Source organism: Lampris incognitus, chromosome 7 (genome assembly GCF_029633865.1).
Source record: "Lampris incognitus isolate fLamInc1 chromosome 7, fLamInc1.hap2, whole genome shotgun sequence".
Classification (NCBI taxonomy): Eukaryota; Metazoa; Chordata; class Actinopteri; order Lampriformes; family Lampridae; genus Lampris; species Lampris incognitus.
Genome location: NC_079217.1, coordinates 26,604,776 through 26,667,546, shown reverse-complemented (window position 1 = coordinate 26,667,546; position 62,771 = coordinate 26,604,776). Strand labels below are relative to the sequence as shown.

Here is a 62,771-nt window from a genome sequence, read left to right as displayed (position 1 = left end):
AAGTCGGGTTGTCCGAGAAAGTCCGGGAAGTCGAGGCCGAAAGGAGGGGTCCAGGTAGAGGGACAAGGGGGGGAGATCGCAGGAGAGGTCCGGGGAGAAACGTGAAGGTCGCTGGGGACGAGGGAGACGCGGGGAGCCGTGGAAGTCGCGGAGGGAGAGTCTTGGGAGGAAACAGAGACACGAAGATAAAACACTGGGGAATAAACAAAATGCAAGGAACGCTGGAGGGCTTGTCAGAACTTTACCGCAGGGTTCAGTACGTCGAAGCACAGAGAGACGTTCTGGGAGACTTCTTGTAGAAGGCTGCCTGATTGCCACAGGTGCGCCTGATGGATGATGGCAAACACCTGGTGCAGTGCAGCGCTCGTCTCCTCAGAGCGCGAGCCGAGCGCTCGGATGTTTCCGGCACGTCCGAGCTGGGGGAGTGGCTTGAACGTGCCGGGGAGGCAGCCCGGGGCGGTGTAACCACAACAGGACCCCCCCTCCTACGGGAGACACCGGGCGACCGTCCGATGGCATTGGGGTGGGCCCGATAGAACTCCTCCAGGAGTGCGGGGTGGGCCAGGTAGGACCGGGGAACCCAGCTGCGGTCCTCGGGCCCATAGCCAACCCAGTCCACCAGGTATTGGTACCCACGCCCCGGCGGCGTACGGCGAGCAGCTGGTCGACATCCCAGACCATGTCACCACCGTCGAGGACCCTGGGGGGTGGAGGAGCTTGGACAGGGGGAGACAGGGGGCTGGTGGCTACCGGTTTGAGGCGCGAGACATGGAAGACGGGATGGATCTTGAGTGAGGTAGGGAGATGGAGACGCACCGCTGAAGGGTTGACGATGCGGTCGATGGTGTAGGGACCGACGTAGCGGGGAGCCATACCTTCTGGCCAGGTCGATAAGCTGGAGCCGGCACTCTCCGCCCGGCCCGCTCTGTAGCTCGCAACATAGCGGCCCGGGCGGTCTTCCAAACGCGCCGACATCGGCGGAGATGGGCCCTCGTGGACGGGACCGCCACCTCCAACTCCTGATGGGGGAACAGAGGGGGTTGATAGCCAAGAGAACACTCGAAGGGGGACAAACCGGTAGCCGAACTCTCCATGGAGTTGAGCGAGTACTCCACCCAGGGCATGCACTTGCTCCAGGAGGCGGGGTTGCTGGTGGTAACGCAACACAAAGCCGCCTCCAGGGCTTGATTGGCCCGCTCTGCCTGCCCATTGGTCTGGGGGTGATACCCGGAGGAGAGGCTGACCGTGGCCCCAATCCCCTTACAGAAGGCCTGCCATACCTTAGAAGTGAACTGGGGACCACGGTCAGAGACAATGTCCAGGGGAATCCCATGGGGTCGGACGACGTGGGAGACGAGAAGGTCCACCGTCTCGGCTGCAGAGGGGAGTTTGGTTAGGGCAACAAAGTGGACGGCCTTGGAAAACCGGTCGACAATGGTCAGAATGGTGTCATTGCCTTGGGACACGGGGAGGCCAGTTACAAAGTCCAAGGCAATGTGGGACCGAGGTCGGCCGGGGACAGGAAGGGGGCGCAGGAGACCTGCTGGAGAGCCTTGCTGCGGGCGCAGGTGGTGCAGGCTGCCACGAACTCTCTGGTGTCTGCCTCCATGGTGGGCCACCAGAAACCCCTGCGGATGAAGGCCGCCGTTCGGTAGACACCGGGGTGGCAGGCAAGACGGCTGGAGTGGCCCCACTCCAGCACCTGGGGCCGGACAGAGGGAGGCACAAATAGCCGGTTCCGGGGTCCATTGCCTGGGCGCGCTGGGCCCTTCTCACCACCGATTCGATGGCCCAGGTGACGACACCCACCACCCGGGCCGGGGGAAGGATGGTGTCTGGGGCGTCAGGGGACCCCTCGGGAAACAGACGGGAGAGGGCGTCTGCCCTGACGTTCTTGGTGCCCGGGCGGTAGGTGAGGGTGAAGTCGAACCGGCTGGAGAAGAGAGCCCAGCGCGCCTGCCTAGGGTTGAGCCTCTTAGCCGTCCGCACGTAGGTCAGGTTCTTGTGATCGGACCATACGATGAACGGCTGCCCTGCTCCCTCCAGCCAGTGTCTCCACTCCTCTAGGGCGGCGTGGACGGCCAGCAACTCCCTGTTGCCGATGTCATAGTTCTTCTCCGCAGGACAGAAACGCCGGGAGAAGAAGGCGCACGGGTGGATCTTCTGGTCCTCCTCCGACCGCTGGGAGAGGACGGCTCCGATGCCCGTGTCCGATGCGTCCACCTCCACGATGAACTGCCTGCACGGGTCCGGTTGGGCGAGCACCGGAGCCGTTGTGAACAGCCTCTTCAGGGCCAAGAAGGCGGCTTCTGCCTCCGAGGTCCAGGAGAAGGGGCGGAGGTTGGAGGTGAGTGCAGTGAGGGGGGCGGCCACACGGCTGAACCCCCTGATGAAGCGCTGGTAGAAGTTTGCAAACCCCAGGAAGCGCTGGAGTTGCGTCCTGTTAGTGGGCCGTGCCCACTCCTCCACCGCTCGGGTCTTCCTGGGGTCAGTGCGGACGAGCCCCTTCTCCACGATGTGGCCAAGGAACTCCACGGAGGCGGAGTGGAACACGCACTTCTCGGCTTTCACGAAGAGCCTGTTCTCCAGCAGCCGTTGGAGGACCAGGCGGACATGCTGGTGGTGTTCCTCCTCAGTCCTGGAGAACACGAGTATGTCATCCAGGTACACCACCGCGAACGTGTTCAGCATGTCCCGGAGCACGTCGTTGACCAATGCCTGGAAGACGGCCGGGGCGTTGGTGAGGCCGAAGGGCATAACGAGGTACTCGAAATGCCCAAGGTGGGTGTTGAAGGCCGTCTTCCATTCATCCCCTTCCCGGATGCGCACCAGGTGGTACGCGCTGCGCAGGTCCAGCTTCGTGAACACCGTGGCGTGAGTGAGTGGCTCGAACGTGGAACTCATAAGGGGGAGTGGGTATTTATTTTTCACCATGATGTTATTTAGCATTCGATAATCTATGCAAGGCCTCAAGCTGCCCTCCTTCTTTGCCACAAAAAAGAAGCCCGCTGCCACCGGGGAAGACGAGGGCCTTATGATTCCTGAGGCCAGGGACTCTGTGATATAATTCCGCATAGCATCCTTCTCCGGGACGGAGAGGTTATACAACCGACCGGTGGGAAGGGCGGCCCCGGGAAAGAGATCTATGGCACAATCATAGGGACGGTGAGGGAAAGTGCACTGTCTTTACTAAATACAGGGGCTAAATCGTGATAAATGGGAGGAACACCAGTGAGATCCGTGGGAGGAGGCACGGGTCTGAGGCCGCTGGACGGGGAGTGGGCGGAGCGAAGGCAGTTGGCATGACACGCAACGCTCCAACCCAAAATCCGCCCAGTAGACCAAGAGATGTAGGGATCGTGCCGTTCCAACCACGGTCTTCCTAACACCAGCGGCGCGCGAAACCAAGAAACGGATAGCTTCCACGTGATTACCCGAAAGGGTGAGGGTGAGGGAAGCAGTGCTGTGTGTGATCTTACCAAGTGAACGACCATCTAGGGCTTGGGCTGTGAGGGGTGTGTCTAGGGGGACGAGTGGAATGCCGGCTTGCCGGGCCAGCAAGATGTCCATCAAACACTCGTCCGCCCCCGAATCCAGGAGTGCACCAACAGACAGTGAGTCGTTACCCCAGGTGAGAGTGACCGGAAAAAGGTGGTTGTGCTCCTTCTTGGGCTGGGGCTGAGGAAGGGTCGTCAGGCTCACTAGGACACCCTTCACTAGTGAGCCGGGTCTTTTTGGACGAGTTGGGCAGGCCTTGATGTAGTGGCCCGACCTCCCGCAGTAGAGGCAGAAGTGGTCACGCATCCTCTGCTCCCTAACCTCCAGCGGGAGCCGTGACCGACCCAACTGCATGGGCTCCTCCTCCGGCCTGGATCCAGAAGCCACCCAGGGTTGCGAGGGGGAGTGTGAGGGTGGAGAGAACCCACGGGACGCTGACCCGGGGAAGGCACCGGTAGAACGGACGGGGGTTGGTCTATGGGAGGGGCCAGTGCGCGGGGCGCGTTCCCGGCGCCGCTCCCGCAGCCGTTCGTCCATCTGAAGGGCGAGGGTGACGAGCTCGTTGAAGGAGGCAGGGCGGTCCCGAACGATGAGATCTTTGATGGGCTCGCTCAGCCCCCTCCTGTACGCACACTTGAGCGCAGTGTCATCCCACCCACTGTCTGCTGCGAGTATCCTTACCTCCAAGGAATAATCTGTCACCAACCTGGCTCCCTGTTGGATGGAATGGAGGCGGCCGGCAGCGTCCTGCCCGTCAGCTGGGTGGTCGAACACCAGATTGAACTCGCGGCGGAAGGCACCATAGTCCGAGGCGAGCTGCTCGGTATGGCCTACCGCCGCTATGGCCCAGCTGAGGGCTTTGCCGGTGAGGAGGGACATGACAAGGGCTACCTTGGTCTCTCCTGTCCTATACCTGGCTGGCTGGTGTTTGAACAGGAGCTCACACTGACCAAGGAAACCCCTGCACAGCTCGAACTCCCCACCGAAGGCCTTGGGGCAGGGGAGGTTAGGCTCGCACCGGGGGTCCAGTGGGGGTCGACTCGGAGGAGGGGGAACGTCGGGACCAGGAACGGGGAAACCGGAGGCCGAGCTGGGGGCAGAGACCGAGGCCAGGGCAGGGTGGTCGCTCATCCTGGAGACCGCTGTGGAGAGTGCAGCGATCTGCGCGGTGAGGGCATCTAACGCGCTCGTCGCGGCCTGAGAGCCGGACTGAAGATCGCTGATCTCTCCGGTGACACGGGTGAAGGCAGTAGTAAGCTCTGAGCGGAGAGAGGCAAATTGGCAACTGTGACTTCTTACTACTGCCTCTAGGGGGACGGGGCTCTGGGGCGTCACAGGGACCGTCTGCTCCTTGGGTTTGCCTGGGTCCATAATGGCTCCGACGTTCTGTTATGCTCACGCACCAGAACCTGACCCGTGTGGCGAAACCCAAGACAGACAGACACGAGATGACTTCAAAATCTACAAAGGGGGTTTTATTGTGGGAGGGAAATGTATGGTGAAAAAAAGCGTTCTGTTTGTGGGATGTGTGAATAAACTATGTGTGGTGTCCCGTGGTTTGCGTGTATAACTATGTGTGTGTGTGTTTTAGCCTATGTGTGGTGCGGTATGTAAATGACCAGGAGTGTTGAAATAATGTGCGTGCACCTGGCAAAAAAGTCCAGTCCGTGATCCAAGTGGGGTTGTCCGAGAAAGTCCGGGTCCGAGATCCGGGAAGTCGAGGCCGAAAAGAGGGGTCCAGGTAGAGGGACAAGGGGGGGAGATCGCAGGAGAGGTCCGGGGAGAAACGTGAAGGTCGCTGGGGACGAGGGAGACGCGGGGAGCCGTGGAAGTCGCGGAGGGAGAGTCTTGGGAGGAAACAGAGACACGAAGATAAAACACTGGGGAATAAACAGAATGCAAGGAACGCTGGAGGGCTTGTCAGAACTTTACAGCAGGGGTCAGTACGTCGAAGCACAGAGAGACGTTCTGGGAGGCTTCTTCTAGAAGGCTGCCTGATTGCCACAGGTGCGCCTGATGGATGATGGCAAACACCTGGTGCAGTGCAGCGCTCGTCTCCTCAGAGCGCGAGCCGAGCGCTCGGATGTTTCCGGCACGTCCGAGCTGGGGGAGTGGCTTGAACGTGCCGGGGAGGCAGCTCGGGGCGGTGTAACCACAACAGGGTCTCTCCTTAAAAGGTAAGGGCATTTCGTAGTGACCTTGACTGTTCTTCTGGGTGCCGTTTTTGAGTTTGTCCAGGAACAAGATATCTTCCTGGGACACCGTCTTTTCATCCTCCTTGGCATCTTTGAAGTCGGACTCCAGAATGCGAATAGCATCTGCAGGGGTGACTGGCGGGAGCTCCTTCACAGCTACCCGGAAACACTGTCTCGCCACGCTTGGAGTGTCAAGGCACGGTGAAGAGCAACCCACGATGCTCCATCCAAGGTCAGTTCGGATTGCGTAAGGCTCTTCATTTCCTCCTGCTATTACGTCTCTTGGTGCCATTGCCCTCGCACAGTTGTATCCTATTAAAAGACCAATATCACAATCTTGCAGCGGTGGAATCTCGTCTATGACTGCGGAGAGATGATTCCATTGTCTGGCTGTTTCACTTGTAGGAATGTGGGCGCGGTTCACCGGTATACCGTCCTTAGCGTAGGCAGGAGGAAGGTCGATGTGGAGGGAAGATCTGTAACCGCGCACACGAAGCCCCGAGACTCGTTGGCTTTTCACGATAGTGTCACGTCCTATCATTGTCGTTAACTTCAGTTTCACTGGACAGGACTCTGCCTTTAGAGCGCTGCTCACTTCTTGGTCGACGAATGTGGTGTCACTCTGTGTATCCAGCAGGGCGTAGACAAGTTTTTCTGTTCCTGAGTTGTTCTTGGACGACACCCATACGGGCACAATCATCGATGTGTTGGTAGACTGTCCAGTCGTGACGGCATGTGACATTGCAGTCGCGGCAGCTTCTGGTTCATTAGCGTTGCTTGGGGGAGTGTTTTCCCGAGCTGCAGACGGTTCCCTTTTCACGTGGTTGTCATTGTGAAGACAGGTGGGGTGTTTGCCTTTGCAGGTGTTGCAGGTATGTCTATGTCGACAGTCCTTCGCGCTATGGCCGGGTTTGGTGCAGCCATAGCAGAGCTTGTTCTCTTTCACGAATTCTCTTCTCTCCTCCAGAGTCTTGGCGATGAACTTGGGACATGCATGTAGCCCGTGTTGACTGTCTTGGCAGAACGCACAGGGTTTTTTTTTCTTTCCGCTGGCTGGCTTTTGCTTGTCACTGTCCGTTTCAGTTTGCGTACTCAGAACACTCGCCTTGTTCCTCTTAGGGTCCCTGTTATTCGGTTTCGCTGTGCTAGACTCAGAGTTGCGTAAGGCATAAGGTGAGGTGATCGGATTGCATGCGATCGCTGCCTCCTTTGCCATGAAGGTGGTGAAGTCCTTGAAGCTGGGGAATTCTTGATTCCTGTCCAAGGCTTCCGTAGCCTTCCTGTTCCATCGAGATGCTGCCCAGTCTGGCAGTTTGTGGACCAGCTTCATGTTCTCTTCACAGTCGTTCAATATTTCGAGGCTCTTCACATGAGACATTGCGTCTTGGCAGGCGTTCAAGAAGTCGGAAAAGTCTCTAAGTCCCTCTGCATCCCTTGGTTGGATTTTTGGCCACTTTGTGAGCCTGTCTCTGAAGGCTCTCTGTATGACGAAGGCCTGTCCGTATCGGTGATTCAGTTTGCTCCATGCGTCCTTGTAAGACTCGCCGTCGTTTCTGTAGAAGGTCCCTTCCAGTGTCTTACGAGCTGGGCCGCCTACATATTTCCTCAAGTAGTAAAGCTTGTCTGCTGAGGAGATGGCCTTTGAGTCAATGAGTGACATGAATGAAGTTCTCCGCTCAATGAACTGAATGGGGTCGCCATTAAATACCGATGGCTCTGGCACTGGAAGTCTATTCAGGGCTATACTATCTTGGAGGGCCCGGGCGAGGGACGACACGTTTACGTCAGGTGACGATGCCATTATATTGAGGGTTTGGTTGCTGGTAGCTGGGGAGCCGTGAAGATTTCTTTCAGGATCATTAGAGTGGACACTGCCGCCCTGTGATGTTCCCTGGTTATAGACTTGAAGTCTGGCCCGTGCAGCCCTTAAGTCCTTTTCTGCCTGTAGACGTTCAAGAGCGCGTTTTTCAACTTCAAGCTGCCACCTTTGTTGCTCCTCTAGCGTCCTTGGTTGCTCCTCTAGTGTCCTTTGTTGCTCCTCCAAACGTTGTATCTTCTCCCTTTGCTTATCTTCTTCAAGCAACCCTTCGAACTCCGTGTTGTGCTTACACCGCCCCGAGCTGCCTCCCCGGCACGTTCAAGCCACTCCCCCAGCTCGGACGTGCCGGAAACATCCGAGCGCTCGGCTCGCGCTCTGAGGAGACGAGCGCTGCACTGCACCAGGTGTTTGCCATCATCCATCAGGCACACCTGTGGCAATCAGGCAGCCTTCTACAAGAAGCCTCCGAGAACGTCTCTCAGTGCTTCGACGTACTGAACCCTGCGGTAAAGTTCTGACAAGCCCTCCAGCGTTCCTTGCATTCTGTTTATTCCCCAGTGTTTTATCTTCGTGTCTCTGTTTCCTCCCAAGACTCTCCCTCCGCGATTTCCACGGCTCCCCGCGTCTCCCTCGTCCCCAGCGACCTTCACGTTTCTCCCCGGACCTCTCCTGCGATCTCCCCCCTTGTCCCTCTATCTGGACCCCTCCTTTCGGACTCGACTTCCCGGATCTCGGACCTGGACTTTCTCGGACAACCCCTCTTGGATCACGGACTGGACTTTCTCGCCAGGTGCACGCACATTTTTTCAACACCTCCTGGTCATTTACATACCGCACCACACATTGGCTAAAAACACTCACACATAGTTATTCACGCAAACCACGGGACACCACACATAGTTTATTCACACATCCCACTAACAGAACGCCTTTTTTCACCATACATTTCCCTCCCACAATAAAACCTCCCTTTGTGGCTTTTGAAGTCATCTCGTGTCTGTCTGTCTGTCTTGGGTTTCGCCACACGGGTCTGGTTCTGGTGCGCGGGCACAACAGAACGTCGAAGCCATTATGGACCCAGGCAAACCCAAGGAGCGGACGGTCCCTGTGACGCCCCAGAGCTCCGTCCCCCTAGAGGCAGTAGTAAGAAGTCACAGTTGCCAATTTGCCTCTCTTTGCTCAGAGCTTACTACTGCCTTCACCCGTGTCACCGGAGAGATCAGCGATCTTCAGTCCGGCTCCCAGGCCGCGACGAGCGCGTTAGATGCCCTCACCGCGCAGATCGCTGCACTCTCCACAGCGGTCTCCAGGATGAGCGACCACCCTGCCCTGGCCTCGGTCTCTGCCCCCAGCTCGGCCTCCGGTTTCCCCGTTCCTGGTCCCGACGTTCCCCCTCCGAGTCAACCCCCACTGGACCCCCGGTGCGAGCCTAACCTCCCCTGCCCCAAGGCCTTCGGTGGGGAGTTCGAGCTGTGCAGGGGTTTCCTTGGTCAGTGTGAACTCCTGTTCAAACACCAGCTAGGTATAGGACAGGAGAGACAAAGGTAGCCCTTGTCATGTCCCTCCTCACCGGCAAAGCCCTCAGCTGGGCCATAGCGGCGGTAGGCCATACGGAGCAGCTCGCCTCGGACTATGGTGCCTTCCGCCGCGAGTTCAATCTGGTGTTCGACCACCCAGCTGACGGGCAGGACGCTGCCGGCCGCCTCCATTCCATCCAACAGGGGGCCAGGTCGGTGGCAGATTATTCCCTGGAGGTAAGGATACTCGCGGCAGACAGTGGGTGGGATGACACTGCGCTCAAGAGCGCGTACAGGAGGGGGCTGAGCGAGCCCATCAAAGATCTTATCGTTCGGGACCGCCCTGCCTCCTTCAACGAGCTCGTCACCCTCGCCCTTCAGATGGACGAACGGCTGCGGGAGCGGCGCCAGGAACGCGCCCCGCGCGCTGGCCCCTCCCATAGACCAACCCCCGTCCGTCCTACCGGTGCCTTCCCTGGGTCAGCGTCCCGTGGGCTCTCTCCACCCTCACACTCCCCCTCGCAACCCTGGGTGGCTTCTCGATCCAGGCCGGAGGAGGAGCCCATGCAGTTGGGTCGGTCACGGCTCCCGCTGGAAGTTAGGGACCAGAGGATGCATGGCCACCTCTGCCTCTACTGCGGGAGGTCGGGCCACTATATCAAGGCCTGCCCGACTCGCCCCAAAAGACCCGGCTCACTAGTGAGGGGTGTCCTAGTGAGCCTGACGACCCTTCCTCAGCCCCAGCCCAAGGAGGAGCACAACCACCTTTTTCCGGTCACTCTCACCTGGGGTAACCGCTCACTGTCTGTTGGTGCACTCCTGGATTCGGGGGCGGACGAGTGTTTGATGGACACCTCGCTGGCCCGGCAGGCCGGCATTCCACTCGTCCCCCTAGACACACCCCTCACAGCCCAAGCCCTAGATGGACGTTCACTTGGTAAAATCACACACAGCACTGCTTCCCTCACCCTCACTCTTTCGGGTAATCACGTGGAAGCTATCCGTTTCTTGGTTTTGCATGCCTCCACAGCGCCCCTGGTGTTAGGAAGACCGTGGTTGGAATGGCACGATCCCTACATCTCTTGGTCTACTGGGCGGATTTTGGGTTGGAGCGTTGCGTGTCATGCCAACTGCCTTCGCTCCGCCCACTCCCCGTCCAGCGGCCTCAGACCCGTGCCTCCTCCCACGGATCTCACTGGTGTTCCTTCCATTTATCACGATTTAGCCCCTGTATTTAGTAAAGAGAGTGCACTTTCCCTCCCCCCTCACCGTCCCTATGATTGTGCCATAGATCTCTTTCCCGGGGCCGCCCTTCCCACCGGTCGGTTGTATAACCTCACCGTCCCAGAGAAGGAGGCTATGCGCAATTATATCACAGAGTCCCTGGCCTCAGGAATCATAAGGCCCTCGTCTTCCCCGGTGGCGGCGGGCTTCTTTTTTGTGGCAAAGAAGGAGGGCAGCCTGAGGCCTTGCATAGATTATCGAATGTTAAATAATATCACGGTGAAAAATAAATACCCACTCCCCCTTATGAGTTCCACGTTCGAGCCACTCACTCACGCCACGGTGTTCACGAAGCTGGACCTGCGCAGCGCGTACCACCTGGTGCGCATCCGGGAAGGGGATGAATGGAAGACGGCCTTCAACACCCACCTAGGGCATTTCGAGTACCTCGTTATGCCCTTCGGCCTCACCAACGCCCCGGCCGTCTTCCAGGCATTGGTCAACGACGTGCTCCGGGACATGCTGAACACGTTCGCGGTGGTGTACCTGGATGACATACTCGTGTTCTCCAGGACTGAGGAGGAACACCACCAGCATGTCCGCCTGGTCCTCCAACGGCTGCTGGAGAACAGGCTCTTCGTGAAAGCCGAGAAGTGCGTGTTCCACTCCGCCTCCGTGGAGTTCCTTGGCCACATCGTGGAGAAGGGGCTCGTCCGCACTGACCCCAGGAAGACCCGAGCGGTGGAGGAGTGGGCACGGCCCACCAACAGGACGCAACTCCAGCGCTTCCTGGGGTTTGCAAACTTCTACCGGCGCTTCATCAGGGGGTTCAGCCGTGTGGCCGCCCCCCTCACTGCACTCACCTCCAACCTCCGCCCCTTCTCCTGGACCTCGGAGGCGGAAGCCGCCTTCTTGGCCCTGAAGAGGCTGTTCACAATGGCTCCGGTGCTCGCCCACCCGGACCCGTGCAGACAGTTCATCGTGGAGATGGACGCATCGGACACGGGCATCGGAGCCGTCCTCTCCCAGCGGTCGGAGGAGGACCAGAAGATCCACCCGTGCGCCTTCTTCTCCCGGCGTTTCAGTCCTGCGGAGCAACAGGGAGTTGCTGGCCGTCCACGCCGCCCTAGAGGAGTGGAGACACTGGCTGGAGGGAGCAGGGCAGCCGTTCATCGTATGGTCCGATCACAAAAACCTGACCTACGTACGGACGGCTAAGAGGCTCAACCCCAGGCAGGCGCGCTGGGCCCTCTTCTTCAGCCGGTTCGACTTCACCCTCACCTACCGCCCGGGCACCAAGAACGTCAGGGCAGACGCCCTCTCCCGTCTGTTTCCCGAGGGGTCCCCTGACGCCCCAGACACCATCCTTCCCCCGGCCCGGGTGGTGGGTGCCGTCACCTGGGCCATCGAATCAGTGGTGAGAAGGGCCCAGCGCGCCCATCCCAACCCAGGCAATGGACCCCGGAACCGGCTATTTGTGCCTCCCTCTGTCCGGCCCCAGGTGCTGGAGTGGGGCCACTCCAGCCATCTTGCCTGCCACCCCGGTGTCTACCGAACGGCGGCCTTCATCCGCAGGGGTTTCTGGTGGCCCACCATGGAGGCAGACACCAGAGAGTTCGTGGCAGCCTGCACCACCTGCGCCCGCAGCAAGGCTCTCCATCGCCCTCCAGCAGGTCTCCTGCGCCCCCTTCCTGTCCCCGGCCGACCTTGGTCCCACATTGCCTTGGACTTCGTAACTGGCCTCCCCGTGTCCCAAGGCAATGACACCATTCTGACCATTGTCGACCGGTTTTCCAAGGCCGTCCATTTTGTTGCCCTCACCAAACTCCCCTCTGCAGCCGAGACGGCGGACCTTCGCGTCCCCCACGTCGTCCGACCTCATGGGATTCCCCTGGACATTGTCTCTGACCGTGGTCCCCAGTTCACTTCTAAGGTATGGCAGGCCTTCTGTAAGGGGATTGGGGCCACGGTCAGCCTCTCCTCCGGGTATCACCCCCAGACCAATGGGCAGGCAGAGCGGGCCAATCAAGCCCTGGAGGCGGCTTTGCGTTGTGTTACCACCAGCAACCCCGCCTCCTGGAGCAAGTACCTGCCCTGGGTGGAGTACTCGCTCAACTCCATGGAGAGTTCGGCTACCGGTTTGTCCCCCTTCGAGTGTTCCCTGGGCTATAGACCCCCTCTGTTCCCCCATCAGGAGTTGGAGGTGGCGGTCCCGTCCACGAGGGCCCATCTCCGCCGATGCCGGCGCGTTTGGAAGACCGCCCGGGCCGCTATGTTGCGAGCTACAGAGCGGGCCCGGCGCAGCGCCAACCGGCGGAGTGCCGGCCCCAGCTTATCGACCTGGCCAGAGGGTATGGCTCCTGGCCCGGGACCTGCCCCTCCCCACCCTCAACCGGAAGCTGGCTCCCCGCTACGTCGGTCCCTACACCATCGACCGCATCGTCAACCCTTCGGCGGTGCGTCTCCATCTCCCTACCTCACTCAAGATCCATCCCGTCTTCCATGTCTCGCGCCTCAAACCGGTAGCCACCCCCCAGGGTCCTCGACGGTGGTGACATGGTCTGGGATGTCGACCAGCTGCTCGCCGTATGCCGCCGGGGGCGTGGGTACCAATACCTGGTGGACTGGGTTGGCTATGGGCCCGAGGACCGCAGCTGGGTTCCCCGGTCCTACCTGGCCGACCCTGCACTCCTGGAGGAGTTCTATCGGGCCCACCCCAACGCCATCGGACGGTCGCCCGGTGTCTCCCGTAGGAGGGGGGGTCCTGTTGTGCTTACACCGCCCCGAGCTGCCTCCCCGGCACGTTCAAGCCACTCCCCCAGCTCGGACGTGCCGGAAACATCCGAGCGCTCGGCTCGCGCTCTGAGGAGACGAGCGCTGCACTGCACCAGGTGTTTGCCATCATCCATCAGGCACACCTGTGGCAATCAGGCAGCCTTCTACAAGAAGCCTCCCAGAACGTCTCTGTGCTTCGACGTACTGAACCCTGCGGTGAAGTTCTGACAAGCCCTCCAGCGTTCCTTGCATTCTGTTTATTCCCCAGTGTCTTATCTTCGTGTCTCTGTTTCCTCCCAAGACTCTCCCTCCGCGATTTCCACGGCTCCCCGCGTCTCCCTCGTCCCCAGCGACCTTCACGTTTCTCCCCGGACCTCCTGCGATCTCCCCCCTTGTCCCTCTATCTGGACCCCTCCTTTTGGACTCGACTTCCCGGATCTCGGACCTGGACTTTCTCGGACAACCCCTCTTGGATCACGGACTGGACTTTCTCGCCAGGTGCACGCACATTTTTTCAACACCTCCTGGTCATTTACATACCGCACCACACATTGGCTAAAAACACTCACACATAGTTATTCACGCAAACCACGGGACACCACACATAGTTTATTCACACATCCCACTAACAGAACGCCTTTTTTCACCATACATTTCCCTCCCACAATAAAACCTCCCTTTGTGGCTTTTGAAGTCATCTCGTGTCTGTCTGTCTTGGGTTTCGCCACACGGGTCTGGTTCTGGTGCGCGGGCACAACACTCCGCTTCCTTTGCTGCAAGCTCTGCTGCCGCGTCCACACGTTTGACTGTTAAAGTTCTGCCTTCGTGGCTGTGGACTGACTTTGACACTTGAGACAGTGGATCCATAGATTGAGCGCGCATAGCCGCCCTTGAGTAGCTCCTTGAGACGTCGTTGTGCTTGTTCTGCATCAAAATCTAAATCGATGTCTACAATCCTCTCGTAGCTGCCTCACATGCATCAACACGGCTTCTCATTTCGGCTGAGGGTGTGAAGTGACCTCGTATGTCATTATAGGTGTTCAACACAGCCTCTTTATCCTTCTCCAAAGTATCAAGCAGAGATGCCAGCTCAGTTTCCTTGAGGTCTTTCTTTAGCCGCTCTCTTGACTCACGAGCTCGACTCTTCCATTTTTCGTACGCTGAGAGGAGCTTTCTCGTTCTTCCTCACCTCCTCTTGTTGCAGTTCAAGCATTTTAGGAGTCGAGATCTTCACTCGAGTCGAGCGTCGGAGGCTGTCCCCATTTTGTTCTTCAAGTTGACTTTGGAGGCTACTTAGTGTCTCTTCCTTAGTTTGAATTTCCTTCTCTAAGTGTTCTATCTCGGTAGTCTCTAGCGTTTCGTTGAGAGCCTCTTGTAGCTTACTAATTTTAAGCTGTAGTCTATTTATCTGATTCTCTAGCTCTGACTGTGGGGCAGTATTCTCTGTTTCGGTCATATTAAATTCTGCCATGATGAATGTGATGTAATTAATTGTTTGCCTTTGCTATAGCCCATAGACTACCCGAAGAGAGGAGCAGAGAATCTGGTATAGCTACAGACTGCTTAGAGGACTAGAGCCTATTACTGTAGGCTGACTGTTATATTACTGACTGCAAGGTTATATCAATCTCTCCACTGAATACAGCATTCAGTTACCATTCAGACTGTATAAATCATGCATTAAACATTTTCCCCTTTTTTTTTTACTGTCAACAGGAAGGATGATCAGTAAATGGATAGTAATAATAATAAGTCAATAAACAAAGTCACTTGTTACTGTGTGAACTTATTTGTTCTATAAAGTCCCATCAGCTTCACATTGAGAAACATCAAATTCAATAAATGTCCATTGTTGTCTTTTTCTTCTTAAACCTTTTCTTCTCAAACCATATGTTTATCAATGTTCTCAGTGAAGATGAATTGTTCCTTATCAATCAATGAAATGTTCCATACATTTAGAGTCTGACCGTCACACCAAACCTTCAAGCCAGCTGCCTGATGAGAGTAGAGTTCCTTTGTCTAGAAAACCCGTAAAATGGCGCCGAGTTGCCCGATGAAATGGCGCCAAGACGCCCGATGAATTGTCCCTTGTAGACTAGTAGCAACTTAGCTCCGTAGCTCGTCCTCATAGACCTCCTCTGGCAGCGTGGTGGCGGGGTTGATGAAGAGGCTAGCTCTTACTGTAACATTCCAGCCGGACTTTATTCAGACGATGCACTCCAATAACGACTGATGGGTCCGTGGTGCGGTATCAGACCATTTATTGCAGCATTTTACTAGTCACACCATAGAACCACCGTAAGAGCTGAAAGCATATACATAAAACAATCATTCAATTATATGTGCAACCACGTTTCCCCCATAGCTAGCCACCAGTACGGGGTGCATAGCACTAGCTAGCATTAGCTTATCATTAGTGATCTCCAAATCACAAAGAACACATTGTAAATAAAAACATAACGAAATTCGAATCAAACAGTCAATCGGCACTCATACCTGTTCGCCTTCCAGCTAGGTGCTAAATAAATGATCAATGAATTATAAGTTGTGAATTCGTTCTGTGTATAGCGAACATGACCATCGTGTCCAACTTTCAGTTTTGTTCTGCCATTTTCTCGCAGCAGCGCACAGCATCATGGGAGACCAGAGTTTTTCAAATAAAGGTCACATAACAAAAGTGTAATTCGCTGTTAATATCAATCAGGACTGTACTTTAGGCACCAAATACAAATCAATAATAATAAAAAATATTATGACAAAATTATATGGGTCATTTACAACTACATTTCCCACGCTTCTCATGGTATAAAAAAGAGGAGGGGTCAAGGGAGAAGAGAGACTTGTTATGCTCGCGCACCAGAACCTGACCCGTGTGGCGAAACCCAAGACAGACAGACACGAGATAACTTCCAAAGCTGCAAAGGGAGGTTTTATTGCGGGAGGGAAATGTATGGTGAAAAAAGGCGTTCGGTTAGTGGGATGTGTGAGTAAACTATGTGTGGTGTCCCGTGGTTTGCGTGTATAACTATGTGTGAGTGTTTTTAGCCAATGTGTGGTGCGGTATGTAAATGACCAGGAGGTGTTGAAAAAATGTGCGTGCACCTGGCGAGAAAGTCCAGTCCGTGATCCAAGGGGGGTTGTCCGAGAAAGTCCAGGTCCGAGATCCGGGAAGTCGAGTCCGAAAGGAGGGGTCCGGGGAGAAAGGTGAAGGTCGCTGGGGACGAGGGAGACGCGGGGAGCCGTGGAAATCGCGGAGGGAGAGTCTTGGGAGGAAATAGACACGAAGATAAGACACTGGGGAATAAACAGAAAGCAAGGAACGCTGGAGGACTTATCAGAACTTCACCGCAGGGTTCAGTACGTCGAAGCACTGAGAGACGTTCTGGGAGGCTTCTTGTAGAAGGCTGCCTGATTGCCACAGGTGTGCCTGATGGATGATGGCAAACACCTGGTGCAGTGCAGCGCTCGTCTCAGAGCGCGAGCCGAGCGCTCGGATGTTTCCGGCACGTCCGAGCTGGGGGAGTGGCTTGAACGTGCCGGGGAGGCAGCTCGGGGCGGTGTAACCACAACAGGACCCCCCCTCCTACGGGAGACACCGGGCGACCGTCCGATGGCGTTGGGGTGGACCCGATAGAACTCCTCCACGAGTGCGGGGTCGGCCAGGTAGGACCGGGGAACCCAGCTGCGGTCCTCGGGCCCATAGCCAACCCAGTCCACCAGGTATTGGTACCCACGCCCCCGGCGGCGTACGGCGAGCAGCTGGTCGACATCCCAGACCATGTCACCACCGTCGAGGACCCTGGGGGGTGGCTACTGTTGTGCTGCCAACAGCTCCCCCTGGGGGCACTGATGGATGTATACTTGCCCTGTGTAACATGCCTCAGTTCTGTTATGGGCACAGCCGGTGAATACATGTTACTAAGCGACACAGCCCGACTCTGTCTGTTATTCATATGCACCTACACTTGCAACATGGTGTCAGAAGCTGTATTGGAACCCAACATGAGTCTTACGTTGCCTGTTGCTTGAACAGCGAGCGTTTATTTTTTTACTAAGCGTAGCTAGACGTTTCAGTTAGCCTGCTAGCATTAGCATCGAGCCAAGACGATGGCTTCCAATATTCCGCCGCCGGAGCCCATGAAGATGACTGGGGATCTTCACAGCAACTGGGCTAGCTTTCGATCAGAGTTTGAGGATTATGTGCTTGCGACCGGGATCGACAAGGCAGAGAAGCCGGTGCAGGCAGCGACGCTCCGGAGGCTAATGGGGAAGGAATGCCTCCATGTTTACGTGCATAACCTGGGACTCAGCGGAAGAGCAGAAAGACGCCGGAGCGATACTCGACAAACTGGGGGAATACTTTACACCTACCAAAAACGTCATCTTTGAGAGGTATGTTTTTGGCAACCTTAAACAAGAGGAAGGAGAACCTGTGGATGCTTTTGTCACGAGACTGAGAGAAAAGGCTGCCACGTGTGAATATGGAGCTATAAGAGACGAGCTTATAAGGGACAGGCTTGTTCTTGGAACAACTGATGAGGGCGCCAGACGACGCATGCTAAGAGAAAAGGAGCTTAAGTTGGAGGGAGCTATTGACATTTGCCGTGCAGCGGAGGTGTTGGACAATACGTTAAAATCCATGTCACTTAGCAGCTCTGTGACTGCGGGGAGCATCAATGTAGCACATGGACAGCGACCAGGACGGAGACCTACCAGCAGGCCATCCGAGCCCACCAACACATCTGCACAGCCACAGAGAGGCACAGGTGAATGCAAGTACTGTGGCACACCGCACAGACGGGGGCGAGACCTGTGCCCCGCATTTGGAAAGTCATGTCGCTTGTGTGGCACTGCTAATCACTTTGCCAAAGTATGCATGAAAAGAGGCCAGCAAGCACGTCAGTTGAACGCTGTGGATGACCCGCCGCTAGGGGACCCGGAGGACAGCGACCGCGATGAGAGGGCTGTGTACACGGCTGAGAGCGTGGGGGCTGTGAACACTCAAAGGAAGAAGTGGTTTGTAAACCTGCCACTGCACAGAGGGGTCCAGAGGTGCCAGCTTGACTCTGGAGCCACCTGCAACGTGATGAGCTTGAAAGACAAGATGAGACTGGCGCCTAGAGTGCCTCTTCAGAAAAGTCTCACCAGGCTGAGACTCTACAACAGTGAGTGGATGAGCTCAATGGGCGTGTACAGCACACAGTGTGTCATCAGGGGCAAGACGCACAGACTGGACTTTGAGGTCGTGCGCACCAGCCAGAAGCCCTTGCTTTCAGGGGAGACATGCGAGAGACTTGGCTTGATACGCTTCACCATTCCCGAAGAGCTGAATAAAGTGGAGCACTGCAAGACAGGTGAGCTAACCAAAGGCTGTCTCATTAACACTTACGACGTGTTCACCAGCCCAGTCGAGTCACTGCCGGGTGATGTTCACTTCGAGTTTGATAGCACTGTGGCCCCTGTCCAGTGCGCACCAAGAAATGTCCCGGTGGCCCTCAAGGCAGCTGTTAAGGCGCAGCTGGACCAATATGAAAAGGATGGACACTTAACCACAGTCACTCAGCCCACAGACTGGATTAGCAATCTGGTCATAGTGAAGAAGCCAGACAAATTGAGGCTTTGCATCGACCCCAAGCCACTTAACCGAGCCCTGAAAAGGTCCCATTACCTCATGCCCACTTTAGATGACGTGCTGTACAAGCTGCCTAAGGCACGTATCTTCACCCTAGTGGATGCGCGCGACGCATTCTTGCAGTGTCGCCTTGATGAGGAGAGCAGCCTGATGACAACGTTCTGGACGCCGTGGGGTAGAAAGCGATGGCTGAAGCTCCCTTTTGGCGTGTCAGTCGCACCAGAGCTGTACCAGAGGAAACAACATGAGCTCCTGGCCGGTTTGAAAGGAATTGAGCCCATAGCCGATGACATCCTCATAGTCGGCTGTGGGGACACGGAGGAGGAGGCCGTTCGCAACCACGACGCAAACCTCATTGCTCTGATGGACAGATGCAGGGAAGTGAAGCTGAGGCTGAGCATAAAAAAGCTACAGTTTCGTGTGAGGGAGGTCCGCTTCCACGGCCACATACTGTCGGTGGAGGGCCTCAAAGCTGATCCCGAGAAGGTCAGGGCAGTCCTGGACATGCCAAACCCCACGGATGCAAAAGGCGTTCAGCGGTGTGTCGGCTTCGTTAACTATTTATCGAGGTTCATGCTCTGCTTGTCAGAGGTGTGTGAACCGCTGAGAAGGTTGCTGGACAAAGGTGTGCTGTGGCACTGGTTGCCCAAACATGATGCTGCTATGAAAGAAATCAAGACGCTGGTCACGGCGGTGCCAGTACTACGTTACTATGATGTCAGCAAGCCAGTCACCATACAGAGCGACTCCAGTCAGACCGGTTTGGGCTGCTGCCTGCTTCAGGGGGGGCAGCCGGTCGCGTTCGCCTCCCGCGCGCTGAACCAGACGGAGCAAAACTATGCACAGATTGAGAAGGAGTGCCTGAGCATCGTATTCGCTTGTCAACGCTTCCACTACTACCTATATGGGAGGGGTGATGTGACTGCAGAGACCGACCACCGCCCGCTGGTGTCAATCTTCACTAAGCCCCTTCTCAGTGCACCAAAGCGCCTTCAAAGCATGCTCCTCACACTTCAGAACTACTGCCTCACGGTGATGTACAAGCCAGGCCCTGAAATGTACATCAGTGACACGCTCAGCAGAGCCACCACCCCGCCACGGTGAACGGACACTCAGTACAGACGTGAAATGGTCTGCAGCATGCAGCAGGTGCAGTACGACACAGCAGCCATTCAGCAGGCAGACTATCTAAACGTCACCAGCCAACGCCTCGCACAGATTCGAAAACACACAGAGGAGGATGTGTGTCTTCAAACACTCAAGTCGGTCGTGCTGGAGGGATGGCCAGAACACAAAGAGGAGAGCCCCATAGCCGTCAGAGAATACTGGGCCATCAGAGATGAAATACGCCCACAGGACGGCGTGCTTTTTAGGAGCCAGCGTGTCATCATTCCGAAAGCTATGCATCCTGAGATGTTGAAACGGATCCACTACAACCACGTGGGGGGTGAGGCTTGTTATAGACAGGCCCGGGATACTCTCTACTGGCCAAATATGCAGGGGGAAATCAAAGACTATGTGCAGCAGTGCTCAGTGTGTAACGAGTATGCACACGAGCAACAAAAAGAGACTATGATGTCACACCCTCTCCCCACACGTCCCTGGCAGCTGGTGAGCATGGACTTGTTCAGCTACGCAAGGCAGGACTTCCTGCTCATGGTGGATCACTATTCAGACTTCTGGGAGATTGATCTACTCCCAGACCTGTCGGCAGAAACGACCATCCGAAGGTGCAAGGCGCAGTTTGCACGGTACGGTATCCCTGACCGGGTCATTTCCGACTGCGGAGGTCAGTTTGATTGTGGAGAGTTTCGGGCGTTTGTGAGGGAGTGGGGCTTCGAACATGTCATGTCCTCCCCGAGACACCCAAAAGCTAACGGCAAAGCAGAGTCTGCAGTGAAGATCGTGAAAGGCCTATGCAGAAAAGCAGACCGGGCCGACGAGGACCCCTGGAAGGCTTTTCTACACTGGAGAAACACGCCCGCTGAGGACATGCGCGGCAGCCCAGCACAACGGCTGATGTCACGGAGGCTGAGAACTCTTCTCCCTGTGGCCGACCAGCTACTAGCACCTCAGATCATCACTGGGGTCACAGACAAGCTGAGGGTGAAGCATCAGGCAGCGAAGCTGACGTATGACAGAACTGCGAGGGATCTGCCAGAGCTAAACGTCGGCCAGCCTGTCAGGATGAAACCAATCCCGGGTGACAGGACGGGCCGATGGAGGAGAGGAGTATGCCTGCAGCAGGTGGGACCGCGGTCCTATCTCGTCAACGTGGAGAGAACCACGTACCGTCGCAACAGGGTTGATCTCCGACCAGCGGAGGTTGCCCCTCCACAGCCGTCAGCCCACACAGAACGGCCACCGGAGCAGCCTGTGGGCGCGTGTGCAGCTGAAGGGGGCCATGTGGGCGGGGGCAGCATGGAGGAAGTCGTCAGCAGCCCTGTAATGTCTCCAAGGTCGTCAGCCCCGAGGTCGCCGCCATCTCCCCCACAGGCTGTGACCACACCATGCCGTGAGTTACAGGGCCGGGCCTTCTCCCGGAGCGGGAGGCAGATTAAGCCTCCAGAAAGACTTGACCTCTAGGTCATACACTGTACTGAGATTGACACACACACACACACTGGACTGTGGACATTAAAAAAAAAAAACGACGAAAGAAAAACTGTGATGTTCACTTCTAATGTTCTTATTCAGTGGTCTTGTGGATGTTCTGATGCTACCATTTTGTCGTTATTGTTCTGCAGAGGTTTTGGTTGATATTGACTTGCTGTTCCTTCTTGATGCACTATTTCCAATGCACTACTTTAATATTGGGATATGAGCACTAATGTTCTAATGGCTAATACTATCCATTATATTACTTAGTATTGTATTCTACGAAAGGAAGGGAGATGTTGTAGGGTAATGTTGTGCAGCCAACAGCTCCCCCTGGGGGCACTGATGGATGTATACTTGCCCTGTGTAACATGCCTCAGTTCTGTTATGGGCACAGCCGGTGAATACATGTTACTAAGCGACACAGCCCGACTCTGTCTGTTATTCATATGCACCTACACTTGCAACAGCTACCGGTTTGAGGCGCGAGACATGGAAGACGGGATGGATCTTGAGTGAGGTAGGGAGATGGAGACGCACCCCCGAAGGGTTGACGATGCGGTCGATGGTGTAGGGACCGACGTAGCGGGGAGCCAGCTTCCGGTTGAGGGTAGGGAGGGGCAGGTCCCGGGCCAGGAGCCATACCCTCTGGCCAGGTCGATAAGCTGGGGCCGGCACTCTCCGCCGGTTGGCGCTGCGCCGGGCCCGCTCTGTAGCTTGCAACATAGCGGCCCGGGCGGTCTTCCAAACGCGCCGGCATCGGCGGAGATGGGCCCTCGTGGACGGGACCGCTACCTCAACTCCTGATGGGGGAACAGAGGGGGTTGATAGCCCAGGGAACACTCGAAGGGGGACAAACCGGTAGCCGAACTCTCCATGGAGTTGAGCGAGTACTCCACCCAGGGCAGGTACTTGCTCCAGGAGGCGGGGTTGCTGGTGGTAACGCAACGCAAAGCCGCCTCCAGGGCTTGATTGGCCCGCTCTGCCTGCCCATTGGTCTGGGGGTGATACCCGGAGGAGAGGCTGACCGTGGCCCCAATCCCCTTACAGAAGGCCTGCCATACCTTCGAAGTGAACTGGGGACCACGGTCAGAGACAATGTCCAGGGGAATTCCATGAGGTCGGACGACGTGGGAGACGAGAAGGTCCGCCGTCTCGGCTGCAGAGGGGAGTTTGGTGAGGGCAACAAAATGGACGGCCTTGGAAAACCGGTCGACAATGGTCAGGATGGTGTCATTGCCTGGGTCGGGATGGGCGCGCTGGGCCCTTCTCACCACTGATTCGATGGCCCAGGTGACGGCGCCCACCACCCGGGCCGGGGTAAGGATGGTGTCTGGGGCGTCAGGGGACCCCTCGGGAAACAGACGGGAGAGGGCGTCTGCCCTGACGTTCTTGGTGCCCGGGCGGTAGGTGAGGGTGAAGTCGAACCGGCTGAAGAAGAGAGCCCAGCGCGCTTGCCTGGGGTTGAGCCTCTTAGCCGTCCGTACGTAGGTCAGGTTTTTGTGATCGGACCATACGATGAACGGCTGCCCTGCTCCCTCCAGCCAGTGTCTCCACTCCTCTAGGGCGGCGTGGACGGCCAGCAACTCCCTGTTGCCGATGTCATAATTCTTCTCCGCAGGACTGAAACGCCGGGAGAAGGCGCACGGGTGGATCTTCTGGTCCTCCTCCGACCGCTGGGAGAGGACGGCTCCGATGCGTCCACCTCCACGATGAACTGTCTGCACGGGTCCGGGTGGGCGAGCACCGGAGCCGTTGTGAACAGCCTCTTCAGGGCCGAGAAGGCGGCTTCCGCCTCCGAGGTCCAGGAGAAGGGGCGGAGGTTGGAGGTGAGTGCAGTGAGGGGGGCGGCCACACGGCTGAACCCCCTGATGAAGCGCCGGTAGAAGTGTGCAAACCCCAGGAAGCGCTGGAGTTGCGTCCTGTTGGTGGGCCGTGCCCACTCCTCCACCGCTCGGGTCTTCCTGGGGTCAGTGCGGACGAGCCCCTTCTCCACGATGTGGCCAAGGAACTCCACGGAGGCGGAGTGGAACACGCACTTCTCGGCTTTCACGAAGAGCCTGTTCTCCAGCAGCCGTTGGAGGACCAGGCGGACATGCTGGTGGTGTTCCTCCTCAGTCCTGGAGAACACGAGTATGTCATCCAGGTACACCACCGCGAACGTGTTCAGCATGTCCCGGAGCACGTCGTTGACCAATGCCTGGAAGACGGCCGGGGCGTTGGTGAGGCCGAAGGGCATAACGAGGTACTCGAAATGCCCTAGGTGGGTGTTGAAGGCCGTCTTCCATTCATCCTCTTCCCGGATGCGCACCAGGTGGTACGCGCTGCGCAGGTCCAGCTTCGTGAACACCGTGGCGTGAGTGAGTGGCTCGAACGTGGAACTCATAAGGGGGAGTGGGTATTTATTTTTCACCGTGATATTATTTAACATTCGATAATCTATGCAAGGCCTCAGGCTGCCCTCCTTCTTTGCCACAAAAAAGAAGCCCGCCGCCACCGGGGAAGACGAGGGCCTTATGATTCCTGAGGCCAGGGACTCTGATATAATTGCGCATAGCCTCCTTCTCTGGGACGGTGAGGTTATACAACCGACCGGTGGGAAGGGCGGCCCCGGGAAAGAGATCTATGGCACAATCATAGGGACGGTGAGGGAAAGTGCACTTTCTTTACGAAATACAGGGGCTAAATCGTGATAAATGGAAGGAACACCAGTGAGATCCGTGGGAGGAGGCACGGGTCTGAGGCCGCTGGACGGGGAGTGGGCGGAGCGAAGGCAGTTGGCATGACGCGCAACGCTCCAACCCAAAATCCGCCCAGTAGACCAAGAGATGTAGGGATCGTGCCGTTCCAACCACGGTCTTCCCAACACCAGGGGCGCGCAAAACCAAGAAACGGATAGCTTCCACGTGATTACCCGAAAGAGTGAGGGAAGCAGTGCTGTGTGTGATTTTACCTAGTGAACGTCCATCTAGGGCTTGGGCTGTGAGGGGTGTGTCTAGGGGGACGAGTGGAATGCCGGCCTGCCGGGCCAGCGAGGTGTCCATCAAACACTCGTCCGCCCCCGAATCCAGGAGTGCACCAACAGACAGTGAGCGGTTACCCCAGGTGAGAGTGACCGGAAAGAGGTGGTTGTGCTCCTTCTTGGGCTGGGGCTGAGGAAGGGTCGTCAGACTCACTAGTGAGCCGGGTCTTTTTGGGCGAGTCGGGCAGGCCTTGATATAGTGGCCCGACCTCCCGCAGTAGAGGCAGAGGTGGCCATGCATCCTCTGCTCCCTAACTTCCAGCGGGAGCCGTGACCGACCCAACTGCATGGGCTCCTCCTCCGGCCTGGATCCAGAAGCCACCCAGGGTTGCGAGGTGGAGTGTGAGGGTGGAGAGAGCCCACGGGACGCTGACCCAGGGAAGGCACCGGTAGGACGGACGGGGGTTGGTCTATGGGAGGGGCCAGCGCGCGGGGCGCGTTCCTGGCGCCGCTCCCGCAGCCGTTCGTCCATCTGGAGGGCGACGAGCTCGTTGAAGGAGGCAGGGCGGTCCCGAACGATGAGATCTTTGATGGGCTCGCTCAGCCCCCTCCTGTACGCGCTCTTGAGCGCAGAGTCATCCCACCCACTGTCTGCCGCGAGTATCCTTACCTCCAGGGAATACTCTGCCACCGACCTAGCTCCCTGTTGGATGGAATGGAGGCGGCCGGCAGCGTCCTGCCCGTCAGCTGGGTGGTCGAACACCAGATTGAACTCGCGGCGGAAGGCACCATAGTCCGAGGCGAGCTGCTCGGTATGGCCTACCGCCGCTATGGCCCAGCTGAGGGCTTTGCCGGTGAGGAGGGACATGACAAGGGCTACCTTTGTCTCTCCTGTCCTATACCTAGCTGGTGTTTGAACAGGAGCTCACACTGACCAAGGAAACCCCTGCACAGCTCGAACTCCCCACCGAAGGCCTTGGGGCAGGGGAGGTTAGGCTCGCACCGGGGGTCCAGTGGGGGTTGACTCGGAGGGGGAACGTCGGGACCAGGAACGGGGAAACCGGAGGCCGAGCTGGGGGCAGAGACCGAGGCCAGGGCAGGGTGGTCGCTCATCCTGGAGACCGCTGCGGAGAGTGCAGCGATCTGCGCGGTGAGGGCATCTAACGTGCTCGTCGCGGCCTGGGAGCCGGACTGAAGATCGCTGATCTCTCCGGTGACACGGGTGAAGGCAGTAGTAAGCTCTGAGCAGAGAGAGGCAAGTTGGCAACTGTGACTCCTTACTACTGCCTCTAGGGGGACGGAGCTCTGGGGCGTCACAGGGACCGTCCGCTCCTTGGGTTTGCCTGGGTCCATAATGGCTTCGACGTTCTGTTATGCTCGCGCACCAGAACCTGACCCGTGTGGCGAAACCCAAGACAGACCGACACGAGATAACTTCCAAAGCTGCAAAGGGAGGTTTTATTGTGGGAGGGAAATGTATGGTGAAAAAAGGCGTTCGGTTAGTGGGATGTGTGAGTAAACTATGTGTGGTGTCCCGTGGTTTGCGTGTAGAACTATGTGTGAGTGTTTTTAGCCAATGTGTGGTGCGGTATGTAAATGACCAGGAGGTGTTGAAAAAATGTGCGTGCACCTGGCGAGAAAGTCCAGTCCGTGATCCAAGGGGGGTTGTCCGAGAAAGTCCAGGTCCGAGATCCGGGAAGTCGAGTCCGAAAGGAGGGGTCCGGGGAGAAACGTGAAGGTCGTTTGGGACGAGGGAGACGCGGGGAGCCGTGGAAATCGCGGAGGGAGAGTCTTGGGAGGAAACAGACACGAAGATAAGACACTGGGGAATAAACAGAAAGCAAGGAACGCTGGAGGGCTTATCAGAACTTCACCGCAGGGTTCAGTACGTCGAAGCACTGAGAGACGTTAAGGGAGGCTTCTTGTAGAAGGCTGCCTGATTGCCACAGGTGTGCCTGATGGATGATGGCAAACACCTGGTGCAGTGCAGCGCTCGTCTCAGAGCGCGAGCCGAGCGCTCGGATGTTTCCGGCACGTCCGAGCTGGGGGAGTGGCTTGAACGTGCCGGGGAGGCAGCTCGGGGCGGTGTAACCACAACAAGACTTCCGCGTTTACCCAGAAGGTGTTTCTGACTACCAAAAAGAGAAGTTGAAACGTTATTATCTTACAGTAATGTAGCCGGGTGGTAAATCTGTTAAATATGTTAAAAGATTTTCCACTTAAATTTAGTATAGTTTAACTGTTAATATATGTAATTGTTACACTGTCAAGCCATGTAAAATGTCATTTGATGTATTTAATTTGTGAGGCAGATTGTGAGTGTATTTTTATAGTTTTGGTTGTCATTGCATGTTTTGACCAGTAAGTGACAGTGGCGGACTTTTATTGTAACTCCGTGCAAGTTATCCAAGTGCATCTTGGGTATTCTTTCTTTTTTTTCTTGTGTGGAGCGCCTGAAGATTGCGGTGTGACAGTGCTCTGACTCCGTAGTAAGTAAGGGTAAATATCTTGTGAACTATACCTGTAACATTATTCCAAACAATATTGTATGTCGGTAATTTGACAAGCTGGTTTGATTTAGACGCTACTGGAGTTGATGTTCGGTGATTTTGGGCGCGAGCCGTCGACCGCTGTTCGCCATTGCAGGCATGACAAGGTAATGTTGGCGTGAATAAAGCCACACCATGCCATTGTATTTGGGATGTAAAGGTTTTATATGCATTTTAATTCTGTTTAAAGGTAACTGACAGAGTGAGAAGTTGCGCGATCTTCAGGAAGTTCCACATGTCTTTGTTAAACCCTGTTTAACGTACATAGTCCACTGCCGTATTTTGCACCGTATTTTGTATTTATTATTTCCCTTTTTAAAATTTTTTCTGTTAAACTTGCCACATCTGTGAACATTTATGAGCTGTTTGCTCGAAAGACACAGGAATGTATGCACTCAGTAAAACGATCTACATTCGAAGGTTCAAACAATAAAATTAAAGCTACAAGAACCCCGGAAGTAATTGTGTCCTGTGTGGTATCTAATTCCACGGGCTACAGTAATACCATCCGTGTGTCAAAATTTGAAGAGGAGTTTCATTGCTAGCTAACGAAGTTGCATCTGGACTTTCTCGCTGTGGTGGTTCTACGCAGTGACTGCCAGCAAGGACAGCGCTGCAGGAGTCACAGTTTCTCCCCAAGACAGGAGCTGATACGCGCCTTCCCTCCTCTTTCCACTTCTGAGAGCTTTTGGACATGGTGTGGGCTCCAGATCAACTTCAGGATCCGTTCTCGCAAATTGCGCCAGGGTTAGAATGTGATTGCGATGCAACACTTGTCGGCCCTTCACCACTCACTGGTTTTAAACAGTATACTGGAAGCTCCGACATCTGGTTCTCCACGGCGTAGAGCGTCAAACACCACCGGTCTGCAAGCTTATGTTTCCCTTGAAATCCCAGACTCCGTATGAGAACTCTGTCCCCAGGACTCAAATTCTGATACCGTACTTTCTGATCGTACCTCTCCTTGTTTACCCGGTTCGTCTTAGAAGATGTTTTTTGGGCTATTTGGTACGCAGCTTGTAAATCTTGTTACATTTTGGAAACATACTTCAGATACGCAGTGTTGGAAGTTCCATCAGCCGAGACCCCAAAGCACAAATGCACTGGTAGTCTGGCTTCCCACATCAGTGAGGTGACAGTAGACCTCAGGTATTGCGTCCAAAGGTGCGCCTAGATGTTCAACAGCAGGACCAGGCAGCGTCTCGATTCCTCCAGTGGAAAACATCTGGCAGAGGGCTCTAACACCTGGGGCCAGAATCTCTTGCCATTCATCATCAGCAGAATTACAGGGATGCTAGTGTCTAGACAGGGAGTCAGCATCTATGTGTTTTTCTTTCCTGGTCTGTACTTTAAGGTGAAATTGTAGATTGAAAGGGCAGCTAACCATCGATGTTCAGTGGCATCTAACTTCGCGGAAGTCAAACTATATGTCAGGGGATTGTTGTCGGTTCTAACTTGGAAGGTTTCCCCATAAAAATAATCATGTAACTTGTCCCCAGTGGCCCATTTCAATGCCAGAAACTCCAACTTATGGGCAGGATTTCAGACCCTCTTGTTTTAGTCGATCCAGAACTTTGAGAAGCCTTTCCTCGTGTTCCTCTAGTGTGCAGCCGAAAATGATTAAATCATCGAGGTACACCAGCACTTCCAGAAAGTTCATGTCTCCAACGGATTTTTCCATTACCCTCTGAAATATTGCTGGAGCCCCACAGATCCCTTGTGGCATGCGCTCAAACTGATAGAATCCAAGGGGGCAGATAATAGCTGTTTTCTCTTTGTCTGCATCATTCATAGGAATTTGATAATAGCCACTTCTCAAATCAAGCACACTGAACCACTTGCTACCATTCAGACAATGGAGTGCATGCTCGATCCTGGGTACCGTGTACTGATCGGGAATGGTGCGTCGGTTCAAGGTACGGCAATCCACACACATTCTTACAGCCCCAGACTTTTTCCGCACCACAACGATCGGTGAAGCATACGGATTTATTGACTCTGAAATGATTCCATGTTTCTGCAGCTCCTGCAGGTGTTGACATACATCTTCCATGTCAGCTGGAGCAATGTGATGTGATCTTTCACAGAAGGGCTTTGGGTCAGTCAACCTAATTTCATCTTCTGTGCTTTTGGAGCATCCCACATCCCATTCATGGCAGGAGAATACATCCTGTTTTTCCATCAACTTCTCGCCAAGCCGACGTTTCCACTCCTCAGGCGCTGGGGAGTCCCCAAAGTTAAAAGAGGTGGGTGTAAGTGGTGGATCTTCCTTGAAAAATGGAGTCTGTGGGGGTACTAAGTCCACAGGGAAGATATGAGTGATGCGAGACCCACAGTTTAAGGTCACTGCTTTGGTGGAGGTGTTCTTTAAGGTAACAGTGACTCGTTTGGCAGTCACCATGGTGGCAGGGTGGACTTCAGGCCTTACTTCCAAGGCACCAGGGAGAAAAGCCTCTTTAGGCTGATCAATAAGCACCAGCTCATCAGAGAGTTCTCCAGGGAACTTGGCGATACCAGTGATCTGGAGCGCTGTTCCTGGTTGTAGGGTAAGTGGCCTACGCTAGGTAAACCACACAGTACCATGCTGCTCACTGTTTCCTTCTCTGACGTGTTGCAGATTCTCATATGCGTCCTTAATCACAGCGTGGATAGTGAGTGTGTTCAAGGATCTCTCTCCTGCCTCAGCCTTACATGAATCAAACAGCTTTTGCACTAGATGCGTGTTGGTCCCTGTCAGAATGGACACTTTCCCATTTCCCAGGGGTTCAGGACATACTAAAGTAAGAGTATCAATCTTCTGAGGCACTCCCACAACAGCTCCAGAGAATTTAAGTTGAATAGGTAAGTAGCCATCATATGGGTACTGGTGTTCACTCAACCCCCATATCTCCAAATTCTCCAAAGGCTGGAGAGGCAGGGGCTTGAAGTATGTTTCACAGAAGGTGCAGTACAATATCATGACCTGAGACCCACTGTCGAGGAGGGCTTTAGCATAGACACCTTCTATTTGAACAGGCACTTCAGAGGTGGGACCCACTAAGCCAGCTGGCAGAGAGTTTTGACCTTGAAACAGGGATGAGGGGCATTGGGAAGAGTATGACTCATGTGGCGCTCAGGTCTGCCCCTTCACCGGGCTCCAACCTTGTTTCTGTCGAAACTGTTTAATGAGTTTCCGGTTGACCTTCCTCAAGTCTTCATCTCCCTGACATTCTCTCCTAGTGTGGCCATCTTTACCACACTTGTAGCAGAAAACTCCAGATCGACCAGGAGGTCTGACAGCAGACACAGGGTTGCGGGTGACAGGTGTGTGGTGAGCTGAGGCCTCAGATACACTGCCTACAGGTCCCGTAGGTTGGGGAGGAGTCTCAAGAGCTGGAGCAGCCAAGCTCAAAAGTCGGGTTACCTGGCGTTGAAATGGGCCATTGGGGACAAGTTACATGATTATCTTTATGGGGCAACCTTCGAAGTTAGAACCGACAACAATCCCCTGACATATATCTTGACCTCCGCGAAGTTGGATGCCACTGGACATCGATGGTTAGCTGCCCTTTCAGTCTACAATTTCACCTTAAAGTACAGACCAGGAAAGAAAAACATAGATGCTGACTCCCTGTCTAGACACCAGCATCCCTGTAATTCTGCTGATGATGAATGGCAAGAGATTCCGGCCCCAGGTGTTAGAGCCCTCTGCCAGATGTTGTCCACTGGAGGAATCGAGACACTGCCTGGTCCTGCTGTTGAACAGCTAGGCGCACCCTTGGAAGCAATACCTAAGGTCTACTGTCACCTCACTGATGTGGGAAGCAATGAGCTGCCCAACCTCACTACGCACGAACTGCGGGCTGCCCAAAGAGACGATGCCTGCATGGGAGAAGTGTGGAGGGCTCTTACACAAAATGATCCTGCAAGTAGTATTCTGACCTCCCACCCTGGCATTACCATTCTTAAGAGAGAATGGGATAAACTTTCCACGGACCAGGGGTTGATCTATCGTGCAGTGAAATATTCAGATCAAAGCCGGCGTAGACGGTTGTTGCTTCCTAAACAGTATCACAAAGCTGTCTTAAAGTCCCTTCATGATGACACGGGTCATTTTGGAATGTGACAGAACCTATGGGTTAGTTTGTGACAGGTTCTACTGGCCATGGAGAAAAATGGATGTGGAACAGTACTACAAAACATGTCCTCGCTACATTAAGAGGACGACTCTCCCTCAGAGAGCTACTCCCACTAGCCCATATGCAGAGCGCTAGACCCATGGATTTAGCATGTATGGATTTCCTATCCATTGAGCCAGACTCCCAGAACGTGTTTAATGTATTAGTCATAACTGATCACTTCACACGCTATGCCCAAGCGTTTCCGACAAAGGACCAAAAGCCATGACAGTGGTGAAGACACTGTGGGAGAAGTTCTTTGTACATTATGGCTTACCTGCGCGAATCCATACGGATCAGGGCCGGGATTTTGACAGCCAACTAGTCCAACAAATGATAGCCATGCTGAGTATGAAAAAGTCCCAAACCACGCCCTATCACCCTCAAGGAGACCCCCAACCGGAAAGGTTCAATCGGACTCTTTTAGACATGCTGGGCACCTTAGATCCCTCGCAGACGTTAGAGTGGAGTCAGCACCTGACGTGTCTAGTGCATCCCTACAATTGTACACGAAATGAAGCTCCAGGCTACTCCCCATACTTTCTCATGTTTGGCCGCGAAGCCAGACTACCAGTGGATTTGTGCTTTGGGGTCTCGGCTGATGGAACTTCCAACACTACGTATCTGAAGTATGTTTCCAAAATGCAACAAGATTTACAAGCTGCGTACCAAATAGCCCAAACAACATCTTCTAAGATGAACCGGGGAAACAAGGAGAAGTATGATCAGAAAGTACGGTGTCAGAATCTGAGTCCTGGGGCCAGGGTTCTCATACGGAGTCTGGGGAGCCAGATGTCTGAGCTTCCAGTATACCGCTTAAAACAAGTGAGTGGTGAAGGGCCGACAAAAATGTTGCATCGCAATCACATTCTACCTCTGGGGCAATTTGCGAGAATGGATCCTGAAGTTGATCTGGAGCCCACGCCATGTCCAATAGCTCTCAGAAGTGGAAAGAGGAGGGTCAGGAAAAGGAGCACTGGGAAGGCAGAGCAGCCTCAACTGGACACTAGACAAACAGATTTTCTCAAGACACGTATCTCTCTTCAGACTCAGTCAGGAGATGGCTATTATCCTGGTGAACTGTGCCTTCTCTTTGAGGAACCGCCTGAGGCAGCCGAGAACCCCGTTCAAATTAGAATGCCTGACAGGTCAGTCAGCCCCACAACCGGGATTGGGGACGATCAAGTAGTTGAGTATGCGGCGGAGACATCTATAGTCAGGGATGGATTATTGGATTTCCCTTAAGATACTTACGTGGGTGACGATATTACTGCACCCCAGCCCCAAGAAGAGGGAGCTCCTTGCTTATGGAGATTGCACCGCGAAAGGAGACCCCCTGAGAAGTCCACTTATAATCGCCTAGGCGAGATCAGTCAGGAACGGATCACGATCACTCCTCACTGCAAGGCATGTCTGACTAGAACACAAATCAGACCTTCTCCAGACCCAAGCTTTTGGCATCATGCATGGTGGTGTCACCCAAAAGCTCTGTGTAGAGCGCGTGTAACTATCCCAAAACTTCTGCTATGTGCTGTATTTTCTTAGTAGCTAACCAGCTTATGAGGTATCAGTGTATATTCTGTTTCACCCAGCCATGGGGGCATGCTGGTAATTTGGTGAGGGGAGAATGTAATAAAGCCTAAACTGCATTTCTCTGTGTTAAATATTAAGGTTGATATTCATCTGTTAACTTGTTGATGAAAAAATCATAAACGCTATTTTGATAGACCACCGGAACACTTCCGGGTACCTTGACAACAGGACGCCAGGAGAGGGGGATAGAAAACCCAAGCCGCCAAGCCGCACTGTATTAGATACGCAGCCTAGCCGTAGCTACGATGCCCAAAAGTTGCTGTGTGGTGGACTGTACTGTTAACAAGAAAAACAACCCAAATATTCGGTTTTTTGTATTGCCTAAAAGGCAGAAGGAGGGAGAAAAACGACTGAAATGGCTCCAGGCGATCAGAAGGAAAGACAAGGATGGACAACTTTGGGATCCTGACAGCAAACATGTTTACGTCTGTGGTCTGCACTTCATCACTGGTAATGTTAGCTAGTTTAACTAGCTAATAATAGGTTACGTCTATTCTACATTTTATAATCACCAAAATGTCAAGTTAGAATGCCAATAGATCAGTGGGCCCAGATGGGAAAACGAATTTAGTCAGTGTAATAGGCTAGCTACATTGAACGAGATGTAGCCGAGTTAGCTAGGCTACAACCCGCATAATGTTAGCTACACTGTAGTCTCCCTCGCCAGACTCCCCTCAGCTACACTGTAGCAGCTAGATGTGAAACTCAGTTGCGGGGTAGGTTGATTCGTCTCCCTCTTCCCCTCCCCTTGCCTTCCCTCCTCCGCTCATATTTTCTAAGACCCGCTCTGGCCCCTCCCTCACCTCCTCCCTCACCTCCTCCCCTTCCCCTCTCTCTCCCTCCCATTCCCCTGTTCGATTGAAAGGACACTGGCCACCGATACTGCGAATTTTTCGCAAATATCGGTTCTTGTCCGCAGCAGCCAACGTAGCGACATAGTTAGCCATTTAAACCGTGTTCAAACTTGCCGGCTTCTATCCCCCTCTAGCTCCCCCCGCTCTAACGTTCGAACGCGGAAGTGCAGTGGTCTATTACGGTATTAATGCAATTTATGTTGAAAGACTACATTTCCCATGCTTCTCATGTGTCATGAAAAAAAGAGGAGGGGTCAAGTGAGAAGAGAGACTTCCGCGTTTACCCAACGTGTGTTTTTGACCAAAAGACAAGTTGAAACGTTATTATCTTACAGTACTACCACCCGTGTGTCAAAATTTGAAGAGGAGTTTCATTGCTAGCTAGCGTAGCTGCATCTGGACTTTCTCGCTGTGGTGGTTCTACGCAGTGACTGCCAGCAAGGACAGTGCTGCAGGAGTCACGGTTTCTCCCCAAGACAGGAGCTGATACGCGCCTTCCCTCCTTCCACCCCCCCCTCCCCTCAGTGTGGGTAATGTACTGATTTCTAGGCATCATAACGGTAGTCTTTCGAACATTTTTGGTAGTAGTTGTGCACAACTTGTTTTTTTCCGGAGATACGTTTTTGTTCTTTTCCACGCATACGAGCTGGGTTAAATATATGCGTGGCGAACTGAATCACTAACGGGACTGTGCACGTGAGCCGTGCGTGCAAAGTTAGTGCCTGTGCCTCTCGCGAGCAGGGACTGATTTGCATCGGAGCACCTGAACTGACGGGGATTGCACACTTGCGTTGTCGTGGGACAGTCTTCTGTTATTCATTGGGTCGCGCCCACAACACATCAAGCGCGCTACCGTACGTAAGCCTACCAGTGTCTCGGGTTTAAATTATAGTTAAGAGCTCTAGTTTATTTTATTTCACTGAGTGCACTCGTTTTTGGGAATTACTGGTTGATTTTTTTAAAGTAATATAAATAATATTCAGTGTTTTAAAGCATTTAAAAGTTAAGAGAGTTAACATGAATTGTTTTTTTTTTCTTTTCTTTGGAAGTGATTTGAGTTGAACTTACTATAGACAAATTCAGTGTCTTGTATAGGTAAACATCTCTCTAATATCAAGAGTCATGGGATTATTATTTTGCTGTATTACAGTACATTTTGTAAATCCACAATCCATGTTATTTTTGAGTAACCTAATTCTTTTGAGTGTAACACTCTGTCCTCTCAGATTAGAAGGGGCATTGGAAGGGGCTTACATTTACAAACAAACCATTTCAATGTACGTTTTAAATCATTATGTCATTTTAATAACACTTCTGAAGAATGACTGACTGGCGCCCTTAGAATCTTCATAACATTATACCCACTTACGGCGCCGCTGGTAGTCAGCGAAGGCGAGTTAAACCACTATTGAAACGCAGCTTGGGTCACAATTTTCGCCGGTCGCAGATTTTGCTACAACACGAGAAAGGAAATCCCTTGCCCCGTCTCTTGTTGATGACGTTTACAATTTCTATTTATCAAAGAACTGCCAGAAGCATTCGCAGAAGCTTTTTCTTTCTTTCTTTTTTCCCTTTTTTTTGCAACAAAAAGATTCAATCCTTCTTTCAGGTAGGGCAGCACTCTGTGTCGTTGATCAATGTAATGTATATAAACTGTAAATCCGGTCACCACCGCAGTCTTTCAAGTCGATGTTGAAATACAGCGGTGTTGGTGTCCTCATGACAGTTTAGCTTGCTATCCCAGCGAAAGCTAACGTCGCTAGCTAACCAGTTAGCTAAAGCTTTTGCTACTGCTCTTAACCTGCTTGACAGGTTGACACCGGGCTCACCCGAATGAGCTAGGCTCAGGAATATTTGTTGTCCATTTCTTTATAGATTTGGTTGTAAGTGTCAAATGTAAAGTTGGGTGTCGAAACAAAGTAAGGTAAAGTGTTTTATTTTCAAATGCCAAAGAGGTCAGTGAGCATGTTAACGTTAAAGGCATTCCTTATAGGCGTCATCCGCGCTTCCTTTCGGATAATCTACGTACATATGAAGCGGAACATGCCGTAAAACGCTTCTGAATTGTCACCCATTTCAGCATGCGTTCAACCAAGTGACAGACACGGATTTTAATTAAAATGTTAAATTCAAAACTCTTTCATGCAAACAATATATGCATATGAGGATAAATTATATATGTATATGATAATAAAGTTCAAGTTCATTTTATTATCATATACATATAAGAAGTACCATGTACCTTCAAATGCAATGAAATGCATGGGCCCTGGCTCTCTCAGCCCATAAAACTATATATAAGGAAATGATAAATAATAACAAGAACAATAAACAAAAACATCAGAAATGCCACAAAATAATAAATCGATGAAAACTATGTAAGGATCCTGCTGTTCATTATTCTGCCCGCCTGGGGGTAAAAACTTTTTGAGGCGGCTGGTCCGAGCTCTGATGCTCTGTAAGCATTGTCCTGAGGGAATGAGTGAGAACAGACCATGTGTTGGGTCGCTGGTTTCCTCCATGATACTTAAGGCCTTCCTTCTGCAACGGGTGGTGTAAATGTCCTGAAGCTGTGGCAGTGCTGCTCCTATGATTTTTGAAGCTGCATTTACTATTATTCTCTGTTATTTGTGGTCCTGTTCAGTCTGGTTGCCAAACCACACCACTATACTTCCAGTAAGGATGCTCTCTATAGTAGTCTGATAGAAATTAACTGGGTTTTTGTGGACATTCTGAATTTTTTAAGACATCTCAGAAAGTATAGTCTGTTGTGCCTCCTTAATGACAACTGGTGTTTAGCGATCAGGAGAGGGAGTCTGAGATCTGAATGCCTAAAAATCTGAAGTTCTTCACAATTTCAGCAGGGACACCGTTGATGTAAACTGGTGTCTGAACTGTTTTGGACTTCCTAAATTATCTTCTTTGTTCTTCTTTGTGTCTGAACTGTTTTGGACTTCCTAAAATCAACAATTATCTTCCTTGTTTTCTCAAGATTTAGGGAGTGGTTTTTATCTTGACACCATATGGATAAGTCCCTCACCTGCTTACTATAGGCATCTTCATTGTTGTCATTTGTCAGTCCAATTACTGTAGTGTCATCTGTGAATTTCACTTTGCTGTTATGATATTCGGCAACACAGTCATGTGTGAACAGACTGTAGAGTAAGGGACTAAGGCAACAACCCTGTGGTGCTCCTCTATTGAGAACTATGGTAGATGAGTAGCTGGTACCTGCTGTCACTGTCTGAGCTCTGCCTGTAAGAGTCATATAACCACTTACAGATGGAATTACATAGACCAAGATCCCTAAGCTTAACACCAATTTAGATGGTACAATGGTGTTAAATGCAGAGCTATAGTCAGTAAACAACATTTTGACACAAGTGTTTTTTCCATCAAGATGTTTTTTTTTTCTTTTTGGATTCTCCCCTCTTTTTCTCCCCAATTGTATCCAGCCAATTACCCCTCTCTTCTGCTCCACCCCCTCTGCCGATCCGAGAAGGGCTGCAGACTACCACATGCCTTCTCCGATACATGTGGAGTCACCAGCCGTTTCTTTTCACCTGACAGTGAGGAGTTTCACCAGGCGGATATAGCGCATGGGAGGATCCCACCATTTCTCCCACTCCCCCCCCCCGAACAGGTGCCTCGACCGACTAGAGGAGGCGCTAGTGCAGTGACCAGGACACATACCCACATCCGGCTTACCACCCGCAGACACGGCCAATTTTGTCTGTAGGGACACCCGATCAAGCTGGAGGTAACACGGGGATTCGAACCAGCGAGCCCTGTGTTTGTAGGCAATGGATTAGACCACTACGCTACCCGGATGCCCCCGTCAAGGTGTTTTAACATAGTATACAGAGACAATAACATAGCATCTTCCACAGATCTATTTAACCAATAAGCAAACTGTAGCAGATCAAGGTTGGCAGGAATGTTGAGATTTTTGTATGTCTCTGCTAATTTTTCAAAGCATTTCATTATTACTGAGGTCAAAGCAACAGGTCTGTAGTCATTAAGACAGTATACAAGCGATTTTGTAAAAACTTTTTTGGGTACAGGCAGGCACAATAAGGGTTTTCTTAAAGCATGTTGGAACCACACATAGTGACAATGACAGGTTAAAAATGTCTGTAAAAACATTTGATTGCTGACTAGAGCAGATCTTAAGGAAATGAGATGGGATACCATCTGGGCTGGCATTTTTGCGTGCTTTGACAGATTTAAAAACCTTACTCACGTCAGCCTCTGTCACTTGATGCATTACCTTGCCGAGTGAGTGCCCAACTATGTTTTGCGTATTATCTGGTTGTCCCAGGTGTGCAAGTATGAGTGCAAACTCTAACACCAAATTGCAAATTTACCGACACCTACCTGACATTGTCATAACCTAGAAACACTATCTCTTGATGGTTTATTTCCTCCAGACAATGTCTTGAAATTTTATCTCCTGATTATGTTTTAAGTGTCGTATTAATTGGTTTGCTTGCTGTTGGTAGTGAGATTGGTTATTGTGGGTGAATGTCTTGTGTATTTATTTCCACTTAGTTTTCTCTCGTTTCCTCTTTTCTCTTAGTTGTTCCAACTTTTATCCCCGGGGCCAAGTTCGTGGCCTCCAGCCGCTGCAGCAGAATTATTTGGATGGAGTGAGTGTGAAGCCCTAGTGAGATGAGTGACCAGGGCAACAACAACCAGAACATCTCCTGCAACCCCTTTGCTGCCCTCTTCAGTTCACTGGCTGATGCAAAGCAGTTTGCATCAGGCCAGAAACCACAGCAGCTGTCTGCTGAACCACCATGTGAGTAGAGTTCTCTTATTCATTCTAAGCCCAAACCTAGAGGCACAACTGGTCTTAATTTGGTCAGTTACAGGGGTCACATAATTATAATTTTACCAGACAATGTATCCATGAGTGCATGAAGTAGTATGGGTCTAATTACTCCATGTGCTTACATATTTGTCGTATGTATCCTGCATTGCAGTGGAGGACTCAGGGGAGAGCCAGTCGGAGTCAGAGAACTCTGTGTCAGACAGCATTGATGACAATGATGACTCGGTGGCAGAGATCAGCCGTTCGTTCCGCTCCCGCCAGGAGCTATGTGAACAGCTCAATGTCAACCACATGATCCAGAAAATATTTCTCATAACACTTGAAAACAGTGAGTCAAAAAGAAATGTCAGAGACTTTGATCTTGAGCTGGAGTTGAAAGCTTCAGAGTTGGCCTATTATGTGTATGTGAAAACTGGAGTGCAAAAGGTATTTATATCTCAGCTGACATTTTGGGTTTCACCAACCTGAGTGCTTTCAAAGCTGTTTTCCTCAAAGCTTCAAAGTGGCCTATATTGGAAGTTTGCATCCCTCTTTTTGTGGACATAAATCTTCCTTTTTTCTTTTGCTCAATCATGTGCCTTATTTGTGTGAAGCATGTTTTGAATAAATTTCGAACATTGATCGGTAGACTAATTACACCCAGATATTGCTTACAGTCTGGAGATGCATTGCTCAACAGTGCACCTCATGTTGCACAGAGGTAGAGCAAAGCATTGTATTCTGTCACCATACTGTTCTGCTTTAACGTGGAAATCTGTTCTGCATAGCATTCTTTAAATTAATGATTACCACAAAGCTTGGTGACTCACTAACACACAACATCCTCTGGATGTGGATATGTGTTTGAAGTGAAGAGTGACTAAAGTTAGCTTAAGCAGCAATCAAAGCTTAAAGAGTACTTTCCACCTGGCAGTCAGTGTCATGACTGAGTTGACTGTAGATGGAGAGAGTGAGTTAGTGATTGATTGATATTTTAAAGTATCAGCTGCCTAAGTCAGTCTGTGTGTCTGTGATCAGGGCAGGCAGCTCCTTGATTACCAGCCCCCTTTTCTCTTCATGCTTATCAATTTTGATTAGTCTAATTGAAAAGCCCTTTTAGGATGTAACTCTTTTAGACTAAAGTAGCATCCCAATCTCATCCGTTGTTGAAATTCTCTTAATCTAATTCAGGGATGGGCAATAAGATCCAGAAAGGGCTAATGTGGGTGCAGGTCTTTGTTCCACCTGTGCAGTTACACACCTGATTCTATTAGTCAACCAATACTCTTGTTCCAACCAAGCAGTTACACATCTGATTCTATTAGTCAACCAGTAGTCTTTGCTAAGACCTTGATTTGTAGACTCAGGTGTGTAACTGCTTGGTTGGGACAAAGACCGGCACCCACACCAGCCCCTTCTGGATTATGTTGCCAATTCCTGTGAGATTTCCTGTAAGTAACAAATGACTCACCACCCATTAGAGAGGATGCTCAGAGCTTTTTTCCCTGTTAGCTGGCTATGGCTGCCCAATGCTGAGATATTTTAAACATAATAATCAAGAAAAAGGATCTTAAAAAAAAAACTTTTGAGTTCAGAACCATCCGTTGAATTCCTTGGAAAACCTCAATCCATCTGAGAAAAACCTGAGCATGGTGATTAACAGACACTACAAATTTGTTTCATACCTTAGTTTTCCCCACAAATGCATCATATTTATTTTATCTTCATAAAGGGTTCCTGATTCCTGATCTTCAACTCCTAGATTCCTAATCTTGTTTTTAATTCTTTATATCCAATTCATGTTTAGCTATTTTGTCCTTTGATGTGATTTAGTGTTGATCTATCAACCTATGATTCCATACCAGGTGATCCCAGTCTCCGAGGAGGTAATGGGATCCCTCCCCGATGTGTTTATCTGGAGGAGATGGCAGCAGACCTGGATGGACAGGACTGGTTGGACATGGACAACATAGAACAGGTAGAACATTGTCAGTCTTGAGATGATGGACTACAACAGTTTTCCTTGTTGCCTTTCAACAAACAAAATCTATAACATCCACTTAGATTTTGTCTCACAGGGGCTACAGTAGCATTTTTACTGTTTCTGAAAAATGTCACCTCTCTCTTCCCTTTTCCTCTGAATTAAGCTTAAGTTTTCCCTTTTGAAAATGCTTTTATTGTCTCTATTCGAGCCGGGTTTTATAGATAGTATTGCAAGAGAAGCCCCACATCACAAGGTTTAGAACACATTCTGATGGATGAATGGGGCATTAATAGAGCCTAGAAATTCTCTGCAAGACAAAGATGCAAGATAATTGATATGAAATTAGGCATGCATGGGTTGATGCAGAAAAGTTCGGGAATTTTGGTTGACTCAAAGTTTGTGGGAGCTGCAATTTTACTTGCAGCACCCATGAGTGTGGGTCAAAAAGAATCTTGTGGGTGAGGTTCAGGTGAGTTGCGGGTGGGTCAAGTTTATGCAGGAAAAAAAGTTAATTTTTTTTAGATAAGGCTATTAACTGCTATATTGATGTACCAATGTGGCGGATTCAGGGGGGCAGCTAGACAGCTGCCGCCACAGCCGGGAATCGAACCCGGGTAGCCCAGACCACGGGTGACTGCACTAACCAGTCAACTAAAAGGTCCGACCTGTTAGCCAAGGGCTAGCGATTCTAGTCATCAGTGGTTGTTACACTAGCCCCCTCCTTCGGGAAGCACATCCCCGCGCTTCAAAATATCAGCTCCCTCAAACCTCTGGGCGCATATGCTTCCAAAGGCCACATGGTTGCTTCATCTCACTTCTGACATCTATTACTACTACTTTTGGCTGCTCCCATTAGGGGTTGCTACAGCGGATCATCCGTTTCCATTTCTTCCTGTCCTCTGCATCTTCCTCTGTCACACCAGCCACCTGCATGTCCGTTCTCACCACATCCATAAACCTCTTCTTTGGCCTTCCTCTTTCCTGGCAGCTCCATATTCAGCATCCTTCTCCCAGTATACCCAGCATCTCTCCTCCACACATGTCCAAGCCAACTCAATCTTGCCTCTCTTGCTTTGTCTCCAGACTGTCCAACCTGAGCTGCCCCTCTAATATACTCGTTCCTAATCCTGCCCCAGTGAAAATCTTAGCATCGTCAACTCTGCCACCTCCAGCTCTGCCTCCTGTCTTTTTGTCAGTGCCACTGTCTCCAAACCATATAACATAGGTGGTCTCACAACTATCTTGTAAACCTTCACTTTAACTCTTGCTGGTACCCTTCTGTCACAAAGCACTCCTGACACTGTTCTCCACCCTGCCTGCACTCTTTTCTTCACCTCTCTCCTGCACTCCTCGTTACTTTGGACAGTTGACCCCAAGTATTTAAACTCATACGCCTTCGTCACCTCTACTTCTTGCATCGTCACTATTCCACTGTACTCCCTCCCATTCACGCATATATATTCATCTTGCTCCTACTGACTTTCATTCCTCTTCTCTCCAGTGCATACCTCCACCTCTCCGGGCTTTCCTCAACCTGCACCCTACTCTCGCTACAGATCAAAATTTCATCTGCGTCAACACAGACTCTTGCCTGATCTCGTCCATCAACCTGTCTATCACCATTGCAAACAAGAAAGGGCTCAGAGCCGATCCTTGATGTAATCCCACATCCACCTTGAACCCATCTTTCATTCCAACTGCACACCTCACCACTGTCCCACTTCCCTCATACAGATCCTGCACCACTCCTACATACTTCTCTGCAACTCCTAACTTCCTCATAAAATACCACACCTCCTCTCTCGGCACCCTGTCATGTGCTTTCTCTAAATCCACAAAGACACAGTGTAACTCCTTCTGGCCTTCTCTATACTTCTCAGTCAACATTCTCAAAACAAACATCACATCTCTAGTGCTCTTTCGCGGCATAAAACCATACTACTGCTCACTAATAGTCACCTCTCCTCTTAACCTAGCTTCTATTACTCTTTCCCATGTCTTCATGCTGTGGCTGATCAACTTTATACCTCTGTAGTTGCTACAGTTCTGCACATCGTCCTTATTCTTGAAAATCGGTACCAGTATGCTTCTTCTCCACTCCTCAGGCATCCTCTCACTTTCCAAGATTGTGTTAAACAATCTAGTTCAAAACTCCACTGCCATCTCTCCTAAACATCTCCATGCCTCCGCAGGTATGTCATCAGGACCAACTGCCTTTCCACTCTTCATCTTCTTCATAGCTGACCTCACTTCCTCCTTGCTAATCTACCGCACTTCCTGATTTACTATCACCACATCATCCAACCTTCCCTCTCTCATTTTCTTTATTCATCAGCCCCTCAAAGTACTCCTTCCACCTTCTCAGCACACTCTTCTTGCTTGTCAGCACATTTCCATCTCTATCCTTGATCGCCCTAACCTGCTGCACATCCTTCCCAGCTCAATCCCTCTGTCTAGCCAATTTGGACAAGTCCTTTTCTCCTTCCTTGGTGTCTAACCTCTCATACAACTCACCATACGCCTTTTCCTTTGCCTTTGCCACCTCTCTCTTCGCTTTACGCTGCATCTCCTTGTACTCCTGTCTACTTTCTTAATCTCTCTGACTATCCTACTCTTTCTTTGCCAACCTCTTCCTCTGTATACTTTGCCGTACTTCCTCATTCCACCACCAAGTCTCCTTGTCTTCCTTCCTCTGTCCTGATGACACACCAAGTACCTTCTTAGTTGTCTCCCTCACTATTTCTGCAGTGGTAGCCCAGCCATCTGGCAACTCTTCACTACCACCCAGTGCCTTTCTTAACTCCTCCCTGAACTCCACAGAACAGTCTTCCTTCTTCAACTTCCACCATATGATCCTTAGCTCTGCCTTCACTCATTTCCTCTTCTTGGTCTCCGAAGTCATCTTACAGGCCACTATCTGATTCTGCCTAGCTACGTTCTCCCCTGTCACCACCTTGCAGTCTCTAATCCCTTTCAGATCATGCCTTCTACATAAGATATAGTCCACCTGTGTGAACCTTCCTCCACTCTTGTACGTCACCCTATGTTCCTCCCCCTTCTTGAAATATGTATTGACCACAGCCATTTCCATCATTTTCGCAAAATCCACCACCATCTGTTCTTCCACAATTCTCTCCTTGACACCATACTTACCCATCACCTTCTCTTCGCCTCTGTTCCCTTCACCAACATGCCCATTGATGTCTGCTCCAATCACCACTCTCTCCCCCTTGGGCCTTGGGTACACTCGCCACCACTTCATCCAACTCACTCCAGAATTCTTCTTTCTCTTTCATCTCACACCCAACTTGAGAGCCATATGCGCTGATAACATTCATCAATACACCTTCGATTTCCAGCTTCATACTCATCACTCTGTCCGACACACTCTTCACGTCCAGCACACTCTTGACATACTCTTCCTTCAGAATTACCCCTACCCCATTTCTCCTCCCATTCACACCATGGTAGAAGAGTTTGAACCCACCTCCAATGCTCCTGGCCTTACTCCACTTCCACCTGGTCTCTTGCACACACAGTATACCTACCTTTCTTCTTTCCATCATGTCAGCCAGCTCTCTGCCTTTACCAGTCATAGTGCCAATATTCAAAGTTCTGACTCTCACCTCTACACTCCTGCCCTACCTCCTCTCCTGCTGCCTCTGGACATGCCTTCCCCCTCTCCTTCGCCCAACAGTAGCATAGTTTCCACCAGCACCCTGCTGGCCAACAGTACCGGTGGCGATCGTTCGTAACCTGGGCCTCGACCGATCCGGTATGGAAATCTGGTTTATGATCCGCATATTTGATTTGGCAAAGATTTTACACCGGATGCCCTTCCTGACACAACCCTCCCCATTTATCCAGGCTTGGGACCAGCACTAAGAATGCACTGGCTTATGCATCCTCAGTGGCTGGGTTATCCCACTTCTGACACCAATGTAGTAAATTCAGAGGGGCAGCTTGCCCCCGCAGCCACTATTATAATTGCTATTAGTATTATAGGGATATTAATTCCAATTAATATCCCTAAGCAGCCTATGCTGTTTTCATATCCTGACCTGTCCAGAACTGTGTAAGCAGTCTATACATGCACAACACATGCATGTTGAAACACCTTTTCTATTCTTAAGGCCGTTTCAATTACACAATAATTCACAGTATCACAAGTACCACAATATATTCAGGGTTTCAGTCCAACTTTGCAATTTACAAAATGAATTTGCAGTCAACTTGCTTCACATGTGCTGATCGGACATACTGATTTATTTCAATTTTGCTATGCAGAGTAAACACTGTACTGCAGTTTAGAGCAACAAACAAACAAGCAATTTTCATCAATATTTCTCAAAGCTTAGATAATTCCTGCTTTCATTGTAAGGTTATTTTCTTCGAATGAGCATATCTGATCTGTTTAATCAGCAATGCACAGTAAATCTAGATAATTATTTGGTGTTTCAACAGTTTGCTGAAATACTAAGCAAATATCTGATCTGGCCACTTAAGCCTGTTGTATAGTCCATCATTTATGTTAGCCAACAAAACAGACTAAATTTATGAGCAGGAAATAAAGAGTAGGTTAAAACCTCGTATATGGCTGGACCCCAACTACATTTATTAAATGGCTGTTTTTGCACAACTTCTTTTAAAAAGTGGCTGTTTTGACATGAGTTCCGTGAATAGCTGATGATGTAATAGAAAATTGTTTATGTTGATTCATTTTGAAATAGCAATGGCCAATGGGGAAACTCCAACTCATCTGTCCAACCAATGGTGAAACTCCATCATTCACTCAGTCACTCACTCACGGGAAACCGCATATGTAGGGCTGGCCTTGCTGTTGTGGTCCAGCCAAAAAAGGAAAAAAAACAATTTAAAGCATTTTTAAAAATGCAGGTTTGAAATGGCGGATTGTGATCCACAGACATCTGTTTGTCAACCACAGGTTGGACTGCAGGCAGGTCCAATTAAGCAGCTGGCGGGTTTGGGTGGCTCCAAACCTGACTCCCAATTTACTACCACACAGTGAAGCTGATGTTATTTTGTATTGGCTGAGTTTGTTTGCATGGTGTCTCTGTCTTCCAGGCACTGTTCAACCGTCTGCTACTCTTAGAACCAGGGAACCACCTCATCTATATGACCTCCTGTAGCGCTGTTAACCTTTCTGCTGACCGTGATGCTGGAGAGAAGTGTGCCATCCCCTACCTGTATGCATGCTATCAGAGGGCCAAAGAAGAGGTGAGAGTTTTAATTGCAGTCTGTTGTGTCACTGAATATTTAAACCTAGCTGAAAGGTGCTACATGTTATATATATTTTGGCTTTATTGAAGCACAGCATGACTTGTAAAATCAGAGTTCTAAAATGGAAGTGATTGAAATAAAGTAAATTACTCACAGCCCCACCACGCACCAGATTTCAGCATTCAGAAACATAGGAGCCTGCCTAACTTAGTTTGTGTTTTTGCTGTTTGAAATACTGCCATCCAAAAAAAAAAATCTGCCTTGCACTTGCTGTACTTAAAACTTTGCAATGATCGTAGCAAAAATTGTCAACTGAGGGCGTTAGAAAATGGTAGATGTTTGCAAAGGTGTTGGGTATCTGCTATCTTTTTGAATATGGTTGTTTTGGTTGCTTTGTTTCGTTATTCACATCCCTGAACAATAAAGGTCAGGATTCAGTTAGCATTACAATTACACATGGTATCTTTTTAGATTTTCATAATTGTAGTACTTCAGTTTTTGAATGCTAAGATCACCCTCTGTGCATCCTTGTTGACTGAATGTGGTTAAAAGGCATTGAAAGCTGGAGTGACTTTGACCTATTCCGTACTCAACGACATCTTGTAATTTGTGTACCAGGTCACAAAAGTACCCGAGAAGCTGCTGTCATACGCTGTTCGCTGTAAGAACTTGACAGTGTCTAACACACGGACAGTTCTGCTCACTCCTGAGATTTACATCAGCCAGAACATCTACGAACAACTTCTGGACCTGTTGCTAGATGGCGTTAGTGGTGCACGTAGGTTCTGGGATGGGCTAAACTACATTTGACTGCTTTATTATGTTCATTTACGTTTGTCTGAACTTTCTGCATATGTTGTCATATGGTCAAGGCTTAGCGTTTTCGGTTTTTATTTTTCAAAGCCATCCAGCATGCCAAATTTCGCCACAAGAGGACACTGTTACATAACCTCACATGCACAGGAACAACTTTTGGATCCATGGAAACATAAAATCCGGGTAAAAATCATTTTAACAATTGGGTATTTCTCGGTGAAAATCGGTAAAAACCAAAAACACTGAGCCTTGCATATGGTGTACCTTCTTCTCATCTCCAGTCATTTATATGCTGTCTACAGTCTTCTTCTCATCACTGTATATACTATACTGTTTTCCACTCTGCCAAAATGTACTCGTTCTCATAAATTGGTAACATATTTTTCTGTGTTGCAGAAACAGAAGAGGTGGTTGAGTTTGTGGAGGAGGTCATATTGGGCCTGCTTGCTGACCAGGAGGTGCGTACTTTTGGGGAAGTGATAGTACCAGTGTTGGATATCCTCCAGGGGCGCATCAAAGACCTGGACCTATGCCAGCCTCTCCTGTACTCCTACCTGGACGTTCTCCTCTACTTTAGCCACCAGAAATATATTGCTAAGGTCAGCAGGAATACAGTGACATTTTGTTTTTAATGGTTATTGCAAAAATAGCAAATTACCAAATTAATACCATCGACTGAAAAATAGCAAATTACCAAATGAATAACATCGACTATTGTTTACATTTTATATTCTTTATTTTATGTCTTCTTTACATATTTTATATCTATATGTGTCACTTATTTTATTTTAAACTTGTGCAGCACTTTGGTTCAACTGTGGTTGTTTTAAATGTGCTATATAAATAAATTTGACTTGACCTGACTGAAGACAGTATACTCCGATCAGCCATAACATTAAAACCACTGACAGGTAAATGAACAACATTGATTATTTTGTTACAGTGGCACCTGTCAAGAGGTGGAATTTATTAGGCAGAAAGTGAACAGTCAGTTCTTGAAGTTGATATGTTGGAAACAGGAAAAACGGGCAAGTGTAAGGATCTGAGTGACTTTGACAAGGGCCCAATTGTGATGGCTAGACAACTGTCAGAGCATCTCCAAAACGGCAGGTCTTGTGGGGTGTTCCCAGTATGCAGTGGTCAGTACCTACCAAAAGTAGTCCAAGGAAGGACAACCGGTGAAACAGCATTAGGGTCATGGTCGCCCAAGGCTCATTGATGCTCGTGGGGAACGAAGGCTAGCCCATCTCGTCTGATCTCACAGAAGAGCTACTGTAGCTCAAATTGATAAAAAAAAGTTAATGCTGGCTATGATAGACAGGTGTCAGAACACTCAGTGCATCGCATCTTGCTGTGTATGGGGCTACGTAACCGCAGACAGGTCAGAGTGCTCATGATGACCCGTGTCCACTGCCGAAAACACCTACAATGGGCATGGAGTCAGAACTGGACCATGGAGCAGTGGAAGAAGGTGGCTGGGTCTGATGAATCATGTTTTCTTTTACATCATGTGGATGGCTGGGTGCGTGTGTGTCGTTTTCCTGGGGAAGTGATGGCACCAGAATGCAATATGGGAAGAAGGCAAGCTAACGGAGGCAGTGTTGTTCAGGAATGATTTGAGGAACATGACAAAGAGTTCAAAGGTGTTGCCCTGGCCTCCAAATTCCCCAGATCACAAGCTGATCAAGCATCTATGGGATGTGCTGGAAAAACAAGTCTGATCCATGGAGGCCCCATCTTGCAACTTACCGGACTTAAAGGATCTGCTACTTATGTCTTGGTGTCAGATACCACAGGACACCTTCAGAGGTCTCGTGGTGTCCATGCTTCAATGGGTCAGAGCTGTTTTGGTGGCATGAGGGGGGACCTACACAATATTAGGCAGGTGGATTTAATGCTTTGGCTGATTGGTGTACAGCAATAACATGATGTGTCATATTGCTGACCTGATCTCTCTTGTCAGATTTGTTATTTGAATGCCCAAACTTTTTCTTAACACATTCATAGTTTGATTTTTTTTTTTTAACAATGCTCACAGGTCTTCATGGAACACATCCAACCCAAAGACCCAACTAATGGTTTGCAGTACCAAAAGGGCCTGTTAGGGACAGTGCTGAGTATCTCCTGTCTGTTGAAAACCCCAGGTGTAGTGGAGGGACATGGTTACTTCGTTAACCCCTCCCGCTCCAGTGCTCAGGAGACAAAGGTTCAGGAGGCAAACATCCACCAGGTGAGAAGCCCAGGTTCAGTGTGGGATTGTTGTTTTGTCATAAATTTGTTCATAGGAAATATCACAAGTCACAACTGTATTCAGTGGAACTCGACTGGTACCATACAAGTCAAGTTCACGTTTCACTTTGTCATATACATATAAAAAGTGTCATGTAACTTCAATGCAATGAAATGCGTATGCCCTGGCTCTCTCAGCCCTTAAAAAACTATGTATAAAGAAATGATAAATAATAAGAAATTGTAGGAATTGCAGGAAAGTAGAGACAGACAATTTCTCTCATGGGTCATCCTCTGTGTGGAGTTTGCATGTTCTCCTCGTGTCTGCGTGGGTTTCCTCCGGGGGCTCCGGTTTCCTCCCACAGTCCAAAGACATGTAGCTCAGCTGAATTGGCCGTACTAAATTGTCCCTAGGTGTGTGTGTGTGTGTGTGTGTGTGTGTGAGTGTGTGTGGCCTGTCCAGGGTGTCTCCCCGCCTGCTGCCCAATGATTGCTGGAATAGGCTCCAGCATCCCCGCGACCCTGAGAGCAGGATAAGCGGTTCAGATAATGGATGGATGACTACACGAACGCGTGTGTCTTTTATTTTCTTTATACAAAACCAACAGCCTAAGCAACATGGCACTGCCCCAACCAATCTAGTCCTCGCTCCACCCTCTCAACCCGGAAACCCTTTCTTAAAGGGCCCATGTCTACCAATTATGGTGACTTGTACTCACATAGTACGCTACATACGTTCCCCCAGAATTCACCATAATAAGAAAAAGTCAGTGTGGAGGGGGGTGAATGGCTTGGCCGCTTCGCTGAACAGGTGCAGAGGCTGTGGTGCCTACAGGAGGGGCCTTAAGGACCCTGCGGCAGTGTGGGGGTAGGGCAGGTGGTGGAGGAACCCTACGGGCCTTGCTGGAGGGTGGGGGCAGGGTAGGAGGGTGCATGTTCAGATCACGTCGGATCAAATCAGAAGGTTGCGAGTTCAGATCACGTCGGGGTCACCAGTGTAGGAATTGCAGGAAAGTAGGGACGGACAATTTCTCTCATTGACTACTTGAACGCATGTGTCTTTTATTTTCTTTATACAAAACCAACAGCCCAAGCAACATGGTGCTGCCCCAACCAATCTAGTCCTTGCTCCGCCCTCTCAACCTAGAAACCTTTTCTTAAAGGGCCCGTGTCTACCAATTATGGTGAATTGTGCCCATATAGTCCGCTACAAAATCAGAAATCTGAAAAAATAATAAATCACTAAATTTATGTAAGGTGCCTACTAGTCATTATTCTGACCGCCTGGGGGTAAAAACTGTCTTTGAGTTGGTTGCTCCGAGCATACACTTTGACATACATCTTTGATATAAAAATTCTTGTACCATGGTCTTGGGTGAGCATTCACACAGAAGCTCATTTTACATTTTGAAAAAAAGAACACCTATGATCACTGTAGAGAACATCACTCTTCCTTGTCATAAATCTACTGGCTCACCTCGCAGCCAGCCAGCACCATTCACTAAGACATCTAATCTAAATGATACAGGGTTACCTGTGTGATTACAGCCATGTCATTGTGATTTTCAGGAGGACCCAACAACCATGTTTTGTAGAGTTAAGACTAATTTATGCTCCCTTTACGTACGTAAATAGATACGTCCGTTTCAGATGTTCTAAACGTCACTGCCCACATATTTCCCATCCGTGTTTTACATTGGCATGGTTGTTAAGTGATACATTCACTAGAGGGCAGTTCAGAGTTAAGTTCTGTACTGTTATTATTACTGTTTATTCGAATGTCATAGTGGTTATTTATTGATTTGTTATGACTTGAACTGAAATAAATATTTAATATTAGTAAATTTGGTGTTTTTTGTCCACTTTCAGAGTTATGGACATTTCAGAATTATGAACAACTTTCAATGTGTTCGTATCTCTGAGGTTCTACTGTATTATTATTATTATTATTATTATTGCTAAAGGTACTGCATAGGTGTAAACATTCATGGACTTGTTGTGGGCTCGAACAAATCAGTCCCACACAGACCTCCACTTCTTCTTCGCTGCCGTCCAACTCACTCCCAATACACGTCCAATCTCCTCCCAATTGTTCTTTAGCAGTTGTTTGTCTCTGTGCCCAGGTGAGGTAACATCATAAATATTTTTGTAACTACATACTAACTTGCACAGCCTTTCCTCAAAATGTTCCGCCATTGTTTCGTCGTCTTTGTTGTGTGTTGCTGGCTGGTTGCGCGTGAGCTGTTAACTATACTGTGCAACACTGTCCCCATGATTTCCTGTGGTACTTCCGGTGGTACTGCTCCATTTGTATGGGTCCGCAAGCTCCCAGAAAACGTGCAGAAATACAGACAAAATGAACGCAGAGTACGGACAGAAGGCTCCATCTGTATACATATTTAACATTGAGCATAAATGAGCCATTAGTCTCACTACACACTAAACCTTAACCATATCCACCCCAAACTCTGACCCTTACACTAACTAGTTATCCATGCCCAAAAATGAACAAAATATACTCAGAAATTATCAGTACCTTTTAATTTAATCTTGAGTTCCTTGAGACAGGCAGTCTTTAACACGTTATCTAGATAAATATGTAGGTTTCAGTGTGTTATAGCCATGTTAAATGTGAAAGGTTGTCTTTTGTGTCTTGTTCAAGGAGTCGAACTTCAAAATCAAGGAGGTGGGGATGGAATCGAACTCTAAGCTCAAAAAAAGTGAACCTATCATTTCAGAAAGACTACTCGACCTTCCCCTACTTGCTATTATCTGACAGCAGTAGCATAACCCATCTCCCCAAATCAACTAAAACAGTCCTCATTTTGCCACTGTCCATTTAAACTAAATATTGATGAAATGTTGACCAAGGTTATGCATTTTACTTGCTAGTTTGTTCATACATCCTTAATTTTGATACAGATGTTACTTTGCTTCTTCAGTCTCTTAAAACTTTTTTTTTCATCCCTGTGATTTCTTACCAATGTGTCATAAAGGAGACTAGCCTGTGGGGAAAAAAAAGGGGAGGGCTGCAGGAAAAAGGGCTGGAATTTGTCTGAAATTGTGTCATAGCTTGCAACCTGCAGAAGCATCTACAATCTAACAGTATTTGCTCCCCATGTCGATCAGTTCATGGGCCAGTTCCATGAAAAACTGCACCAGATCCTGAAGAACCTACTTCAACGCTCTGGAGAGACACGCCACCTGCTCCTCACTTGGTTGGGCAGCTGTCTGCAGGCTAATGCTGGCCGCACCAAGATATGGGCCAGTCAGATGCCAGAGATCTTCTTCCAGATGTACGCTTCAGATGCTTTCTTCCTAAACCTGGGTGCAGCACTCCTGAAGTTGTGCCAACCCTTCTGCCGCCCACGCTCACCCAAACTGCTCACTTTTAATCCCACGTACTGTGCCCTGAAAGAGCTTAGTGAAGAAGAGAGGCACAATCGCAACGTGCATGCCAGAGGTACATTTGTGTTTTAATGGGAATGAGAGTAACTATTGGAGTATGCTACAACGTTACTTTTGCCTGAATCTCTTCTGTGAGGTGTAGTAATGATTGTGTTAAATTCCTATATTTGATGCTTCATTTACGTAAAGAGGATTTTCTATTTGACAATTTTCTCAAATGTGATAAAATGGTGACCTGTCTCCTTCACCAGGTCTAGACAAAGAAACCTGTCTGATCCCAGTGCCCCCTCAGCAACCAGTGGAATATGCACAGTCCTACAGCCTGCTGACTGAAAACCTCATCCTCACACAACTCACCCTGTACCTTGGCTTTCACAGGTATAAACACAAATGCACACAAACACATGTAAACAGACATGCACTGATCTTCCATGAGCAACTTAAAATGTGGATGGCCACAGGTCCTATGATGGCTTAGCATAAACTGATGAGCCAAAACATTATTACCACTCGCAGGCGAACCAAATAACATTGATCATCTCCAACCAAGGGCACATGTCAAGGTGTAGGTAGATTAGATAGTAAGCAAACAATCAGTTCTCATAGTAAATGTGTTGGACGCAGGAGTAAAGACCTGAGCGACATTGACAAGGCCCAAATTGATATGGCGAAACAACTGGGTCAGAGCATCTCTGAAATGGCAAGGCTTGTGGGGTGCTCCTGGTCAGCAGTGGTGAGTACCTACCAACAGTAGTCCAAAGAGGGACAAACCACAAACTGGTGACAGGATGTTGGGCACCCAAGGCTCATCGATGTGCAAAAGGCAAAGAAAGCTATCCCATCTGTTCCAAACTGACAGAAGGTCTACTGTGGTGCAAGTCACAGAAAATTGCCCCCCCACACCCCACCCTTTTTTCTCCCCAATTGAATTTGGCCAATTACCCCACTCTTCCGGGCCATCCCGGTCTCTGCTCCACCCCCTCTGCTGATCCGGGGAGGGCTGCAGACTACCACATGCTTCCTCCGATACATGTGGATTTGCCAGCTGCTTTTTTCACCTGACCGTGAGGAGTTTCGCCAGGGGGATGTAGCACGTGGGAGGATCACGCTATTCCCCCCAGTTCTCCCTCCCCCCTGAACAGACGCCCCGACCAACCAGAATAGGTGACTGCAGTGGCTGGGACTCATACCCACATCCGGCTTCCCACCCGCAGACACGGCCAGTTGTGTCTAGGGATGCCCAACCAAGCCAGAGGTAACAGGGATTCGAGCCAGCGATCCCCATGTTGGTAGGCAACGGAATAGCCTGCTACGCTACCCAGACGCCCCACAGAAAATTTTAATGATGGTTACGGGAGGAATGTGTCACGGCACACAGTGCATTGTACCCTGCTGCATATGGGGCAGCGTAGTCACAGACCAGTCAGAGTGCCCATGATTAAAAATTGATGACCCCTGTCCACCGTAGAAAGCACCTACAATGGGCATGCGAGCATCGGAACTGGACCTTGGAGCACTAGAACAAGGTTGCCTGGTCCGATGAGTCCTGTTTTCTTTTAGATCAAGTGGATGGCCATGTATGTGTGTGCCATTCACCTTGGGGAGTGATGGCACTAAGATGCATTATGGGAAGACAACAAGCCACTGGAGGGAGTGTGATGATCTGGGCAATAGTCTGCTGGAAAACCTTGAGTCCAGCCATTCATGTGGACATCAATTTGACACATGCGACCTACCTAAACATTGTTGCAGACCAGGTACACCCCTTTATGGCAGTGGTATTCTCTGATGGCAGTGGCCTCTTATACCAGGATAATGTGCCCTGCCACACTGCACACATTGTTCAAGAATGGTTTGGGGAACATGATGAAGTGTTCAAGGTGTTGGCCTGGTCTCCAGATCTCAATCCGATTGAGCATCTGTGGGATGTGCTGGACCGACAAGTCTGATCCATGGTGGGTCCACCTCGCAACTTACAGGATTTGAAGGATTTGTTGCTAAAGTTTTGGTGCCAGATATCACAAGACACCTTCAGGGGTCTTTTTTTAGAGTCCATGCCTCATCAGGTTGGCACTGTTTATGGTGGCACATGGAGGACCAATAGCATATTACGCAGGTGGTCATAAAGTTTTTGCTCATCAGTGTCTGTTCTTGTTTTTGGCATATGTCAGCATTAAAGTTTGTTCACATCTCTCTCCCTCTCTCTCTCTCGCTCCCTCTCTCTCTCTCTCTCTCCCTCTCTCTGTCTGTGCATGCACCTGTATTGATGGATGCATTATGTCTATGCATGCGTATCCCTTTGCAGACTACATGAGCAGATGGTGAGAATGAACCAGTCTCTCCACCGACTCCAGGGGACATGGCAGGAAGCCCAGCGAACAGACAGCCCAATGTCCGAACAGCTCTTGGAGCAGTTTCAACGTCTGATGATTGTTTACCTGTCCACGAAAGCTGCTGCCACCCAACCTACCATGCTGCAGAACTGCTTGAGCCTGCAGGCCTCATCTGCTGCCTTGCTGGTTCAGCTGAGTCTGGGAAATCAGGGGACTGAGCATGCTGCACTCACCTTTCCCTTGCCTCCCGTACAAAACAATATGCTCTGCTTTGTACCAGGTAGGTCACAGCTCACACTGTGACATCGCACAATAGATATGAAATCAAATACAAGAGCCCAGCTCTGTGGGTTGGATATAATATTCTGCTGCCACTGCTGATGCAAGTGTGGCCTCGCCCTCAAAGGACAGCACCTGAGGCATTTTGATAGTAGTCAATTACTTTGTCCATCCACTAATTAAATAATTCATTCACTCATTCATTCATTCACATAATTCTCTGATTATGACAGGTGTGTTAATTTAGTTGATGAAAACTTAAAATTAATGTTGCAAAAATTCTATAACAACTTGCTAAAACAAAAATCGCTTTTCATCGACAAAAACTAAATGTGAATTATCGTTTCGGTATCATCTTTTTTTGTCAGCCGTGAAGCTTTTTCCATCATAAATTTTGCCAGCGAAATTTAACTGCTGGTTTACTTGGTTTACAAACAAGTTTAAACAAGTTGTATGCCTGCTCATCATTTTTCAGATTACTGGTAAGAACCAAATGTGAATTTTTACTTGGTTATTAGCTAATTTTCACTGTAGAAAAAAGATTGATGGCAAAAATGTTGTCAATATAACAACATAATACATTCATGAAATCAGTAAGGTTTATGTCTGTCACAGAATTCTTTGCAGAAAACTTGGGTGATTTTTTTATCTTCTTGCGTCGATTTGCTGATGAGATTTTGGAATCCTCTACTGAATGTCTGGAGCAGATCCTTAACTTCATCACTGTTTTCATGGGCAATGTGGAGAGGTATAAGACAAAGTTTCCATTCCTTTAGTATCGGTAAACAGCATTATGGTGTTCTCACAAGTGTTAGTATTACCATAGTGTTACCATAGTGTTCAGATATCATTCCAAACTTCAGAATCTGCCTTCCTGACAGGATGAAGAATCCCCATTTGCGAGCAAAGCTGGCAGAGGTTCTGGAAGCAGTTATGCCCCACTTGGAGCCCGTGGCTGATAGTGCTTCTCAGCCAGTTGTTTTCCAGCGAGAGAGAGTCTTCTGCTCCTACAGACATGCAGCTCAACTGGCTGAAGCCCTTATCACTGTGTTCGTAGACATTGAGTTCACCGGTGAGATATGATATGAGATATGAAACATAAAAATCTCTTCCCTGGCTGGAAACTTTGTCCCTGACATCTTTTCTGTCCAGGGATGAGTCCAGATTTTATTTCCATGGGTTTTGGAAATAAAATGCCTTAGAAGCCACTGTTTCACAACATTACAGATTTTACCTTTAAAACACTGAATTATAGGCCTATGCTCCCTTGCAAAAAAACAAAACATGGATTAGGTTATGGATTAATTCCAATATATGCTTATCATTAATACTTTTATATTTTGTCAGATGAAGTGACATCTTTGGTGAGCTGGCAAGGCAATACTGGTCAGCCTGTTTCGGCTAGTTTGGCTTGGCCCTTCTAAATCTATGCCAGTGTGTCAGAGTTTGATGTGATAGGGCACTAGTGAAATCGCTGTAAGCCAAACTGTCTTGGCAGAGTCTACACTTGACAAAATGTGCATAATAATAAGTGCTGATTTTATTTTACATGTCTAGTGTGCTTTTACGTTGACTAGTACGATATTTGTGATTAAATGAGTAGTTGTACAAATTCTCCCATCCTTTCTAGAAAGTGAAATCAGCTGGTGTACTGTTGGGTTAGAATGAAAACCCACAAACACTTGGCTCTCCATGGCACAAGGTTGCGTACCATTGATTAAACATAATGTTTAGGTGGTCTTAATAAAGATGAGATATTGCATTTCTGTTGCCTCCTTCAGCTATTGGGTACATTATGGTAGTTTCTAACAGGCTTCTGATGTTTGTGGATTTAGAGAAATCATATGCCAGGGTGCCGACAGAGGAGGTGTGGTATTGTATGAAGAAGTTGAGAGTTGCAGAGAAGTATGTAGGAGTGGTGCAGGATATGTATGAGGGAAGTGTGGCAGTGGTGAGGTGTGCGGTTGGAATGACAGATGGGTTCAAGGTGGAGGTGTGATTACATCAAGGATCGGCTCTGAGCCCTTTCTTGTTTGCAATGGTGATGGACAGGTTGATGGACGAGATCAGGCAGGAGTCTCCATGGACTATGATGTTTGCGGATGAAATTGTGATCTGTAGCGAGAGTAGGGTGCGGGTTGAGGAGAGCCTGGAGAGGTGGAGGTATGCACTGGAGAGAAGAGGAATGAAAGTCAGCAGGAGCAAGACGGAATACGTATGCGTGAATGAGAGAGAGGACAGTGGAATGGTAAAGATGCAAGGAGTAGAGGTGAAGAAGGCATATGAGTTTAAATACTTGGGGTCAGCTGTCCAAAGTAACAGGGAGTGCAGAAAAGAAGTGAAGAAGAGAGTGCAGGCAGGGTGGAGAAGAGTGTCAGGAGTGCTTTGCGACAGAAGGGTACCAGCAAGAGTTAAAGGGAAAGTTTACAAGATGGTTGTGAGAACAGCTATGTTATATGGTTTGGAGACAGTGGCAGTGATGAAAAGACAGGAGGCGGAGCTGGAGGTGGCAGAGTTGACGATGCTAAGATTTTCATTGGGAGTGACGAAGAAGGACAGGATTAGGAACAATTATATCAGAGGAACAGCTCAGGTTGAATGGTTTGGAGACAAAGCAAGAGAGGCAAGATTGAGATGGCTTAGACACGTGTGGAGGAGAGATGCTGGGTGTATTGGGAGAAGGATGCTGAATATGGAGCTGCCAGGAAAGAGGAAAAGAGGAAGGCCAAAGAAGAGGTTTATGGATGTGGTGAGGGAGGACATTCAGCTGGCTGGTGTGACAGAGGAAGATGTAGAGGACAGGAAGAAATGGAAATGGGTGATCTGCTGTGGCGACTCCTAACGGGAGCAGCCGAAAGTAGTAGTAGTAGGCTCTGACATTTGTGTCTCTGCTCAGGCCCTGATTTCTAATTCTTTAAAACACAAAGATAGTTTTTGGGGGTATTTGTAAGAGAATCGAAGGTCTTTTTCAAGATCGGTAAAACTGTGTGTATTAAGGTGTGTGCACGAGTGCGACAGAGATTAAGGAAAGTGCAGAGAATGAAAAAGGTATTGGGAGACAAATGGCAGAGTGTTGATCAAAACTTTTTGGCTTTCTCACTTTTCCTTACAGGTGATCCTCACCAGTTTGAACAGAAATTCAACTACAGAAGGCCCATGTATTCCATCCTCAAGTATATGTGGGGCAAAGATAACTACAAAGAGAGCATTAAAGTAAAGAAATACAGCACTGAATCACCTTAATACTTCCAAACTTCGTGTTATTTAATCATAAAAACACACCAATAACACCAAGTTTATTCTTGAACTGTAAGGTGTGTATTAGGTATTCTAGTGTGCTGTTCATCTTGTTCAACATGTTCATCTTTCTTATTTCAGCGTCTTGCTGACTATGCATCTGAGAACCTGGAGGCCATGAACCCCCCTTTGTTCTTGAGGTACCTCAACCTGCTGATTAATGATGCCATCTTCCTTCTGGATGAGGCTATTCAGGTGGGTCTGTGAGGCATTTCGGAGTTCAGTTCCTTTCATGAAAATGAATTAAAATAATGCACCATCTTATTTGTGACCAATGTAGGCAGCTCCCTGATACTCTGGCACACATGTTCTGGGTCTGTCTCAAATTATCTAAATACTGGAAATCTATTTTCTAAACTCTTATCAGATGTTTTTTGGCAGATGATAAAACCTGATCCTGTGATTGCCATATTTGGTGTCCTGGGGAGAGGATAGTCCTCTGAGAGGAACTAATTACACAATTGCAACTTTTACAGTGTTATTAGCACGCAGGCTAATTCTCCTAAACAGGAAAAACCCACAGCCCCCCAGTTATATTTTATGGTTGAGAGATGTCATACAACACCTAAAATAGAGAAACTCAGGTTTATATTTCATGGTTCTGCCAACAAATTTGAGAAAATGTGACACCCTTTCCTGGACTATGTTGAATCTAAGTTTTATATCTCCTCATACTTGCTGACCTACAGTTATTGTCATTACTTTTGTCCTTTTTGCTCTTTTGTTTTTAAAACACAAAAATATTATTTACTTTAAACTTATCTATGACTGGAAACCAATAAACATGATTTTTTTTAAAAAACACCATCTTTAGTTATGTATGTAGCATTTTGAAACTTGCATGTACAGAAATGACTTTACCACAGAACTTATTGCATAGCAACATCCATTCATCCACCTGCCTATCCATACATCTGTCATAGACGGGTGCCAGTTTCACTTGCCTGTATCATTTAAATATTCACCTCTGTTTATTTGCCAAGGAATCAATTAATTTTTTTATCCTCTTTTTGTTATATTCTTATGATTTATTATTTAATTGTATTGTTTTACTCAAGTAAGAACAATGCCATCTCAGACCCTTTCTGGACTTAATTTTTCTGATTTTTAATGGGCTCAATCTACTTTCAAAATAAAGCTGATATTCTGTCTTGTCCCTAACACCCTACTCTCTTTTCGTAGTACTTGAGCAAAATCAAACTTCTACAGCTAGAAAGGGGTCGAGGGGAGTGGGAGGGCCTGGCCCCCGATGCTCGCAGAGAAAAGGAGTCTAGCTTGCAAATGTTTGGACAGCTTGGACGCTTCCACAATATCATGTCCAACGAGACCATTGGCACACTAGCTTTCCTCACATCAGGTCAGGCACAAACGATAACTGCGTCAAATCATGATGTTTTACTACATCCAATTGAGGCTCATTTTGTTTTACTCTACTCATCCCTTCTTTGCACTCTGACTTTTCTTGTCCCAGAGATCAAGGGCATCTTCGTACACCCATTCCTGGCTGAGAGGATAATCGCAATGCTCAATTCCTTCCTGCAGCATCTTGTGGGGCCTAAGATGGGTGCCTTAAAGGTCAAGGACTTCAGTGAGTTTGACTTCAAGCCCCAGCAGCTGGTATCTGATATCTGCACCATCTACCTTAACCTGGGGTATGCACAAAACACGTCACTTTTGCAAACTGAGAAAATTATGCAAAAATGCACTGTATAAAACATTGACAAATTTCAAAACCATTAAAAAAAAAGTGCTCTCTTTCTTTCAACTAATATTTTCCCCCTTTTTTAATATTTGTTATTTTACATAATCATTTGTTTGTCCCATAGGAAAAAAATACATGATATCAGATTACACAAATACAGATAAAAAACAAGTGCTGAAAACATGGCTTTCAATATGGTTTATACATTATATCATGTTATATATTAGATTGTTGTAGATCAGCATATATATTTGTTTGCCAACATTTAAAAACAATGTTTTTTTTTTTCCTTTCATTGGCAGTAATGAAGAGAATTTCTGCGCCACAGTCCCTAAAGATGGACGCTCCTATTCACCTACCCTCTTCTCTCAGACAGTTAGGGTCCTGAAGAAGATCAACAAGCCTGGAGACATGATTGTGTCCTTTGGACTCCTTGCTGACAAAATCAAGGTAGAGTTTAAACTTGGAAACCATTGACATAGCACTGACAGTGATATAAAAATCATATTAAGGTTATGGATAGGTGTTTTGCATCTTTTGCACTGTAACGATACTTCAAGAATATTTGTTGCATACTGCATGAAGTCTTTATTGTTATCGTGACTGTTTAGAGAAGTATATTGTGAATTTATTCATACATTTTTATAATTCACATTCATGTGATAATACATTTTAAATTTTAACCTATGTTTTTGCCCATCTTGTGTTCTCAGTCTCATGCAGACAGGCAGCAGCAGGAAGAGGAGACATATTCAGATGCTCCAGATGAGTTTCTGGACCCTATTATGTCCACACTAATGCTGGATCCTGTCCTGCTCCCCTCCTCTAATGTCACAGTAGATCGCTCGACCATAGCAAGACATTTACTGAGGTAAGTTAGTTACAGTTACATAATCTGGGAAGGCTAATTTGCCTTCTTACTTCAACATAGAACAGTCTTGCACAGATGATATTATCACTTGTTCTTTCTTTTTTTTTTAAGCCACTATTGTCACTGGTCTTGGGGCCAGGTAGTGAGGATGATTGGGTCTTTATTCAAGTTAACTTCTGATACGTTTCAAAATCCCGAATTCTGACTCGGATATAAATCAGTGTAAACTTGTTAAACGTGTAACCTTTTTTTTTTAATCCAAATAGTGACCAGACGGACCCATTCAACCGCAGTCCTCTTACTATGGACCAGATCAGGCCAAATGAGGAACTCAAACAGCAGATCTTACAGTGGTTGGATAGGCATAAGCAGATGGGACCCAGCGGCTAGCCCTGAGCCCTGTCTGAGATGAACAATGACCGCACCCCTTTTCCCTTTTCTGGCCCGCTACTAGTCTGCTTCTTGGCTCATCCATGGTGTGCTTGCCTTTGGATTTCTTCAAACACTTCCAGTGTTGACTGACATAGCATCAGCCTTCATGCAGCCTTCATGTCCAATGGAATATGTCTGGTTGTGACAGTCAAGGACAAGCTCAAGTCCACCGAGTGCTGACAAATTCAAAATGAAAGCATACTGTTACACTCCTGCAATGACCAGCGGTAAAGAGTAATGGGGTATTGCAGCCTATGTCTTTTCCCTCTCTAAATGCTGTTTACCAAGTATTATTTTCATAACTCCTGCCACAACTATCAGTTTAACTGGCCTCAGTACTGCACTAACTGCTGACTAAATGGTTTTGCCAAAACAAGATTTTATACTGAAGAGTTAAGTATTTTTAGGAAACCAGATGACAGAACATGGGAACTTATCTTATTTTGAATTAGCCACACCAAGTATGCATATCATAGTATATGCATTGGTCATCCACTGCTACTTTCGGCTGCTCCCGTTAGGAGTCGCCACAGCGGATCATCCGTTTCCATTTCTTCCTGTCTTCTGCATCTTCCTCTGTCACACCAGCCACCTGCATGTCTCCCCTCACCACATCCATAAACCTCCTCTTTGGCCTTCCTCTTTTCCTCTTCCCTGGCAGCTCCATATTCAGTATCCTTCTCCCAATATACCCAGCATCTCTCCTCCACACATGTCCAAGCCATCTCAGTCTTGCCTCTTTTGCTTTGTCTCCAAACCGTCCAACTTGAGCGGTCCCTCTAATATAATCGTTCCTAATCCTGTACTTCTTCATCACTCCCAGTGAAAATCTTAGCATCTTCGACTCTGCCACCTCCAGCTCCGCCTCCTGTTTTTTCGTTAGTGCCACTGTCTCCAAACCATATAACATAGCTGGTTTCACAACCATCTTGTAAACCTTCCCTTTAAATCTTGCTGGTACCCTTCTGTCACAAATCACTCCTGACACTCTTCTCCACCCACTCCACCCTGCGTACACTCTCTTCTTCACCTCTCTCCTGCACTCCCCATTACTTTGGACAGTTGACCCCAAGTATTTAAACTCATATGCCTTCGTCACCTCCACTCCTTGCATCCTCACCATTCCACTGTCCTCCCTCAAATTCATGCATAGGTATTCCGTTTTGCTCCTACTGACTTTCATTCATCTTCTCTCTAGTGCATACCTCCACCTCTCCAGGCTCTCCTCAACATGTACCCTACTCTTGCTGCAGATCACAATGTCATTTGCGAACATCATCGTCCACGGAGACTCCTGCCTGATCTTGTCTGTCAACCTGTCCATTACCATTGCAAACAAGAAAGGGCTCAGAGCCGATCCTTGATGTAATCCCACCTCCACCTTGAACCCATCTGTTATTCCAACCGCACACCTCACAATTGTCACACCTCCCTCATACATATCCTGCACCACTCCTACATATGTCTCTGCAACTTCTGACTTCCTCATACAATACCACACCTCTCTTGGCACCCTGTCATATGCTTTCTCTAAATCTACAAAGACACAGTGCAACTCTTTCTGGCCTTCTCTATACTTCTCAGTCAACATTCTCAAAGCAAACATCACATCTGTGGTGCTCTTTTGTGGCATGAAACCATACTGCTGCTCGCTAATCGTCACCTCTCCTCTTAACCTAGCTTTTATTACTCTTTACCATATCTTGATGCTGTGGCTGATCAACTTTTTACCTCTGTAGCTGCTACATTTCTGCACATCACCCTTGTTCTTGGAAATCAGTACCAGTATGCTTCTTCTCCACTCCTCAGGCATCCTCTCACGTTCCAAGATTGTGTTAAACAATCTAGTTAAAAACCCCACTGCCATCTCTCCTAAACATCTCCATACCTCCTCCACAGGTATGTCATCAGGACCAGCTGCCTTTCCACTCTTCATCTCCTTCATAGCTGCGCACTTGTCAGCACATTTCCATCTCTATCCTTGATCGCCCTA

General features: G+C 49.3%; 1 protein-coding gene across 2 annotated transcripts; it reads left to right on the top strand.

Moving 5' to 3' along the window:
• The first annotated feature begins 38,044 nt into the window (after positions 1-38,044).
• On the top strand, positions 38,045-60,773 carry ube4a (ubiquitination factor E4A (UFD2 homolog, yeast)). 2 transcript variants are annotated; one of them, XM_056283826.1, is made up of 19 exons: positions 38,045-38,178; positions 38,378-38,535; positions 40,052-40,164; positions 45,256-45,408; positions 46,030-46,189; positions 46,624-46,826; positions 48,266-48,457; positions 51,586-51,919; positions 52,116-52,242; positions 54,170-54,477; positions 55,092-55,224; positions 55,358-55,548; positions 57,589-57,689; positions 57,855-57,968; positions 58,956-59,130; positions 59,245-59,425; positions 59,778-59,925; positions 60,189-60,346; positions 60,613-60,773. In XM_056283826.1, exons 1-19 carry the CDS (start codon positions 38,045-38,047, stop codon positions 60,734-60,736), a joined length of 3,207 nt encoding a protein of 1,068 aa, XP_056139801.1. In that variant the 3' UTR covers positions 60,737-60,773. The 2 variants fall into 2 exon arrangements, with proteins under 2 accessions (XP_056139801.1, XP_056139800.1); XM_056283825.1 differs by having other exon boundaries at positions 46,030-46,215; positions 46,629-46,826.
• Positions 60,774-62,771: the final 1,998 nt, after the last annotated feature.

Bases quoted from the DNA above. Each gene is read 5' to 3' on its own strand.
- ube4a (XM_056283825.1), top strand. From the start codon at position 38,045: ATGAGTGACCAGGGCAACAACAACCAGAACATCTCCTGCAACCCCTTT. The intron at 54,478-55,091 runs GTAGGTCACAGC...TGTCTGTCACAG, and splicing joins TATGCTCTGCTTTGTACCAG to AATTCTTTGCAGAAAACTTG. The intron at 55,549-57,588 runs GTGAGATATGAT...TTTTCCTTACAG, and splicing joins CGTAGACATTGAGTTCACCG to GTGATCCTCACCAGTTTGAA.